This window comes from Ambystoma mexicanum, chromosome 3q (assembly GCF_040938575.1).
Source record: "Ambystoma mexicanum isolate Mex_15411 chromosome 3q, UKY_AmexF1_1, whole genome shotgun sequence".
NCBI lineage: Eukaryota > Metazoa > Chordata > Amphibia > Caudata > Ambystomatidae > Ambystoma > Ambystoma mexicanum.
The window spans coordinates 435,225,328-435,297,416 of record NC_090926.1 but is presented as its reverse complement, the minus strand read 5'-3'; positions in this window follow the sequence as shown (position 1 = coordinate 435,297,416).

Sequence of the window (72,089 nt, the reverse complement as noted above, 5' to 3'; positions counted from 1 at the left end):
GAGAGAAACCAGGTTTCACACTTCAAACCTATCGTAGAAAAGTAATCTTAGAAGCGTTGATAGACAGTGCAATTCTTCTCAAAAGAAAGTTATTTATTTTAGTGTTAAACAGAATAAAACCACTAACAAAACTAATAACTAAATTACAAAAAAGTCTTCTCAATAAACAAAATGTCAACAGAAATAACTTCTTAAATATCTGTGGAGGTGAATGGAGTCACACTACAAGCACAGAAACATACTTTAATCAAGAAGCGTACAAACAAAAGCAACCAAATACAATTGCCATACATAGCAGTGGTCGAGGTTATGAAAAAGTTAATAATACCATAATGGAACAAGAAGTACTCCTTTCAAAAATATGCCCTGAAAACGTAGATTTACCCCTCCATTCAACTGAATCAGAACATCTAGTGTACAAATGGCCATGCACGTCAATGTGTAACATTCCCAAAAAAATGTTCAAGTCTTTACGCCAATTCCGCAATCAATATGTGAAAAGCAAAGACAAAATCAAAATTAAACTACTGCAAAATATGGATGCTTGTCCAATATGCATGTACACAGGACTACAAGGACATTCATTGGCCTGCATTACAGGACCTACTTGCAAAGCAACCTTCCATGATATCAAAAGGATATCAACACATCATGCAAGTATACGAAATCTAGTTTATAAACTGTACTATGCTAAAAGTCCTGCTTTAGCACTAGTCAATTTAAATAACATTCTTCTACATGGTACAGCAAAAGACCTACTAAAAGAAATCGACTATATCCAGACAAAATATTTTGGAAGTGAAAACCACATACAAGATGAATTAGCTGTAAACCAACTTTGTAACAATTCTGCACACATACAAAAAAGAAATACTAAAATTTGAAAGTACTTCAGCTGAAGTACCAAACCACGTGTGTGTATGTTGCCGCAGAACTTTTTATAAAAGTAACACAAAAACTGTAGACCTATCATACAAAATAGAAGACAATGAAGAATCTAAATGGTTTGAATTAGCTCTCTACCTTATAGCAGAAAACAAATACGAAATAACTGACCCCATAATACTTTGCAGTTACTGCACTACAAAACTTGACAACAACCAAACTCCTTCACGTGCTATCACAAATAACTTGGAATTATATCCACTACCAAAACCCCTTCAACAACTTAATTTATATGAGAGCATCATAATTCAAACAGTGCAGCCATTTCAAGCAATAATACACCTTCAACCAAAAACTGCTAAATTACCTCCCTCTGAATTAGTGAAAGGTATTCGGGGAAAAGTAGTGTATTTACCATTAGATCTAAAAGAAAATGTGCACACTCTAGGAGTGCAACGTCCAATGCAACAAGATTTAATTATCTTGGTAAATAGAGTACCTACAAAAGACAAACACATTTGGCAACAACTGGTAAATTTACATAAAGTTAGAGAAGCCCTGCAATATCTTAAAGAGAATAATGAATATTACAAAGAAATTAATATTGAAGAAAACTTGAAAGATACAACTGAAATAATTCAAGAGACACAAGAAGCTGGTCAATTTGAGCTCCTAGATCCTGCTACCATATCAAACACTTTAGACCATTATACAATTCATCCGTTGCACTTTAATGACACCATAGAAGATACACTGGAAACGTACCAAATGCGTCAAACAAAAGGATCACCAATCAGCATATGGGAAAAAAGTATAGAAGCACGTGCTTTTCCTCTACTCTTTCCGACTGGCAAAGGAGGAAGATACGATGATAGACCTATTCAAATATCAGCATCAGAATATCGCTCATTACAAAGGTATTCTGAAGATCCCAGATTTCGGCGAAATGTGGAATACATATTCCACCTACTCTTTATAAAATACTAATACTAACATGCTATTTTCTTTTATCACAGAAATGAACAAGAAAAAAATGGACTCCCATTACTAAACCAAATATTAAGTATAGCATGATAAATACAACCATCGCAGCATATCACACCCATACTGGCTTATAACAATGTTCCTTATAAATTTGTTTTTGACCCAAAGTTATAAGCCACTATGAGTGTGATATGCTGCGGTGCTTGTGGCCAGAGCATAGACTCTTGGGTGCATGGCATATGAGTGTGATATGCTGCAGTGGTTGTGGCCAGGGCATAGAGTCTTGCGTGCATGGCCAAATGGCCATGCACCCGACATTCTATACCCTGGCCACAACCACCGCAGCATATCACACCCATAGATTCAAGCATTGCAACCATTTTAATGTCCGCGGACACAAGGAAGTTCCTAGAACACATTCAACTTGCCAGCGAACAATAGGGACAAAGTCCTCAGAACACCCCCATTTTCTTTATGTACGAACATTTCAGGACACCGCGAGTGTTCTTAGAACACTTTCAGCTTGACAATGAACAATACAAACAACGTCTTCAGGACCCCCCCCTGCGAACATTCCAGGACGCCACAAGTCTTCTTACAACACTTTCAACTTGACACCGAATCCATTCTGCTTATTTACGAACATTTCACAACAGCCATGTTGTCCGCAGACAAATCGAACACAACAAAAGCGTCTAGCACATAAAAAAAATACAACATTGCACCTATCTCATACTCCCCGACCCTCCCCAAACACTCTTACACACCAACACACTCCACTAAATACAATATTTAAACCAAGTTTCACCTCGCTGTCTCCGGTCGTCCGCGAATGCAAGATGTCGGGCACCACCAAAAATCTGACGCGCTCCACGCCCCACGCCGTCCAATCAGCGAACACGTCGTATGTCCGCGGACTTTGCGCAAGCTGCTCGGCCAATCAGGGCACTGTCCGCAGAGCGAACCGGGAAGTCCGTCCGCGAAGCGAACAGAGATATCACTAATTTTTTTGCCTTACATTTTGGTCATTTTCAAAAAAACTACTGGACGGATTTACACCAAATTTGCAAAAGCACGCTTTTGGGACCAAGCCCCCGCTCCTGCCACAATTTTGATGTAAATCCGTCCAGCGGTTTGGGCTGTAGGCGTGCGCAAAGTTTTTTCCCATTATGTCTATGGGAAAAAACAAAGGTTTTGCGACCCCCCCTATAACTTTGCCTCCCCTGGACCAAACCTCTCCAAATTTGCAAATAAATTCAGAGTGGGCCATATACTTTCTTCGCAAAGTTTGGTGAGGATTCATCCAGAGGGAGCGAAGTTATAAACCACCCAAAAAATGCTCTTCCTATGGAAACACCAACTTAACCATAACTACATGGACGCTACCGTTTATATATATATAATCTGCCCTAGCAGTTAAAGCTCCACTCACAAAGAACATAGGAATAGCCTCAGTAGTGCATAAGACACAGAATGGTTTCCCAAGTATCAATTGCCCCAAGAAAAATCAGGCACAGTGTGGGACTCAGCAGTGCAATCTCAGCTCACATATAACAGTTGCAGTATGGATTTGGTTGTTCCTGCTCCTTCCATGTAGAAAATGCAAAGTATGGGCATCAGCAGTGCAATTGCACCCCACTTCTACATTTGCAGTATGGGCCTTGACAGTGCCTGCTCCATTCACATGGTTTAGACGTAGCAGTGGCCTTTTCAGTTCATACTTCAATCACATAAAACAAATGTAATGCTGCAACCAGTGCATATGCAAACTCTGGTTTTCTTAACCCTTTAAGTGCCATGGCTTTTCCCCCAGTCACAAGGCCTTTTTTGATGATTTCGGTATGTCGCCATTCAATGCCTTGTAACTTTTATTTGTTACATTAGATATCTCGGCCAAATTTGACCCCTTTTCTTCCCACATATAGGCGGTCGTAACGCCACCCAGGAATCCCAGGTTGCTGTAGGAGGGTGAGAGAAAATAACCAAAAAAGGGGAAAATGTTTTTTTACAGAAAAATGCCAATGAAATGAAGTACCAAGAAGACTGTGTTTTTTTCCTTGTAAGAGCTAGGAACAAATGGTTTGCTGTGATGAATTCCCCAATTTCCTGACTTTCAAGAACAGGTTGCATGGAAACGAAAAAATCAATATTTTGATGTGGTTATCAACCGTTTTGTGAGAGGTAGGCGATTTTGGCCATTTTTGCTAATTGGACATGCGTGGACGGAAGGGAAGAAAAGGGTAGGAAAGCCGAAATGGAGGACAGAAAGGCATACATTTCTGAAAAGTAGACAAAATTCCAAGTTTAGGAAGGGGTGATTTGCGCAGGCCAGGAAACAACTAGGTAAGGGAAAATTCCATAGTTTGGTGAAAAAGTGGGAAAATTACAGAAAAAAAAGTATGTGGTGGACATGGTAGGCTTGGTACGGCAATGGCTACTATGAATTCTGAGAAAAACAATGCTCCGCTACATTCCCCTGCCTCTTGCAGTTAGGAAATCATACATCTTTGGTAGTGTTTCACAAAGCTAGCGATACCATAAGCCAAAAACAGAGCCATGGTACACAGGAATTGTATGCTTACGGCCTGAGCAGACATACTTAGCATGTGTATATCAGGAAAACCAATGGGGTGAGGAACGGCAAGCATACATTTTTTGAAAGAGCACAGGCAGACATTTTCAAGGGTGGGTGACTTGTGCAGGTTACAAAAGTGTATGGTGCTTAAAGCAGAGACTGAATTTAGGACACATTTGGGAAATGAAAGGGTTGTGTGACAAAGGGCACCAGCAAATGGGTCGAAACGTTATGAAAACCACGTGAACCCAACAAATGTCATACCTTCCCACGTTTACACAGGTGTCCCGACGAAAACATGGCTAACTCCAAGTCTTTTCCAACAGCTTAATTTCAGGATTTTTTCAGAAGCGTACACCACACAGATATGGGCCTAGGGTGTCCAAGCCACCAAGGAAAACATGAAATCCCATACATTTCTGAACAGAGGACACCTGTGGGAAACCGCAGAGGTCTGACTTGCACAAATCGCCCCAGGATTTATTTGCCAGAAACCCCTTGCAAAGTCCGAAATGTGACGAAAAAAACCCAGTTTCCACACATTTCACTCGGCTCACCCACCGAAACACACCACCAACAACACATGGCCTCCCTTCCCGCGTTCCTACAGGTGTCCCGGAAAAAACAATACCTCACATGTGCAGGTGCACCTACCTGGGCATGAAGTGGAAAGCCAAACTCTTTTCTGACAGCTGAATTTCAGGATTTTTCCAAAAGCGCACACCACAGAGATATGGGCCTAGGGTGTCCAAGCCACCAAGGAAAACAGGGAACCCGATGCATTTCCGAAAAGGGGACACCAGTGGGAATCTGCAGAGGTCTGACTTGCACAAATCGGCCCAGAATTTATAACCCAGAAACCCTGGCAAAGTCTGAAATGTGGCGAAAAAACGTCAATTTCCTCACATTTCACTCGGCTCACCCACCGTAACACGCCGCCAACAACACATGGCCTACCTTCCCATGTTCCCACAGGTGTCCCGACAAAAATGGTACCTCACATGTGCGGTTGCTCCCACCTGGGCGCCAAGGGGAAAGCCGAAAACGAGGCTAACCCCAAGTCTTTTCTGACAGCTGAGTTTCAGGATTTTTTCAGAAGCGCAAACCACAGAGATGTGGGCCTAGGGTGTCCAAGCCACCAAGGAAAACAGGGAACCCCATGCATTTCTGAAAAGAGGACACCCATCAGGGACGTCATTTCACCAAAATGCCAGGGGGGGCGGAAGTGACATCACATAGCATACTATCCAAGAAAAATATGGTTACGATATTACTATAATATGATGTACATTTCATACAAGAATGGATCGCCATATCTATCGTTAAGATCAGTGTGTATAGGCCCATATTACCAAATTACTGTGAATGCAAGCAGTCGTCCATGACCAAATGATAATGATGAATTATTTTATAGCACTCACGCTTAAGCGCTTTATATAAAAAAAAAACACCCAATATCACCCAACCTGTGTTGGTACTCATTTATCCACCTCAGAAGGCTGAAAGGCTGAGTTGAGGCATGTAAGAACAGACTTAATCAGTGACTCAACCCCTGAAGTGTGCCTGAAATAAACCTTTAATGAGTCTGGTAATTATTGTATAGAATTCCAGAAAGACACATTATTTGGTATTCCTATTCTTTCTTATATAGGGTCAGTACTGAAAGTGTTAGACTTGTGGCACTCCTGTTGCTATTTTTCTTATTTTTTTAAGGGGCCTGAACAACAAAGCCAGCCACTCCAGAAGCAAAGAGCCACATGGTGCTGCACAGCCCAGGATGTTGCATTACAAAAAATAAACATACTTTTTTTTGTTTTCTTTTTAGAGTTCGCAAGGGAGACCATAGAGGTCACAAGGGAGACCTCAGAGGTCGCAAATGCGACCTCTGGCGACCCCTAAAGGATGTCCGTGACACCCGTGGGAATCCGCAGAGGTCCAACTTGCGCAAATCGGCCTAGAATCTTTTTACATAGAAACTCTGGCAAAGTCCAAAATGTGGCGAAAAAAACCTAATTTGCGCACATTTAACTCGGCTCATCCACAGAACACGCCGCCAACAAAACATGGCCTACCTTCCCGCGTTCCCACACGTGTCCCGATGAAAAGGGTACCTCACATGATGGGTGCACCTACCTGGGCGCAAAGGGGAAAGCGCAAAGGGGAAAGCCTAAAACACGGCTAACCCCAAGTCTTTTAAAACAGCTGATTTCAGGATTTTTTCTGAAGCGCACACCACATGGAAAACAGGGAACTTCATGCATTTTGAAAAAGAGGACACAGGTGGGAATCCACAGAGGTCCGACTTGCACAAATTGGGCCAGAATTTATTACCCAGAAACTACTGCAAAGTCTGAATGTGGCGAAAAACCCCCCAATTTCTGCACATTTCACTCGGCTCACCCACCGAAACCCGCTGCCAACAACACATGGCCTACCTTCCCGCATTCCTACTGGTGTCCTGATGAAAACGGTACCTCACACGTGTGGGTGCACCTACCTGGGCGCCAAGGGGAAAGCCAAAAACACGGCTAACCCCAAGTCTTTTCCGACAGCTGAATATCAGGATTTTTTCAGAAGTGTACAACACACAGATATGGGTTTAGGGTGTCCAAGCCACCATGGAAAACAGGGAACCCCATGCATTTCCGAAAAGAGGACACCTGTGGGAATCTGCAGAGGTCAGAATTGCGCAAATGGGCCAAGAATGTATTACCCAGAAACCCTGGCAAAGTCTGAAATGTGGCGAAAAAAACCCAAATTCCGCACATTTTACTCGGCTCACCCACTAAAACCCACTAAAACACGCTGCCACCAAAACGCATGGCCTACCTCCCGCGTTCCCACAGGTTTTCCGATGCAAACGGTACCACACATGTGTGTGTGCACCTACCAGGTCACCAACTGGTAATACACGGCTAACCCCAAGTCGTTTCCGACAGCTGAATTTCAGGGTTTTTTCAGAAGCGCACACCATACATATATGGGCCTAGGGTGTCCAAGCCACCAAGGAAAACAGGGAACCCCATGCATTTCCGAAAAGAGGACAACCACTGGGAATCCGCAGAGGTCTGACTTGCGCAAATCGGCCCAGAATTTATTAACCAGAAAGGCCGAAATGTGGAAAAAAAAACAATTTCCCCACATTTCACTTGGCTCACCCACCAAAACACAACACCAACAACACATGGCCTACCGTCCCGCGTTCTCACAGGTGTTCCGATGAAAATTGTACCTCACATGTGTGGGTGCACCTACATGGGCGCCAAGGAAAAACCTGAAAACGTGGCTAAACCCAAGTCTTTTCGGACAGCAGAATTTGTGGAATTCTGCTGAAGCGCACGCCATACAGATATGGGCCTAGGGTGTCCAAAGCACAATGGAAAACTGGGAACACCATGCTTTTCTGAAAAGAGGACATCTGTGGGAATACACAGAGGTCTGACTAGTGAGATGCAGCCCAGATTTTATCACCAAGAACCACCAACAAAGTAAACATTGTGTTTTTTCTGCACCAAATATCACACTTTGTCGGGGATTGTTGGTAATAAAAACTCGGGGAAAATGTGCAAGGCAGACATCTGCAGATTCCCACGGGTGTCCTCTTTTCGCAAATGCATGGGGTTCCCCATTTTCCTTGGTGGCTTGGACAAAGTCGGCCCAAATCTGTGCGATGTGCGTATGCGAAGAAATCCGAAGTTATGCTGCGCCGAAAGACTTGGGGTTAGCCATGTTTTAGGCTTTCCCCTCTGGGCACAGGTAGGTTCACCCACACATGTGAGGTAGCGTTTTTGTTGGGACACCTGTGGGAATGCGGGACGATAGGCAATGTGTTGTTGGCGGCGTATTTCAGTGGGTGACCAGAGTGAAATTTGCGGATATTGTGTTTTTTCCCCCAAATTTGGACTTTGGCGAGGGTTCTGGGTAATACATTCTGGGCCGATTTGCCCAAGTCAGACCTCTGCGGATTCCCACGGGTGTCCTCTTTTTCAGAAATGCATGGGATTCCCAGTTTTCCTTGGTGGCTTGGAAACTCTAGGCCCATATCTGTATGGTGTGCGCTTCCGAAGAAATCCTGAAATTCAGCTGTCGGAAAAGACTTGGGGATAGCCGTGTTTTAGAATTTCCCCTTGGGGCCCGGGTAGATTAACCCACACATGTGAGGTACCGTTTTCATTGAGACATGTGTGGGGATGCAGGGAGGTAGGCCATGTGTTGTTAGCCACGTGTGTCGGTGGCCCTCCTCTGGCGCCAGGGTGTCTGGGGTGGACAGGATGTGAGGAAAGTGCCCGAAACTCACTGTTCTTAGTCTCCTAGGAGACCTGAATGCACTCTGGCGTGATTGGCCGGCTGGCTGTCCGGCAAGGACAGCCACCCTGCTGTGTGAGTGACAGCTAGGCTGGAATGAATGGGGGAAAACTCTTTAAAAGCAGGTCTCTGGGACTTGGAAAGCAGAGTCGACCACTGGAACGAAAGAACCGAAGAGGAGAGAAAGGAAGAGGACTGCTGCAACTCCTGGACGACCGGTGAAGCCCTGCTGCAGGTCCGAATTGCCTGAATCTCTGATGACAGAGAAGCCCTTCAAGGTTAACTTCTTCCCTTGAGTTTGGTGGGAACAACCAACTTGCAAGCCACCTGGACACTATCCTTTTCTGGTCGAATTTTCTTCAGAGTGCTGTTGAAACCCAGATAGACAGAGGGAAGGAAACCAGGGGATTTTAAGGCACTCACACCTTAATCCGACGTCTTGCTACAGCTGTTGGCCTCTTCCCTGGGCAGTGCAGGAACCTCCCAACATGCCCCTTCTTGTCCCCACGACTGAAGCACAGGAACAGCAAGATCTGCTCGAACTGCCAGGAACAACTTCCTCAGCTACAGCTTTCTTCATTGACAAGGTACTGTGCAAACACGGTCCGGAAATCTTTTCGGCCATCGAGAAAGTGCATGAAACTTTCATCAACTACGAAGGCTTGTCCTTCTCTAAACATTCGTCAAAATTTTCGCCTAGCCAAATCCTTTAAAAATCTGTGGCAAAGACTTAACAGTTATATACCAGAACTGTGCTATCCTATACAAAAGCCTCCGAACAATTGACTTTGGTCCAGGCCTATTGAGAAGAACTGCTGGTTGCATTTAACTGAAACCCTTTACCCTGCTTATGAATGTGTTTGGGCTGTCTATTCTTCTAACCTTGTCTATTCCCTCCTTTATTAAGTATCTGAAGTACCATTTTGCTCCTTCATTTTTTAGCTAAACTTGTTCAGTTACTTACCGGTTGGATTTTTGTGGTGTATTAGTGTGTGATATTAAGCTGATTGTGCTAGTGTAATGTTTTATAACTGACTGAGTAAATAAATGTATATTCTTTTACCAAGAAAACTTGAGTAAGTGTATGTTTGAATGACTGTATGTGTAGGTCCTTTTGTGTAACTTGTTCTACTGCTCACTTAAAACTCTTGGGATAAGTCTGGCTGGTCAGCCATGGCTACCACTTTACTGTGTAGTACAGGCTTGTACCAAAGGTGAAATGGTGCTTACACGTGTAATACTAATTGCCTGTAGTGTTCCCAAAGGGTACTTCCGCCTTCCCACAGGTGTCCCGATGAAAATTGTACCTCACATGTGTGGGTGCACCTACCTGGGCACCAAGGAAAAAGCTGAAAATGCGCCTAACCCCAAGTCTTTTCAGACAGCAGAATTTGTAGAATTCTACTGAAGTGCACGCCATACAGATATGGGCCTAGGGTTTCCAAAGCACCAAGGAAAACTGGGAACCCCATGCATTTCTGAAAAGAGGTCACCTCTGGGAATACACAGAGATCTGACTTGCGAGGAGCGGCCCAGAATTTATTATCCAGAACCCCCAACAAAGTCAACATTGTGTTTTTCCCCCAGCAAATATCAAACTTTGTCGGGGATTGTTGGTAATAAAAACTGGGGCAATTTCTGCAAGGCACATGTGCACAAATCCTGAAATTAGGCTGCGCCGAAAGACTTGGGGTTAGTCATGTTTTAGGCTTTCCCCTTTGCGGACAGGTAGGTTCACCCACAGATGTGAGGTACCGTTTTCGTCAGGACATCTATGGGAACGCGGGACGATAGGCCATGTGTTGTTGGCGGCGTATTTCAGTGGGTGAGCAGAGTGAAATGTGCGGAAATTGTATTTTCCCCCCAAATTTGGACTTTGCCGGGGGTTCTGGGTAATAAATTCTGGGCCGGTTTGCCCAAGTCAGAACTCTGCGGATTCCCACGGGTGTCCTCTTTTTCGGAAAGGCATGGAGTTCCCAGTTTTCCTTGGTGGCTTGGACACCCTAGGCCCATATCTGTATAGTGTGTGCTTCAGAAGAAATCCTGAAATTCAGCTGTCGGAAAAGATTTGGGGTTAGCCGTGTTTAAGGCTTTCCCCTTGGTGCCTGGGTAGATGAACCCACACATGTGAGGTACCGTTTGCATCAAGACACGTGTGGGGATGCGGGGAGGTAGGCCATGTGTTGTTTGCTTCGTGTTTCGGTGGGTGGCCAGAGCAAAATGTCTGAGATTTGTGTTTATTTTCAGCCAATTTCAGAGACATTTCCCTCTGTGAACTCCCCGAAACACATTGCCAACAACAGATGTCATACCTTCCCGTGTTTCCACAGGTGTCCCGATGAAAACAGTACCTCACATGCGTGGATGAACCTACCTTGTGCAACAGGAAAAGGCTAAACCACTGGTAACCGCAAGCCTTTCGGCACAGGACATTCTGTTCATGTGGGCAACCTACAGATTTGGGCCTAGGGTGCCGAAGCCAGCAAGGAAAACAGGGAACCCCATGCATTTCCCAAAAGAGGACACCCGTGGGAATCCACAGAGGTCTGCCTTGCGTGCATCGCACCAGTATGTATTACCCAAAATCTCTGTCAAATTCCAAACTTTGTTGAAAAAACACAATTTTCAGACATTTCACACTGCTCACCCACCGAAACACACCAGCAACACCACATGGCCTACCTTCCTACGTCCCCACAGGTGTTCCGATGAAAAAGCTACCTCACATGTGTGGGTGCACCTATCGGAGCGCAAAGGGCAAAGCCGAAAACATGGGTAACCTCAACTCTTTTCGCACGGCAGGATTGCAGGATTTTGCCTCATATGCACACCATACAGATTTGGGCCTAGGGTGTCCAAGCCACCAAGGAAAACTGGGAATCCCATGCATTCCTGAAAAGAGGACACCTGTGGAAATGCACAGAGGTCTGACTTGCGCAAAGCGGCCCAGAATTTATTACCCAGAAACCCCGGCAAATTCCGAAATGTGGCAAAAAAAACAATTTACGCACGTTTCACTCAGCTCACCCACCGAAACATGCAACTAACAACACATGGCCTACCTTCCCGCGTTCCCACAGGTGCCCCGATGGAAATGGTACCTTGCATGTGTGTGTGCACCTACCTGGGTGTCAAGGGGAAAGCCTAAAAGACGGCTAATCCCAAGTCTTTTCTAACAGCTGAATTTCAGGATTTTTTCTGAAGCGCACACCATATAGATATGGGCCTTGGGTGTCTAAGCCACCAAGAAAAACAGGGAACCCCATGCATTTCCAAAAAGCAGACACCCATGGGAATCCGCCGAGGTCTGACTTGCGCAAATCGGCACAGAATATATTACCCAGAAGCCCTGGCAAAGTCCAAAATGTGGCAAAAAAACCAATTTCTCCACATTTCACTTGGCTCACCCACCAAAACACCCCGGCAACAACACATGGTCTACCTTCCCGCATTCCCACAGGTGTCCCGATGAAAATTGTACCTCACATGTGTGGGTGCACCTATCTGGGCACCAAGGAAAAAGCTGAAAACGCTGCTAAACCCAAGTCTTTTCGGACAGCAGAATTTGTGGAATTCTGCTGAAGCGCACGCCATACAGATATGGGCCCAGGGTTTCCGAAGCACCAAGGTAAACTGGGAACCCCATGCATTTCTGAAAAGAGGACACCTGTGGGAATACACAGAGGTCTGATTCGCAAGAAGCGGCCCAGAATTTATTACCCAGAACCCCCAACAAAGTAAACATTGTGTTTTTTCCCCACCAAATATCACACTTTGTCATGGATTGTTGGTAAGAAAAACTGGGGGAATTTGTGCAAGGCAGACCTCTGCAGATTCCCACGGGTGTCCTCTTTTCGGAAATGTATGGGGTTCCCCGTTTTCCTTGGTGGCTTGGACACCCTAGGCCCAAAATCTGTAGGATGTGCGCATGCTCCGAAAAACTTGGGGTTAGCCATGTTTTAGGCTTCCCTTTGCGCCCAGGTAGGTTCACCGACACATGTGAGGTACCGTTTTCGTCGGGACACCAGTGGGAATGCGGAACGATAGGCCATGTGTTGTTGGCGGCGTATTTCAGTGGGTGAGTAGAGTGAAATGGGGGGGCACATAAGAGGGGGCTGTCATGCACTCCTCCCTGGGGTCAGGTGTCCCATCCTAGGAGCAGATATCTGCCCCCAGGGAGGGCTGCAAAGCATGGCCCCCACTCCATTTTGGGTGGGAGGGCAGAGGGCCACCACCCCTTCCCATTACAAAATTCCAAGGTGCATTGGGGTGCCCCACAGCCACCTCTAAAATGCTGTCTACCATTTTCACTTTTTTGCTTTGTTTACCCAACTCCCCTTGGGGCAGATGGGCACAATAGTGTGCCATTTTGCCCCCAGGGTGCCCTACACATACTGTCTTACCCATTGGGGGGCCTGTCTGACATTTTGTGGTGGTCCTCTCCCCCCTAACCCCAAATCGGTGGGGGTTGGCACCTCAGGCAGGCCTCCCTGGGCATCCTACGAATGGCTGCGTGAGGTACAACACCCTCCAATTGGGGGGAGAGGGCCACCAAAAAATGTGGGACAGGCCCCCCAGTGGGTGGGTCAGTACGGTTTGGGCACCCTGTGGGCAGATTGGCACACCAATGAGCCCATCAGCACCAAGCAAGTTTGATAAACAAATAAAAACATTAAAAATGGCAGGCTGCACTTTAGGGGTGGCTGAGGGGCACCCTAAACCTCCGGGGAATTTTCTAATGTGAAGGGGGGTGCACCTCTCCACTCCCCCCCCTAAATGGAGGGGCGGGGCATCTCATGTAGCCCTCCCTGGGGGCAGATAAAGGTTGGGTCTGTCATGCACTCCTCCCTGGGGTCCTGTGTCCCCATGGGCGTAGGACAATGGGGGTACAGGGGGGACAAATCCCCCCCACAATTTTAAGTGGGAGGGATGTAATGTCATTTATCCCCCCCAGAATATGTGTTTGGTGTGTGGTGCAGGGATCTGTTTTTGAAGTGGGGGGAGGGGCTGCTTACTAGGTAAACAGTACCTCACATGTGTGGGCGCACCTACCTGGGCGGAAAGGGAAAAGGCTAATCCACTGGTAACCTCAAACCTTTCGGCAGAGCAGATTTTGCTCATGTGGACAACATACAGATTTGGGCTTAGGGTGTCAAAGCCACCTAGGAAAACAGGGAACCCCATGCATTTCCAAAAAGAGGACACCTGTGGGAATCCACAGAGGTCTGACTTGCGCAAATCGCCCCAGAATGTATTACCCACAATCCCCGGCAAAGTCTGAAATTTGGTGAAAAATAACTATTTTCAGACATTTCCCTCTTGCACCCACCGAAACACGCAGCCAACACCACATGTCCTACCTTCCCACATTCCCACAGGTGTCCCAACGTAAACAGTACCTTACATGTGTGGGTGCACCTACCTGGGCGCAAAGGGGAAAGGCTAAACCACCAACCCCCAAAGGGTTTAGGTAGACAACCTACAGATTAGCGCCTAGGGTGTCGAAGGCACGAAGGAAAACAGGGTACCCCATGCATTTCCGAAAAGAAGACACCCGTGGGAATCCACAGAAGTCTGACTTGCGTGAATCGCCCCAGAATTTATAACCCACAATCCCAGACAAAGTGAAAATTGTGTTTTTTCCACCAAATGTCAGACTTTGTCAGGGATTGTGGGTCACAAATTATGGGGCGAATATGTAACACCTGTGTTCAGCACCTGGCTTAATCTTCCGGTGGGATAATAGGCAGAGTGAATGCATTCAGCTTCCGATGCAACACAGCATTTTCCAGGTCAATTGGTTCAGAAAAAGTGGTGGAAAACACTATTACTGTCGCTTTTTCTAATTGGCCAGATTTTTGTGCATTTTCTGGGTGGAATTCGGGAGCCGAGCGGACACACCAGGACCCCCTGTATTTCCCGCTCCACCAGACAAATGCGGCCTTAATGCCAGCGTGGATTCTCATGCTGGAAATAAAGAAAGGGATTCCTCTGGGATCTGCTTGGAAATGAAACCTGGTAAAAGTGGGTGGAGTCCAGAGGAAGCCATTGTCAATTCCGCCAGCAATTGCTAATTGCACAAGGTATTTACACTCTTCCAAAGTGAAAAAGCAATTTGATTTCATCTGCCTTTTATGCTAAAATCTTCCATTTTGTGGAGGAAAAGTAAAAACGTGCGCCAATGGAAGTGGTCGACTCCATGCAGTTTATTTTGCGCCTTGATGCTTGGGGGTTTTGTGTGATGCTAGACATGTAATAAATAAATAAATACATTTAACATGACCCAGATAAATGGCAATTCGTGATCAGAATGAGTGAGCATGGCATGTCCCTGGTAAGAGGGTGTCCTGTGCTTTTTGAGTGCGTTGGCAAATGCCCTTAATTGACATCTCGCGTTAAGCAGCGGCTTAAACCCATCAGTGTGGATTGCGCAATAATAAGTCGACAGGTATTTCAAATGGCCAATTTTGCTCTTTGGGTGACATTGTAAAAGTGGGAGAATGTTACCCAGCATGTGCCACTTTCTCTGCGGAGTGAATTGTGCCCACCCCAAGGAAGAAGTGTGAAAAACCCACAAGGGCACTGTGCCCTGCTCTTTCTGTGTGTGTCTTCCCCACAGGGTGACAGATGCCGACTCAGACATGGGAAAGTCTCAGGTGGCAAGCCTGTACCCTAGTTGATGTTGCAAAGGATTCCAGACTTCTGAGGCTGATAACATTAGTAGCATTGATTTACATGCCACCTGACAGGTTATGTGTGATAAGTTTGCAAAGCAGAGCTGTTAGTGGGCTAAAGCAGGAGGCAATGTCTACCATACCCTCAAAGGGTACGTACAACCAAAAGTAATAGGCCCCTACCCCCATCATGGCTGTAGGGGCCTGGCTCCAAACCAGGGCACGAATTCCCTCCAATCATCCATGTCCACGAGTAAGGTACCCCTCATGCTCCAGGAACCCTGTTGAGCAACCTCTGTGCTTTCCAGGTGATACTAAAGTTATTTAAAGCCAGAAGTCTACAAGGTAATCGCTTAATTGCAGCTGGAAATTAGATCCTGGCGTGATCAAAATGTCTTTAACAACTGTGACATCATCCCCTTCATTTATAAGCAATATGCGTTTCTTCATCCAATGAATTACTGTAATAAACAAATGCAAGAGTTGTGTCTCTTGTGTAGGCATTAGGAAGGCAGTTGCCAGCCTCTGGCATAATATGCCCATGTTCTTCCAATATTGGCTGGCTGTTGCCCTCTTATGGCCAGGTAGAACCATTGTGGCAGTGACTGGCAAATGCCTTTCCCCTGCAGACCGAAAATCGGAAATAAGAGGCAAATTCAAGACACAGAACAAATAGAAGTTAAGACAGACTGCAGCTGCATTTGCTTTGTTAGCGAGAATATGTTGAGTGTTCAAGCAAGGAGATATGTATTAAGCAAGCAGTGAGACAAGGGAGAGGCAAAGAAAGGCCAGAGGGGCTCTTTGAATAATGTAACAGGCAGAGGACCAATGCTCTGCTGTCCTAGTAACATATGAGAGAATCAAATAGATCAGGCTTTGTAGCAAATGTTAAACTAGAAAGGAGCAGAGTCCAGCTCTGCATTCAGAATAACAAAGGTAAAGAAAGGCTAGGCTCTGAAGCCAGCATGAGATGGAACAAGAGGGACCAGACTCATCGTGAGAGGCTGGCCCAGCCCTCCCCCAGGGTCCACAAACACCCCACCTACTAGGCATCCCCCGGTTCCGACACATCTGGCCGCGGACCTGGGGAGTGCTTATAAGGGGTTGGCTTGTGATCACTCATCCTCCTTGTTTGCTGTACCTCCCCCCCGGAGGACAGTCAAAGCAGCAACATCACACACCTGGTCCCTCTACTCTCATAACAGGGCTTACTCAGAGGTACAAACAATATTTCCTCCTTCTTTGAAACACCCATCCTTCCATTCCAAGACACACACACACATCTCCTTGCCCCACACAAAAAAAGTAGCAACTTGCAGTTGGAAGAAAAGGCTGCAACTCCTTTATTTGTCAGGAGTCCACTTACAGGTGATCTGCCTCTTAACGAGCTGGCGTCCTAGCTGTGGCCCACTGGAAGTAATTTTTATTTCCTCTCTGTTACCATGAGCTCTTAGTCAGATGAAAAATCCAGAATTGCAACATACAAAGACATGTTCTTTGCTGCTGAATCCTTTAATTTTCTTCGGTTTTCTTTTCTTCTTTTCTCTTGTTTTATACTGTGATATTTGTCATTTAATACGTACTGCTATATTAATTCTAATTTTGTGAAAAGTTGAGTTCTTTGACTAAAACACAATAAATAAATAAATAAAGCAAAGTCCCCAAAATATCCCCTGTCCCCCCCAGATTTTATGTGTCTCCTGCGCCCCTGTGTGTCCCTTCCTAGGAGCCCCAGTGGGTGGGACAGTAAGGTTTGGGCACTGTTAGGAAGATTTCTCACACAAGTGCTTAATTCCCTCCACCTTAGAGCCCTCTAGCTCTTTTGCTATATTTTGGTGCTTTGAACTTTTCATTTTCAATGAGTTTTACTTTTGTGTTCTTTGGTTGTGGAGTTTTAAAACAACTACACTGGCATCATCTTTTTCTTTGTGTCACACAGCACCTCCAGTGCAGTGGCACAGGGGTGTCTTCCAGACTCCCCAAGGTTTAAATATCTTCTCTGGGACTGACTACCGTCTCAAAGAGTATATGAAGTTAAATTGGCTTTACTAGTCTTTTTAAATTTACTGACCAAGCACACACTATCTTCCTTATATGGTGCTGGAGGAGTGGCTTAGGTTCCCCAGAGTCAAAACACTCATGTAACAGTAAAATGTTACCCTTTCCTACTTTAAATGGCTGGTAGCAGTGGTTTAGATCAACTACCGTGATTTTTCCTGACCGCTAACAACGGTAGGTAAAAATCGGGTCAGCCATGTTTTTCAATATGGCGCTCAAGACCTATCTGTAAAAACAGACTCTGGTCATCTTTTTTCGCCATTTCTTTTAGGAAAGGTACTTCTTGTGTCTGTCTATGCGCGCTAAACCATGTTTGGTCCCTTCGTTCATTGGCCTTTCGCAGGATTCATTGGTGAAGCCCTCCTCTGGCGCCAGGGTTTCTGGGGTGGACAGGATGTGAGGGAGGAGCCCGAAACTCCCTGTGCTTAGTCTCCTCTGAGACCTGAATGCACTTTGGCGTGATTGGCCAACTGGCTGTCCGGCAAGGACAGCCAAGCTACTGTGTGAGTGACAGCCAGGCTCGAATGAATGGGGGAAAACTGTTTAAAAACAGGTCTCTGAGACTTGGAAAGCAGGGTCGACCACCGGAACGAAAGAACCGAAGAGGAGAGAAAGGAAGAGGACTGCTGCAACTCTTGGATGACCGGTGAAGCCTTGCTGCAGGTATGCATTGCCTGAAGCTTCGATGACGGAGAAGCCCTTCAAGGTTAACTTCTTCTCTTGAGTTTGGTGGGAACAACCACATCGCAAGCCACCTGGACACCGTCCCCATCTGGTTGAATTTTCATCAGAGTGCTGTTGAAAACTGGATAGACAGAGGGAAGGAAACCAGCTTGTGGACTTTAAGGCACTCACACCTTAAACCGATGTCTTGCTACATCTTTTGGCCTCTTCCCTGGGCAGTACAGGAACCTTACGACGTCCTGCTTCTTGTCCCCACGACTGAAGCTCAGGAACAGCGAGATCGGCTCAAACTGCCAGGAACAACTGCCTCAGCTACAGCTTTCTTCATTGACAAGGTACTGTGCAAACGCAGTCCGGAAATCTTTTCGGCCATTGAGAAAGTGCGTGGAACTTTCCTCAACTACGAAGGCTTGTCCTTTTCTTAACATTCATCAAACTTTTCGCTTAGCCAAATCCTTTAAAAATCGGTGGCAAAGACTTAACAGTTATATACCAGAACTGTGCTATCCTATACAAAATCCTCTGAACCATTGACTTTGACCCAGCCCTATTGAGAATAATTGCTGGTTGCATTTAACTGAAGCCCTTTGCCCTGTCTATGAATGTATTTGGGCTGTCTATTATTCTAACCTTGTCTATTCCCTCCTTCATTAAGTATCTGAAGTACCATTTTGCTCCTACTTCATTTTTGAGCTAAACTTTTTCAGTTACTTACCAGTTGGATTTTTGTGGTGTATTAGTGTGTGATATTGAGCTGATTATGCTAGTGTAATGTTTTATAACTGACTGAGTAAATAAATGTGTATTCTTTTACCAAGAAACCTTGAGTAAGTGTATATTTGAAGGACTGTATTTGTTGGTCCTTTGTGTAACTTGTTCTACTGCTCACTTAAAACACTTGGGATATGTCTGGCTGCTCAGCCATCAGTACCACTTTACTGTGTAGTACAGGCTTGTACCAAAGGTGAGATTGTGCTTACACTTGTAATACTAATTGCCTGTAGTGTTCCCAAAGGGTACTGTAGGTGATTCTGCCTAACACTGGTGTCAACAGTGAGGATAAAGTAAACTTGTTACAGTTGGAGTGCAACTTTTACTTTTGTTCAAATAATCCTCCCAAGGCAAAGCAACACTAGTAAAGCAATTGCTTTATCATGACTGATATGGAAAGCTACAGACAGGAGACACTAGTGACTTTAACTGTTGATCAATTGAGAGATATGTGTAAAGTTAGGAATCTCACTGTCAAAGGCAAAAGGGTTGAATTGATAGAAAAGTTGTTAGAATACCAAAGTCTGAGGAGTGGGTCGAATCCCCCACACCTACAGAAAATGTGGAAAATGTTCATGAGGATGATAATGTTTTCTGAGAGTAACTCAAATGTTATGGATGAGATAGATGAGAAAGACAAGTCTTCAAATGTAGGCCCTCTTTTTTACCTCTACCTGCTCATAGGCTTCAACCTCTGACCTCAGGGACCCCACCAGGTCCAACCTTAAGTCCTGAATGTGTCTCTTTAGAAGGAACGAACCTTGAGTTATAGTTTAAAATAATCCATGCTCAAACTGAATGCAAACATCAAGAACTTAAACTCAGAGAGATGGAATTGAAACATGCACTATAGATGAAAAAGTTGTCTGTTGAAACTGGTTCTCTCCCAGAGTCTTCTAGGCCTTCCAGTACTAAGAGGCCTCGCATGCCCAAAGTTTGATATTTTGAATTGGTTGGCTGCTTTTGAATATAACCATGGGATTCAAGACATTACAGGGAATCAGTTGGTTCCTTGGCTTTTTTTTAGGCTTCCCCCTGTTGCAACTGATGTGGTAATGGAGTTGGGGGATATAGACAGAAAGGAGTATGAAACTGTGAAACTAGCTTGGATAGCTAGATTTGGGAAGACCCCTTCTCAGTATGTTAAGAGGTTTAGAACCCTCAAACAGCATGATGGTACACTCTGGGCAACTTGGGTGACTAACTTAGATGGTTGGGTTTAGGGTTACAGTGTGAACACGTATGAAAGTATGATCATTATTTTTATGTTGGAATCTATTTATGATGTCTGCTCTCCTGAGCTGAGACAGCACTTGGCTGACTCTAAAGAAATTGTATCCAAAGAAGTTAGCAAGGGCTGCTGACTTGTGGGTTGCCAACAGGGCTACTCACAAGGATTCTGGGGCAACTCAGAAGAAATATGAGAGGATGCAGCACAAGAAAGATACCAAAGAGAATTCAAATACCTCCAATCCAAAAGAGGGCCACAAACATAACATGGGTAAGCCCCAGGGAAAACCGAATCAGGCTAGTGTACCTTCTGGGGACAAACCAGAAGGGGGTCAGAACAAACACCCATTCATGAAAACATTTGGTAAATGTTATGCTTGTGGGTCAACTGACCATGTGAAAGGGGATCCCAGCAGAAGTAAGAGTAAACCTTCAGGGGTCCACACTGTCTCCTTACCCTTCTCCCCAGTGGATGAAGTACCAATGGCAAGTGGAAACTTTCACTTACTGGCTGGGGAACCCATGAAAGTCTCAGCCAATGTTTCTTTAGTGTCCCTGGGTCTGTGGGAACAACATAATTTAGAGTGTATAACTCTATCCCAGTTAATAAGAAAGACTATTACAAAGACAGTGTGCTTGTCAATGTTTAGTAGACCCTGCCATTCAAGACACTGGGGCCAGCATAACTGTAGTTGATGAATCAATTTTGAAGGTTGAGGATGTTGCTAAGGCACCCAAAATCTTAACCAAGCCTGTCCAAATGCTTCCACAGTTACCAGCTCTCAACCAGTGTAATGATATGACTGTCAAAATACCTGTAAGTGTGCAGAGTGAAGTACCTGAGAGAGTCCTGTTGGGGAATGACTAAAACACTCTTGCAGTTGTATCGAGCACCCCATGGCCTCCCAGCAAAAGGAAACAGGAGCAGACTAGGAAGGCCAGAGAGAGTACCTTACGGGGCTCTCCAGAGGAGATTATAGAGGATACTATAACTCCCAGTCCACAGGACTTACTGACTGCAATTTCTAGGAAGGAGTAAAAGGGGCAACCTAAAACCTCCAGGAAGAAACCAGCCAGCACTCCTGGGCTACCAACAAGGACATCCCCGAGAGAACTGTCCAAGATCACAACTGTGATCCCTCCACCAGCTGAGGCTGAGTGTGTGGAACAACCTTGTGTGGTTGAGACCGCTACTGAGGAATCAGAGCTGGAAGAGGACCTTGCTCCTGTTGGCGATCTGGATCCTGCAGACCATCCTGAGCTGCAGTCCTTACTGGCAGAAGATGGACCCTCTAGGGCAGAATTCAGCAGAGGTCAAAGAGAGTGTCCTACTCTTGAAGGTCTTCGCCAACAGGCAGCTTCCGAGCTGGATGGGCAAGAGCCAGGGAAGCATACATTATACTGGGAAGATGGCCTCTTCTACAGTGAACCGACTGAGTCTATCCCAGGGGACTACAGAAGACTTGTAGTGCCTCTTGAAAGCAGACTCCAGTTCCTACAGTTAGCCATGAGATACCTTTGGCTGGTCACTTAAGTTTTAAGAAGACCAAGGAAAGGTTCTCTTTATATTTCTACTAGCCTAAGTTGGGGTCTGATGTAGATACATTCTGTAGGAGCTGTCACACTTGCCAAACCTCTGGCAAAAGTGGAGCCAAAAATGTGGCACCCTTGGTGCCTCTCCGAGTGGTGGGAGTTCCTTTCGAGAGGGTAGAAATCGACATTGTTGGTCCCTTAGACCCTCCCACGTCTTCAGGAAGCAGGTTTATCCTGGTTGTGGTAGACCATGCTACTAGGTATCCTGGAGCCATACCTATGAGGACTGTTACATCTCAGGCTGTTGCTAAGGCCCTACTTGTTATTTTTTACCAGGGTAGGTTTTCCTAAGGAAGTTATCTCTGACAGGGGATCCAATTTTATGTCCCACTACATGCAGGCCATGTGGAAAAACTGTGGAGTAACTTACAAGTTCTCAATTGCATTTCATCCTCAGACAAATGGATTGGTAGAGAGGTTTAACCATACAATGAAGAGCATGATAGGTGCTTTAGAGGAACCCCTTAGAAGAAAGTGGGACCTTCTACTGCCATGCCTTCTAATTGTATATAGAGAAGTCCCTCGGGAGGGAGTTTGATTTAGTCCCATTGAACTTCTTCATGGCCATCCAGTTAGAAGCCCTTTGGCACTAATTGAGGAGGGGTTGGAGAGTGCTCCTTCCCCCAAGTCTGTGAGAGTCACTGACTATGTGATTGGTCTCCAGAGGAAAATGTCACACATGATGGCAGAAGCATCAGATAACGTGAAAGCAGGTCAGGCTCTGGTGAAGCATTGTCACGACCAGAAGGCCAACATGGTTGAGTTTACTCAAAACCAGCTAGTTCTAGTTATGATACCTACAAGGCAGAGGGCCTTACAGGACAAGTGGATAAGGCCCTTCAAGGTTGTGGGTAAGCTTGGAGAGGTCAACTATCTGGTGGATTTAGGCAATCCTAAGGAGGCTCCCAGAGTCTTTCACACCAACTGTTTGAAGGCGTATGTCTCAAGACCAGAAGTGGGAGCTTTGCCCAAGAGAGGCAGGAGAGAGAACCTCTATCTGACCTACTCAGAGGACGGCCTCTAGATGAGAAAATAGTAGGAGTTAATCTCTCTTCTAACTTGACACCTGAACAACAGGAGCAGTGAAAGCTTCTGTTAAATCAGTTTGCCTCCCTGTTATCACTATCATTAGGCTTGACCCCTTGGGGCCAGCATGATATTCAAACTGCTGACTGTTTACCTGTCAATAACAGAGGTTACAGGATGTCAAATCATGTAAGATCCCACATAAAGGAGGAGGTCAACAAGATGCTTGATCTCGGGGTAATAGGGCCCTCTACCAGTCCATGGTCTAGTCCAGCTGTTCTAGTACCAAATGCATGATCCAAGAGTTGAGCTTCTGTGTGAACTATAGAGCTCTTAATGCAGTCACCAAGACTGATGCTCACCCTTTACCAAGAACAGATGAACTGGTGGACAAACTTGATTCAGACAAGTACATCAGTACATTTGATCTAACTTCAGGCTATAGGCAAAAAGCACTGACAGACCATGCCAAGGAGAAAACTGTATTCTCAACCCTAGCAGGCCTCTTCCAGTTTTAGGTAATGCCTTTTGGATTAAAGAACGCACCTGCTACATTCCAAAGGATGGTTAATCAGGTTCTGAATGTAATGGAGGACTTCTGGATGGCATACTTGGATGACATTGCAGTGTTGAGCCCTACTTGGAAAGGACATGTTGACCACTTAGGATATGTTATGCAGGGTCTTGAGCAGGCCCATCTGACCATAAAGGCTAGTAAATGTCAAAATGGTGAGAGTAAAGTGGTCTACCTTGGATCTGAGGTAGGAGGAGGTGAAATCAGCCCACTGCCTAGCAAAGTACCAGCTGTACAAAACTGGGCCACCCTTACTACTCAAACCCTAGTGAGAGCCTTCCTAGGCCTCACTGGTTACTATAGGAACTTCATAGAGAACTATGGGACCATAGCTTCTCCCTTAAATGTGGTCTCCTCTCCCAAATTCCCTAAAAAGGTGAGGTGGAATGAGGAGTGCACTCAAGCATTTGAAAGCCTAAAGAAAGCCCTTTGTCAAGCTCAAGTCCTAAGAGCTCCTGACTATAACCAAACCTTCATTGTGCAGACAGATGCTTCAAATACAGGCATAGGTGCAGTCCTTTGTCAACTGGATGAGAAAAGTAGGGAGCACACCATTTGCTTCATCAGCAGGAAGCTGAAGGAACCAGAAACAAGGTGGGAAAGCATTGAACGTGAATGCTTTGCTATTGTGTGGTCATTGAAGACGTTTAGAACATACTTGCATGGATCTACTTTTGTGATTCAAACTGACCACCAACCCTTAAGATGGGTGATGCAAATGAAAGGGGAAAACCCATAATTACTGGGATGGTCAATCAGCCTGCAAGGGTTTGATTTTACCATTGAACACAGGTCAGGGTGTCGCCGCCAAAATGCTAATGGTCTCTCCAGGATGTTTGACCGACTGGATTAAGGAGATTCATCCAGGAGTGGATTAAATCCTCCCGCCCCTTAGTCTGGGGGGATGAATGTTACAGAGAATTCTCCAAATGTGCTAATTTCCCTTACCTTTTGAGACCCCCAGAAACTTTGCTGGATTTCTAGGATGGCATTTTGTACTTGGGAAGAGTGTGAGCCTTTTTTTCCCACTCTTCCATGTATTTTGTGTGTGTTTTACTTTTGTGTTCTTTGGTTATGGAGTTTTAAAACAACTCCAAGGCAACATCCTTTTCAGTGTGTCACACAACACCTACAGTGCAGTGGCACAAGGGTGTCATTCAGACTCCCCAACGTTTAAATACCTTCTCTGGGACAGACTGCTGTCTCCCAGAGCATGTAAAGTTAAATTGACTTTACTAGTCTCTTTAAATGTACTGACCCAGCACACACTAGCTTCCTATAGAGTGCTGGAGGGGTTGCCTAGCTTCTCCTGAGTCAAAACACTCATGTAACAGTAAAATGTTACCCTTTCCTACTTTAAATGGATGGTGGTAGTGGTTTAGATCAACTGCTGTGATGTTTCCCGACCGCTAACAACGGTAGCTAAAAATCAAGGTTAGCCAAGTTTTTCAACATGGAGCCCAAGACCTATCTGTAAAAACAGACTCTAGTCATCTTTTTTCGCCATTTCTTTTAGGAAAGGTCCTTCTTGTGTTTGTCTCTGCGCGCCAAACCAGGTTCAATCCTTTTGTTCAGTGGCCTTTGGTGGGCTTCAGTGTAGAAGCCTTTCACTGGTGCCAGTGTGTCTAGGGTGGACAGGATGTGAGGAAAGTGCCCGAAACTCACTGTGCTTAGTTTCCTTGGAGACTTGAATGCACTCTGGCGTGATTGGCCAGCTGGCTGTCCAGCAAAGACAGACACCCTGCTCTGTGAGTGACAGCCAGGCTGGAATGAATGGGGGAAAACTGTTTAAAAGCAGGTCTCTATGACTTGGAAAGCAGAGTCGACCACTGGAACAAAAGAACCGAAGAGAAGCGGAAGGAAGAATGCTGCTGCAACTCCTGGATGACCAGTGAAGCCCTGCTGCATGTCCGAATTGCCTGAAACTCAGACGACAGAGAAGCCCTTCAAGGTTAACTTCTTCCCTAAAGTTTGGTGGGAACTACCAACTCGCAAGCCACCTGGACAACGTCCTTTTCTGGTCCAATTTTCTTCAGAGTGTTGTTGAAAACCAGATAGCCACAGAGAAGGAAACCAGGTGGACTTTAAGGAACTCACACCTTAAACTGACATCTTGCTACAGCTGTTGGCCTCTTCCCTGGGCAGTGCAGGTCCCTCCCGGTGTCCTCCTTCTTATCCCCACGACTGAAGACCAGGAACAGCGAGATCTGCTCGCAATGCCAGGAACAACTGCCTCAGCTACAGCTTTCTTCATTGACAAGGTACTGTGCAAACACGGTCCGGAAATCTTTTCGGCCATCGAGAAAGTGCATGAAACTTTCCTCAACTACGAAGGCTTGTCCTTCCCTAAACATTCGTCAAACTTTTCACCCAGTCAAATCCTTTAAAAATCTGTGGCAAAGGGCCTCATTACAATAGTGGCGGAATGGGTTAACGGGTGCTGCAAAAGGATGCGGACCAGTTAACACCATTACGCCACATTACGAGGTCCCCTCACGGGACCCGCTCTGCATGTCTGGTTTTACCAGACGTGCAGAGCCGTTCCCGCGAGAGGAAGAGGGAGCTAACAATGGGCCGGTCGTAATCGGCCCTTTGTTAGCACCCTGCCCCATTCCCATTTCAGCCCTATGGGGGCGGAAATGGAAATGGGGAAGGTCCAGGCCCGTGTTCCTGGAGGGAGGAATTACCTGGCCCTCCGAACTCAGAATGGCCTGGTAATTCCCCATTCTGGGAACCCGGACCTGATATTGGCGATAGCCATGCCGCCAATAGCGGCATGGCTACCGCCAAAATTGTAATGAGGCCCAAATAATTAACCATTATCTACCAGAACTGTGCTATCCTACACAAAAGACTCTGAACCATTGACTTTGGCCCAGGCCTATTGAGAAGAATTGCTGGTTTTATTTAACTGAAACCCTTTGCCCTGCCTATGAATGTATTCGGGCTGTCAATTCTTCTAACCTTGTCTTTCCCCTCCTTTATTAAGTATCTGCAGTGCCATTTGCTCCTTCTTAATGCTTGAGCTAAACTTGTTCAGTTACTTACCAGTTGGATTTTTGTGATGTATTAGTGTGTGATATTGAGCTTCTTGTGCTAGTGTAATGTTTTATAACTGACTAGATAAATAAATCTATATTCTTTTACCAAGAAACCTTGAGTAATAGTTTACTTGAATCACTGTATTGGTTGGTCCTTTGTGTAACTTGTTCTACTGCTCACTTAAACTCTTGAGATAAGTCTGGCTCCTCAGCCATCACTACCACTTTACTGCATAGTACAGGCTTGTACCAAAGGTGAAATTGTGCTTACACTTGTAGTCCTAATTGCCTGTAGTGTTCCCAAAGTGTATTGCAGGTGATTCTGCCTAATACTGAGGGACACCCTAAACCGCCGAGGTATTTTTAAATGTAAAGGGGGGTGCACCTCTCCATCCCCACCCCAAATGGAGGGGCAAGCTATCTCATGTTGTGATCCTGGGGGGGCAGATAAGGGGTGGGCCTGTCATGCTCTCATCCCTGGGGTAATGTGTCCCTTCCTAGGAGCAGATATCTGACATTTTGGGTGGCTCTCTTACCCCCCCCCCCACCCATTTGGGGAGAGGGCCATCACAAAATGTCAGAAGATATCTTCGTCAGGACGGTGCACTCACTTGGGAATAGTTGCCACTTTGTATTTGATATGTGCAGTTTGTGAGGCAATAATAAAACCAACAATAAATACTTAAAGGCTGAAGCCAATCATCACACCTAGAACACATACACAAAAACAAAGCAAAACAAAACAGACAACAACAAGTTAAAAGGGAGAACTGTAAGCGATTTCACTGGGAACTTCTGTCATTATCCTAATTTGGAAGAACCTTGAAACATACAGTGGGAGAAATGATAATTACCATTATCTCAACCAAAACGGCTGATCCCTGTGTCTTGTGGATTAGTCCAGGAATATATCTAGGCCATGCTGAAAACAGATCACAATAAATAAAATGTGAAAGCAAGGGCAAGAACATTTAATAGGACAGCAATATCCCTAATTTTACATTTGTGAAGTGAGAGAAAAGGAGCCAGTCCCCGGAGTTGAAGTAAAATAATAATGGTAAAAAAGGGAGTACATGCCCCCAAAGGCTGGTAGCTAATGAATTATCGATCTTGCTAGGTAGATGAACATATTATAAAATAAGTGCCAACTAGCGAGGACTGAAATCATACACAGAAGCATAAGGTCAACAAACTACCTGTGAAATGACAGACACAGTTCAGTCAAGATTAAGAGTCAAAGCTCAAAATGCCATAGCCCAAGGTCACCATAGATGATACGTAATGGTGACCCGGACTCAAGAATGGAAAAAAGGGGAGCTGCACTACCTGAGTGACCTACATAGGTCTACTGAAGACAGATGACCATTCATCCTGAGCATTCAAGCCCACTGTATGGCTTTGGGTGTTATAAATCCGCCAGTGTTCTCGTTGGAAAGTCTGCTGGCAGAAGAATACGAATCAGGACCTCGCACAAGTTCTAAAGCTCACCACCGAAGATCATCACAACTATGGGTGTATTCTATAAAGTGGGAGACGTGAGGAGAAGTGTGATTACGAGTCCTAATCCTGGACTTGTGTTCGGTGAACCTAAGTTTCACATGTCTAGATGTCGTACCTATGTTAGTCATTTTACATGGACAGGTCACAGCATATATCACATTCTTCGAGTTGCATGTGGTATGATCCCTGAGGTTCCAGGGCTTGTTGTTAATAATGACAGTGCTAGTAGCTGTCGTGGACCCACATTGACAACAGTAGCCACATGGAAAGTGGCCACAAATCTTTATTCATCTCCCACGTTTTGGTGATGGTTTTTGGTCCTTTTTTAACTTGGGACCTGTCTGCTTGGGATAACCAGTTCTTAAGGTTCTTGCCCTTTTTAAATGCATAGATAGGAAAATCCAGATCCAAATTGTTCCGTTGTAATAAATACTAATGTTTGCTAATGGCTTTCTTGATGGCCAAATGGTAAGTACTATAAGTCATGGCGCAGACCATGCGTGGCTTATACAGACTCTCACAGACATTTTTGGACAATAAGACCTCTCGATGTTGGTAACGTGCCCTCTTACGGGACTGTCTCAATACATGGTGGTGATCGCCTCTGTGGGATAATCTACTCTCTATAATATCTGGCTGTGCCAAGAAGCCTTTTTTATCTGTGCAATTTCGTCTGGCCCTTACAAATTGGCCATAAGGGATACTAACCCTTAAGGATTGGGGATGGAAACTTTCAAAATGAAGAATAGTATTTCTGTCAGTCGTTTTACGATACAGGTCTACAACAATTGCACCATCCTTAACCTTCAAAAGAAGATCCAAAAAAGGTATAGATGTGTTATCTGCGGACATATAATTTAAGGTGTTGATCCATGTGAGGAAATGTTCATGGTCACCCTTAGTTTTTTCCCAGATAATGATGATATCATCTATATATCTTCTGTAAAAAATAATAGATTGAAGGAAAGGATTAGATTCATCAAAGATGGAAACTTTCTCAAATGCCCACATGAATAGAGTGGCATAACCAGGGGCAAATGAGGTGCCCATTGCGGTTCCCTTGATTTGTAAAAAGAAATATTCTTTGAACCGAAAATAATTTTTAGTCAAAATGGGGATTGCTTCTCAAGTCCAAAAATAATTGAATAATGGGCAAAGATTCTGACTGTGGAATGTTAGAATATAGAGGGGCTGATTCACGGAATAAATGTGCACAGCAAATCGTGGCGCAAGCGTGAAAAAGCAAGCACACGCGCACGCGTGTGATTCATGGAAGGCCCTGCACGTGTTTTCCCTGGGATGTGTGCCAAATCCACGCGTGGCGTACATGGGCACACATGTCATTGCAACATCCAGAATGCTGTGCCATGCGCGACGCATACAGCCAAAGCGCACAAAGTCAGCGTACACACCAAAAAGGGGGTGGAACATGGGGCGGAACACGCGGAATGGGGAACAACGCTTGAAAAAGAAGGCGTAACTGGGGATTTACTGCATGGAAATACAAGGAACGCCCACACGCACGCGAACTACACGTATTCATGGAATCGAATAGGGGAAACCCCCACACGGCCAAAGACAAGCACAGGCCTAAACACGTCCACCACACGAAGGCAGGCGGTAGCGTCCCTGCACATTACAGTGCGAGCAAAACACAAACACGTATATACAGCTACGATGAATGTCCCATTCTGTGGGCCCCTAGGAGAAATAACATGTCACGCAATGCTCAGGCATCCCAAAAAAGCAAAAATAAAAAAGATACGCGACCCCTGTAGCCCACGTGCGTGTAAAAAAAAACATGCAGTACGTACGCTGTGGCAGCCAAGAATACAAAAAATGCATACGTGATCAACACGCAGGCTAGTATGCCTGAAAAATAGGGGTACGCGACTAACAGGGACACCCGCATAGGAAAATAGCATGTGCGACTCACCGTCTGCCTTGCGGGTAGAAGAAGAATGCGTAGCCAACATCCACACCAAAAGAAGAAGTACACACTGTAGCCGCTGTGAAGTAATTGCGTGTGAACCCCAACGTCTGGAAAATACATGCACCGCTTTCCACGAAAAGCACATAGAGAGGAATGGAAACCCACGTGGGACCTTCAACCCGTGCCAGGGAAACGCCTGCGCGCACGTTATGTCACAGATGCGCTTATGCGCTAAGGGCCTTTCCTAGAATTACACGCTGATTTGCTGTTTTTTCACGTGCCAAATCACTCCGTATCAAGCTGGCCACGCGACAACACACGGAAGACCACGCTCCTGCCGAGAAGGCCATTTTTCTGCCCTCCAGGTCCCCGAGCAGACTCCCACCTGCCATCTGCTGCTGCCTGCCTGCCTGCTGGCCACGTGCCCTGCGATTTGGTGCCTGCACGTCAGCCATCTGCAGGGGTCCAGTTGCTGTGACCACCCCTGCTGGAACAGAAAACTCCCGACTGAAGTTCCATTGCTCCACAGCCCAGCCCCAGGACCCAGTTGCCCACCCACACCTGCCTCGGGGTCGCCATGTCAGGGGAAACACCATCAGACACCACTGGTAACCCCCTAGCCAGAGAGGCAGAGAGCTACCAGCTTCAGTGCCACAGAAGTTGGTATCCTGGTGGAGCAAGTCCTGGGGCATTATGATGCCCTCTACGGAAGAAGACGCACCAACAAGGATGGAAGTGAGGGGATCTGGAAGGACATTGTGGCTGCCATCAACATGGAGGGGGTGGCAGTTTGTGACATACAACACGTCCGGAAGAGCTGGGAGGACTTCAGGTCCAGGACCCTGAGGAAGGCCCGGCGCCTCTTGGCAGCAGCGGGTGCAGTGAGGCGCCAGGTCCACCTTACCACTGACAACATGAGGGTCCTGGAACGCATTAACCCAGCGCTTCACCGCCAGATCCTCGAGAGGCAGAGCAGTCTGGAGTCGAGCAGTAAGTGTCCATGCGTACTTATTGGACGCAGTGCATGTTGAGGTGTGCCAGGAGTGTGCAGCTTGAACATATGTCTATAAAGGCCCATGTATGGATATGTATGTGCAGGGACATGACTGTGCTACATGTGAGTCCTGTCATGTGTGATGCACATCAATGGTGTATGTGTTTGAAAGCATGATGCACAACTGCATGTGGAGATGCACACATGTTTGCATTTCTGTGTTTGTACTATGGCATGGTTGGGGTGTGACACATGGATGCTGGTTCCACCTTCATGTACGTGCACGGCATACATGTGTGTGTGTGTTTGACATGTGTGTGACTGTGAAACACCATGGATGCATGTGACACAGACATGTAGGAACACAATTGGCAGATGTGATATTTTTGCTGATGATTGCATTGTGACAGGTGGTGGATATGTATAGATGCATGTCTGTCTGTTGGCGCGTGTGCATGTCTTCGGCACTCCCCATGTTGCTTGTGATTTCATGCCAACCTTCGGATGTTCATGCTGTTGTGTGCGTATGGATGCTGCTTCCTGCTGCACGATTCCTGTCCAATTCTGCATGTGTGTGGGTTCAAATGATATGAGTGTTGGGGAGTGTGATGGCATCTGTGAAGTTTGACACTGCCACTCATGTGCAATTTTGACATGTGTATCTGACCATTGTACAGTGCCCTGATGCCTGTGTTCTGTCTCTCCCTGTCTGCAGCATCGACTGATGAAGAGGGCGGAGACGGTGCTGTGGAGCACAGAGGCAGGGATCCCACCGCCAGCCAGAGACGCAAGGCCCAGCTCTCCTCCCACATTGTCATCTCTTCCGGGAGTGAGGAGTCTGGTGTCGCGTCCCTGGCCGCAGCTGCCAAGGGAAGGTCCAAGAGGCAGAGGTTGGAGGTGTTCTCCTCAGCAGCAGTAGGGGCAGCTGAGTCCCCACAGCAGCTGGTGGAGGAAGATGGCACAGAGTCAATCAGGTTGGTGGGGAGTTTGGTTGAGGAAGAGGCCGTGGAAGGCCCACGCATGGGGCCTGGAGGGGGGCATTCCACTGGTGCTAGTGGTGCAGTCCAGGGTATGGCACAGGAGGCAGCACAGGCTGCCACGGAGGTGCCTGTGTGTAATCATGTCCCCGATCCTGTGACTACATAATCCTGCACCAGCAGGCATGCCTTCCTCCTGACCCGTCTTCAGGAAGGGGATGCGCGAACAACCACTGCCCTTCCTCTCCCTGCAGACATGGCAATCAGGACCGGGTTGAGCCTGTCCTAGCTGGGGTGGGGTTGTGTCAACGTGGTATTCGGGATGACATGCAGGGTTCTCGTGAGGACAATGCACGTCATTTTGAATACCTAATTGACCGCATCAGCCTACTAGGACGGGTCACCGAGGCTGGGTTCCTCGGTGTGCTGGATCTTCTAGCGACCCCCTCCTCGACTGATCCCCCTATGCACCAGTCGTCCTCCGTGTCATCTTCCTGCCCAAGTATCAGCTGGGCACCCAGTGGAGCTGCCCCTGAGCCAGTGGCCAGGCTGGTGGAGGACACATCACTGCCACAGTTGGGAGTCGGAGGTCCAGTAGGGTTGGCCACCACAACAACTGGACCCCAGCAAGAGGAGGATGTGCAGGCATCGACCAACATGGCCCATGCACGGCAGCAGCAGGCTCAGGGTGGGAGCCATGATGGCTCAGGGCCTTCAACATCACAGGGGCAGGCATTGGCTGGAGGGCAGGAGGACCCTGGATTGGGAGTGTCTTCTGTGTGGCAGCAGTTGGGCAAGCAGATAGATGCAGAGCGTCAGCGGGCAGAAGAGGCACGGCTCACTATGGTCAGGGCGGATAACTACATGCGCAGGCCATTGAGGCAACTGAGTGCCTCAAAGCAACGCGCAGGAAGTTGGAACAGGCCATGACTGCATCCCTGCGAGACCTCAAGGCCAGGGAAGAGGCCCGCCTCCGGGACCTGGACATGGAGTTTGAAGATGCCCTGGCCTGGAACATCACAAGTGAGCCGTTGGACTTGCACGCCACCATTGTACATAGTTCATTAGTGTTAGGTTTCCTTTTTTTTTAATTTTATTTTGGAGTTCATGGACATTGCTCCACTTCGTGTATATAGTTTTTTATTCATAGGACTTTTTTGTAGGTTTCCTTTTGTTTGTGGATCATGGACTATTTGGACTTCCATTGTATATAGTTGCAGACTTGTACATACTTTCTTTTTCAATTTTCCCATGGGTCAATGGTTTTCTTTTATTTGGATTATTTTTTTCTTAGTGACATTGGCGATGGACCACTTTTTTGTTCAACATGACGTTTATTATTGTTTCATTGGATTACCTTTTTTTGGGTTGAATCTGTCATTGTACATTGATTTTCAGGTTTGAATTCCTCTATGTTACTTCATTATGTTTTTAATAAATTTTTTCTAACTTCATGATTGGTGTTGTGTTCTATCATTGGTTTTGTGCATGTTGCAAGAACATTGCCTCAGTCATGTGTTGCCACTGTGTGGCTCTGTTGTGCATTTATGCATGGGCATGGTGGCACTTTTAAGACTGTCATGGAATGGGTCATTTGGGAGTGGGTACTGTGGATGGTTGCATGCTTGTACTGGGGGGCAAGGGGCATTTGGTTTGGCATTAGGGCAAAGTGTCTGTTTTGTTAGGACATGTTGTTAGGTGGGCCATGTGTCGGGGCCTGCTGGCAGGTGCACGTCACTGCTGGGTGGGTGGGTGGGGGACATGAGTCGGGGCCTGCTGGCAGGTGCCCGTCACTGCTGGTTGAGTGGGTGGGGGACATGAGTCTGGGCCTGCTGGCAGGTGCCCGTCACTGCTATGGCATGTGTCAGTGCTCCCGAGTGCATGGTGCCATGTGGGCTGCCCATGGGACATGCCCAGGGGTGTAGGCTAGGCCCCTGTGGTGTGGGCTTCCTGCAGGGCATGCCCAGGGGTGTAGACTAGTCACCTGTGGTGTGGGCTGCCTGCGGGGCATGCCCAGGGGTGTAGGCTAGTCCCCTGTGGTGTGGGCTGTCTGCAGGGCATGGGGAGGGGGGAAAGGACACACCCGGGAGGGCCCACACTGCCAAATTGCATGTAAAAGTCCACGCACACCCCTCGGAATATGCTACCCTGCTTGCACTAGCGAAAACACGTATAAAAGTCCAGGCGCACTCCTCGGAATACGTGTACCCCGCTCGCGCTAGTGAAAACGCATGTAAAAGTCCCCACGCACCCCCGGAATACACGTACCCTGCTCGCATTAGTTAAAATGCATGGAGAAAGCCCCCCCTTTGGTGTGGGCTGCCAGTGGGGCATGGGGAGGGTGGATGGGCTGCCTGTGGGGTATGGAGAGGGTGGATGGGCTGCCTGCATGTATTCCGGGGGTGCACATGGACTTTTACACGCGTTTTCACTAGCGCAGGTGGGGTACGTGTATTCCGGGGGTGCGTGTGGACTTTTACACGCGTTTTTGCCTCATGAGCGGGGTACATGTATTCCGAGGGGTGCGCATGGACTTTTACACACGTTTTCGATAGCGCGAGCAGGGTACGCGTATTCTGAGGGGTGCGTGGGGAGTTTTCCACGCATTTTCGTGGTTGGGGGGCTGTATGCTGGTCCACTGGCCTTTGCACCATGTAGGGGATTTGTGCAATGTTTTTGGTCTATGGGGCGGGGTTGGGGCCGTTACTGGCACTGCTGCAGGGTCGTTGCACCTCTCTGCGCCGTGGCTGGTTATTGATGTTGAAATCCATGAATACGCTGTGCGCTGAAATAGGTTTTGGCGCACGTGGCTGGCACAGGCTGCCGCACGCACACTCTGTACACCAGCCACATGCGCCAATTGTGCGCAGAATTCTATGAATTACTTCCAAAGATTCCACATCTAGAGTGATGAATGGTTTGATAACAGGGTCAAAGGGTAGACCTTCCAGGTGCACAATTGCATCTGTAGTATCCGCCAGGTAGGTGGGAGTATCGGCAGCAAGAGGTTTAAGAAAAAAAATCAAGATACTTACCCAGTGGCTGCAAAATAGAGCCACATAATGTCACTATGTGCAAAAGTTCCTGCCCCCTGAGACTCCTCACCTGGTTCTTCAACAGGGTTTGAAGACTTCGGTCTCCTTCTTCTCTCCGTTTGTAGACTTTCTCTTTCTTCACTTGACTGAATAGTCCTTCTTCCCTTCCTTCGTTCGAAGAGATAGGGGCGGTCTCCCCCCGAGGCCACCTTGCCCGCCTATAGATCTGGCAGTCAGGTGGACCCAGGGGAGTCCGCTCCTCAAACAGGGAAAAAGCCTGATAAGGCAGAAAAAACCCTGTGTTTCAATTGGGGCTCTTGATATGTCCGATGTGAAGATTGGAGAGGCTGGCGTAGTCCGGTATCCGTTGTAAATGCAAGCTCAAGGTTTGATCCTTATAGATGAGGGTTTGGCCACTCTCGGGAAGCGAAGAGAAAATCCAACCGGAGGCTAAGGAGTAGTTAGACGCAAAAGAATCCTGGACCAAGGTAAGAGAGGAAATAGAACGAGAGGCTACGAGCGTGAGAGAGTGAGAGTGTGTGAGCGCGAAAGAGAAAGAGAGGATGCGAGTGCGAGAGAGAAAGGGGAAGTGAGCGTGAGAGCGAAAGAGAGCAGTAGTGAAAGAGTAGGAGTGAAGGAGAGTGGAAAAGAGAGAGAGAGCGATAGCGAAAGAGAACGGAAGAGCGAGAGAAAGAAAAAATGAAAGAGGGATAGACAGAGAGGGAAAGCGAGCGTCAGAGAGAGAAAGAGTAATCGGCGCGGGAGTAGCACGGGTCAGCTGACACCGAACACACCGCGAAAGAAAGATAGAAAATCCAAGCAGGTACAACAGGGAGGAACGAGAGAAGAGGAATCAAGCGAGGACTGACAGAAGTAGAGAAAAATCGGTCAAGACGCTAAGGATAGCGAAATAACAGATGAAGCAAAAGTAATAAGATTCGCTTGACGGGGCACTGCAAGCAGACGAAAGTCAGGAGACTAACAAAGCGAGTTGCAACGCAAGTTGCAGGGGGGCGTGGTCTCCTATTATACCTGCCGGTCCTAGACGACTAGACCGTCAGGCGGACCGCTGTAGAGACTCAACACCGCCTCCATCTTGCCCAGAGTTTCCACGGCCGCGGTGTGACAGTATGCCCTCTCTTCATCGACTCTCCCCCAGGTTTTCCCGGATGTAGGCGATGGAACTGTCTTAAAAGTTGTGGGGCGTGAATATGCCTTCTGGGCTCCCAAGACCGTTCTGCGATCGAATACCCCTTCCACTGCACCAGGTATTGTAGAGATCCATGTCGGTAACGTGAATCCACCAGCCTCTCCACTTCATATTCTTCCGGTTCTGGGTCTTGGAGTTTAGAAGAGGGTATATGACGGTTCATGGGATCAGGATGATAAGCCTTCAGAAGGGAAGTATGAAAAACGGGGTGAATCCTTTTCAGCCTGGATGGAAGACGTAATCGAAAAGCCACAGGGTTTACTTGAGACAAAATGGGAAAAGGGCCTATAAAGCGGGCTGAGAATTTCCCTGGATGAACCCAACGTGGGAGATATTTGGTTGACAACCAGACCTTGGTTCCCACTTCCCATTCGGGGTTTTGAGATCTCTTTTTATCCGCATATTTCTTGTATCGAGCTCTACTTGCCTCCAACTGCTGAGTAGCATCCTTCTGGATGGATCGGAGCTCAAACAGGCGTTGATCTACCGAAGGGACTGAAGTTGGAGGTATTCCAAAGAGAGGTATATGTCTCGGATGATATCCGTAGGTAAAGTAGAAAGGGCTGCAACCAGTTGCCGAATGTACAGTGTTGTTGTAGGTGAATTCTGCTAGAGTTAGAAAGGATTTCCACCTATCTTGTTCCTGATGGCAAAAACAACGGAGATATTGTTCAAGGGTGGAATTTAGGCGTTCTGTCTGTCCGTTGCTTTGGGGATGATAACCAGAGGATAAAGCTCTCTTTATTCCTAGAGTACTACATAAAGCCGACCAGAATCGGGATGTGAATTGGGAGCCCCTGTCGGACACTATGGTCCGAGGTAGACCATGCAGTCTTACTATTTCTTTGAGGAAAACTTCAGCCGTTTCGGATGCAGATGGCAGGCCAGGCAAGGGAGAAAAATGAGCCATCTTGCTCAAAGTATCCACCGTAACCATGATAGCCGTTGATCCCATTGAAAGAGGGAGATCCACGATGAAATCAGTGGAAATGTGTTCCCAGGGTTGTGATGGTAGAGGTTCTTGTTGGAGTAACCCCATGGGCCGATGAGTAATGGGTTTATTGGCCGCACAAACCGGACAAGCCTTCACGTATGTTCTGACGTCCTGGTCCATAGTCGGCCACCAGAAATATCTGGATATCAGATGGAGGGTTGCTTCTTGGCCCTTATGTCCTGCCGAAGGGAGATCATGGCACCAGAATAAGGCTTGTGTCTGAAGTTTCTCAGACGGTAAATACAGTGATCCTTGATGAAAGAATAGTTTCCCTCTCCTTTCCATACTGGTCCTATGGTCAGAAGAGACACCAGAGAAATTAGTCGAACGCTCAACTTCTTGTATGAAGGAATTGATAATTCCTAAGATTATCTTACCAGGAAGTATCTCACCCAGGCTCTGTTCTTCCTTGGGCTCCAGACTGCGGGACAGAGCGTCAGCTAAGGTATTCTCCTTTCCTGGAAGGTAGGTTATTTCAAAGTCGAACTGGGAGAAAAAATACGCCCAGCGGGCGTGACGAGAATTACGGCATTCCATCTGTTGCAAAACCTTGAGATTCCGGTGGTCCGTGCGAACCAGAAAGGGATGGGCCGCCCCCTGCAGTAAATGTCTCCACTCTATACATGCCTGACGAATAGCCAGTAATTCTCGTTCCAGAACAGAGTAGTTCCTCTCACTCGGTGTAAGAGTTCTGGAATAGTAGGCCACCGGATGTTCTGCTCCATCCTTGCTTGCTTGTAGGAGAACAGCTCCTATGGCACCTCCGGAAGCATCCGTCTCCACCACAAAAGGAAGAGACTGATTTGGTTGCACTAGGATGGGAGCGGTGGTGAAAGTCTTCTTAAGTAAGAGAAAGGCTTGATCCGCCTCCTTATCCCAATCGAACTTCTGACCCTTCTTAAGCAAACGGGTTATTGGTAGTACAATATCCGAGAAGTTGGGAATAAACCTTCTGTAAAAGTTAGATAGTCCCAGAAATCTCTGAATATCCTTGGGATTCCTGGGAGTAGGCCATAGGAGAACTGCCTTAACCTTCTCCGAATCCATCTGTACTCCTTCCTTAGAAAGGATGAATCCTAAATAGGATACTGAAGAGGTTTCGAAAACACATTTCTCAGGTTTGACCAGTAGTTGATGTTCTCTCAGCCTTTGAAGGACCTGCGTGACGTGTCTTCGATGTTCAGAGAGGGAGGAAGAGAAAATCAAAATATCGTCTAAATAGACAACCACAGAGATGTATAACATGTCTGAGAAGATCTTGTCAACAAACCTTTGGAACACGGCAGGAGCATTCACTAGTCCGAAGGGCATTACCCGATACTCAAAGTGTCCCATGGGAGTCCTAAATGCCGTCTTCCATTCATCTCCTGCCCTTATTCTCAACAAATGATAGGCTCCTCGAAGGTCTAACTTTGTAAAGATAGAGGCTCCTTCCACAGCTTCAAGTACCTCCTTGATGAGAGGCATGGGGTACCTATCCCTGATGGTCATGCTATTCAGCCCACGGTAGTCTATACACGGCCTTAATTCAGTGGTTCCCTTCTTGGGAATGAAGAACATTGAGGCTCCTGCTGGGGAACGGGATTCTTGTATTAAACCGTTTTGCAGATTGGCATCCAAGTACTCCTTCAAGGCTCTTCTTTCCGGAAGGGACATAGGATACATACGACCAAAAGGAACAGATGACTCGGGCTTTAGGTCGATACCGCAGTCCTCTGCTCGATGTGGGGGTAAAGAACGAGGTAGCCTGTCTTCAAAGATTTCAGCATACTCCTGATAATGCGGTGGAATCGTTTGGACCACTGTAGTGCATGTCGATTGTGCTTTCCCCTTCTTCATCAAAGGAGAGGGTTGTGGTAGACATTCCTTTGAACAATACTGTGACAAAAAACAGACGGTATTTGCGGACCAATCAATCCTGGGATTATGTTTCCGTAGCCAGGGTATGCCTAGGATGATTGGGAAATGGGCTGCTCTTATAACATCAAAGACAATCCGTTCTTGGTGTTGAGACAAAGACATGTTAGCCGGAACTGTCTCCTTAATGATGGGACCGGATGAAAGGGGTACACCATCGACTCCTTCTACAGGCAAAGGGCAGGCCTTCTGACGTAGGGGTATGCCTTGTTCTTGAGCCCACTGGATGTCAACAAAGTTACCGGCCGCACCACAATCCAACATAGCTAGTACTTCAACAGATAGGGAGGATTCAAATGTTAGGCGCACAGAAAACACCATAAGGCTGTTGTTATCCGCAGAGGGATCCTGGTGAGTAGAATTGCAGGGATTCCTTGATCCTGCCCGGTTCCTTTCCCTGCTCAAGACCGGGGAGGCGCGTTTCCCGGACGTCTCGGGGGCACATCTGGACAGGTTCGGAGCAAATGTTTCGAAGATCCGCAGTACATGCAGAGACCCAGGTCTCTGCGTCTCTTGCGTTCCTCGGGGTTCAAAGGACCTCGGGTTGTTCCTATTTGCATAGGCTCTTCCTGTTGTGGTCTGCTAGGAGAACCTATCGAGGGATTCCCTCCTATGGGATGGAGTCTGAATCTCCTTCTTTCCAACCTTCGTTCATGCAATCTGTACTCCAGTTGCAGGGATAAAGTCACCAACTCTTGGAAGGAGGTAGGACGCGCCATTCTGGCCAGCTCATCCTTGAGTTCATCCTGTAAACCTCGGCGAAAAAGGGTCTGTTGAGCCGAATCTGGCCATCCGGAGTCTGTGGCCAGTTTGGTAAAGGTAGAGGCATAAGTCTGTACATCTTGATTGCCTTGACGGAGATCTAGGAGGGTTTCATAAGAAGAATATTGGACTTCTGGTCTCTCAAACCTGGCACACAACAGTTGAGTGAACTGAGCGTAATCCGCTAGCGCAGGGTCTGCGAGTGTTATCAGTGGGGTTGCCCAAGCCAGAGCGTTACCCGTAAGGTTGGAAACAAGAAACCCTACCTTAGTTCTATCCAGTTCATATGCCCTGGGCCGAAAAGTGAAGTAAACCATACAGGCATTCAGGAATTCCTTTAGGTGTTTCGGATTACCATCGTACTTCCCAAAAGAAAAGGTCAGAGGAGGTAGATCGCCTCGGGATTCTTCTCGTGTCGCAACCTGTTGGCGTAAGTTAGTGTTCTCGGTCCGGAGATTCTGTACCTCGGCCTGAAGGCCCTGAATAGCTGTAACCATCTCCTGGAATTGTTCTAAGGAGGCCATGCCGGTAGTTGGGCGTTGCAATCTGTCACTATGTGCAAAAGTTCCTGCCCCCTGAGACTCCTCACCTGGTTCTTCAGCAGGGTTTGAAGACTTCGGTCTCCTTCTTCTCTCCGTTTGTAGACTTTCTCTTTCTTCACTTGACTGAATAGTCCTTCTTCCCTTCCTTCGTTCGAAGAGATAGGGGCGGTCTCCCCCCGAGGCCACCTTGCCCGCCTATAGATCTGGCAGTCAGGTGGACCCAGGGGAGTCCGCTCCTCAAACAGGGAAAAAGCCTGATAAGGCAGAAAAAACCCTGTGTTTCAATTGGGGCTCTTGATATGTCCGATGTGAAGATTGGAGAGGCTGGCGTAGTCCGGTATCCGTTGTAAATGCAAGCTCAAGGTTTGATCCTTATAGATGAGGGTTTGGCCACTCTCGGGAAGCGAAGAGAAAATCCAACCGGAGGCTAAGGAGTAGTTAGACGCAAAAGAATCCTGGACCAAGGTAAGAGAGGAAATAGAACGAGAGGCTACGAGCGTGAGAGAGTGAGAGTGTGTGAGCGCGAAAGAGAAAGAGAGGATGCGAGTGCGAGAGAGAAAGGGGAAGTGAGCGTGAGAGCGAAAGAGAGCAGTAGTGAAAGAGTAGGAGTGAAGGAGAGTGGAAAAGAGAGAGAGAGCGATAGCGAAAGAGAACGGAAGAGCGAGAGAAAGAAAGAATGAAAGAGGGATAGACAGAGAGGGAAAGCGAGCGTCAGAGAGAGAAAGAGTAATCGGCGCGGGAGTAGCACGGGTCAGCTGACACCGAACACACCGCGAAAGAAAGATAGAAAATCCAAGCAGGTACAACAGGGAGGAACGAGAGAAGAGGAATCAAGCGAGGACTGACAGAAGTAGAGAAAAATCGGTCAAGACGCTAAGGATAGCGAAATAACAGATGAAGCAAAAGTAATAAGATTCGCTTGACGGGGCACTGCAAGCAGACGAAAGTCAGGAGACTAACAAAGCGAGTTGCAACGCAAGTTGCAGGGGGGCGTGGTCTCCTATTATACCTGCCGGTCCTAGACGACTAGACCGTCAGGCGGACCGCTGTAGAGACTCAACACCGCCTCCATCTTGCCCAGAGTTTCCACGGCCGCGGTGTGACACATAAAGACACAATAGGTCTTCCAGGAGGGTTAAGAATGTTGTTGTGAACTATAGGGAGAATGTAAAATAATGTGATCCTAGTCCCTTTGGTGGTGAGACACTGAAATTCTTTGAGACTCCAGATGTCAGTGTCCTGAGCCTGTGGGCAAGGACTAAAATCTTGTTTCGTATACTGTCTGTGGGGTCCCCTGTAAGCTTGAGGTAGAAAGAGATGTTGTCCAACTGTCTCAACACCTTGGTGTCGTAGTAGGTGGAGTCACAGGCAACCACACCCCCACCTTTGTCGGCTTGCTTGATGATAATAGATGGGTCTCCCTTGAGATTTTGTAGACATTCCCATTCCCTCCTGGAAAAATTGTAGGATCTATTTTGTTTAGCATCGACTGGAGCAGAAAAAATTGAATGGAAATCACCTAGGACAGCCCGTTCAAATATAATGGTTTCATCTGAGACCATTTGGAAAGTCGGTGTACATGCTGACTTCAATTTAAATGGTGTATTGCTATCTTTTTCAGAGTCAATGCTACAAGTTCCAGAATAGTCTCCTAAATGGACCTGGTGAAAAAAATCCTGAAGTTCCATTTCCATATCCATTTTACTGGGGTTTCTCATGGGAATAAAGGAGAAGCCTTTCTTCAGGATTGCAATCTCTTTTGGGTAAGTATTCTTTTGGAGATGTTGTATAGTGCTGAAGGAGCAGTTATCACCGGTACTCTCTCCTCCTGGTCTGAAATACATTTTCTATTGGAGGTGGCCCTAGATCGGTTGGAGAAAAAGGGAAATTGGGCAGTGGAAAAGCCGGATAGGGGGCCTGGAGTACGTACATTGGCATCGTCGGATATTGTTGATAATGCCAATTTTGATGTCCTCTTCTCTCCCTGTACTGGACTCTGTTCCATTGTCGGCCTTTTTGGCCATGTGAATTCTGGTTGGGGAGAAATCCACTCCCATCAGAGGAACTATCTGAGAAGGTGTTTTCATATAGTTCAATTGGCCAGTGTTAGAATAAGACGGGTCATGCCTATGACCAGGGCCAGCATAATCAGGGCTTAAGTAAGGATAGGCAATTTCCTTAGAGAAAGTAGAGAAGTCTTTTTTAAGTTTTTCCATCTTTTTGGTAGTTGTTAACTTAATGAACTCTTTGGTATGTTTATCTATGAGGTCCAACTTGGAAAGGGAAGAATCTCACTTTTCCAAAAACAACTGCCTCAATGTCCGGCTTGAAATACAGCTGGAGATTGAGGCAGAGCAAGGTGGAGACTCACCTTGTGTTTTCACAGCGGCAGCCGAGAATCACGCCGACGTGAAATTTAAGGTAATCCAGCCCCCAGACAGTGAGGGGGGACCTCCCCCTCACATAACCCTGGGGGGTGGATTACAGTTTTGTGTGATCCCTGCTTTGCAAAACAAAACAACGTGCCTAAAAGGACGAGCTATCTCGTCCTTGGCAACCTGAATGTAATGTCAAGGACGAGGCACTTAAGTGGTTAATTAATTCAGAACAACCATTATTAAGCCAGGGCAAATTTATTTCTGTTAACATTTCAATGTACAGCGCTGTGTAAAAAACTAAAGTTACTCATGACATGTATTCATAAATATAACTATGGCACAACCTTGTGAAATTGTGCATGGGTGTGACAGCTGATATCATTAGACATACATTGATTTTGCTCTAGAACGGCAACATTTAAGTAACATTTTCCTACATGGAAGAGCCAAAGAACTCCTTCAAGAAATAGAGCACGTCTTAAGTAAATAATTTGGAACTGAAGATGACTTATAAGCTTCAGTAACTTCAGAAAACCTTACCAAAAACCTCACAAACACCAACCTCTTAAAAACACATACAAAAAATAAATAGCTAAGTTTCAAAACACTGCTGCTGAAATACCAGACCAAGTATCTGTCTGTTGTCATAGAAATTTTTATAAAAGGAGCATATAAATAGTAGATATGGCCTACAAAATAGAGGACAATGAGGAACTATTGCACATACTGAAACACAAAGCTTGACAATACCTAAATGCCATCAAATGGTATCACTAATAATTTAGACATATTCCCAATTCCAAAGGTTCTGCAACAACTGAGCTTGTATGAGAGCATTATAATCCAAAAGTACTATAAAACGCCTTCAACTGAAAACAGCCAATTTGCCTCTATCTGAGTTACTAAGGGCATCTGTGGCAAAGTAGTATATTTGCCACTAGCTCTTAAAGAAAATGTAGAAGCTCTGGGAATAGATCAATATTTGTTTGTACTAGTTAATGGTGTATCAACAAAAGACAAATACATTTGGCGACAACTAGTCAACTTAAACAAAGTTAGAAAATCCATACAATATCTGAATGAAAACAATGAATACTACAAAGATATAAACATAGAGGAAAACCTAAAAGAAACCACTCAAATAATTCAAGATTCACCAGCCACTGGCCAATTTGAACGTGTAGATCTTGTTACTGCAGCCAACATTTTAGACCAGCATACAATTCACTCACTACACTCCTAAAACACCATTGAAGATGTATTAGAAACATATCACATGCGTGAAGCCAAATGATCTCCAATGAGCATATGGTAAAACTGTTTGGAAGCAAATTCTTTTCCTCTACTCTTTCCTACAGGAAAGGGAGGCAGGCATGATGAAAGGTCCACACAAATTAGTACATCAGAATATCGCTCTTTACAAATGTATTCTTTAGACCCCAGATTCAGACAAAATGTAGAATACATTTTCGACCTCCTGTTCAAAAATGAACTAACGACTCTATGTTATGGAGTTGCACACACATTAAAAACAGGCTCTCATTTTATAAACATATCCCCTACCTAACTGCTTCAACAAAAAAAAGACAACAATAAAGTTTTGCAGTCAAGTATCACAAATCTCTTGGCAAACATGCTTGGTACAAAAGAATACTGGTTCCGACGTTATGCTTATGTACGTTGTATGCTAAGGAACCTATGCCCACCCACATGGTTTGTTACTTTAAGCTGTGGAGAGTAAACACAGGATGACTTGCACGACCTCCTACACACTGAAAACCAAAATAATGATGGCATAGATATAAAAACACCAGGAGAACTCTGTTCTCTTGACCCTGCCAATGTGTCACAGTACTTTCACTATAGCCTCATTGCCATGCTGCACTTCATCTGCAATAAAACTACCCCTCTGCTCAGAAAAGTGCAACACTTCTTTTAGAGAAAAGAATATCAATCCAGAGAAGCACCGCACATCCACATGCTTTTATGGATAACAGATTCACCCAAATGTGGCCATGACAGTGATGCCACTGTCTTACAATTTATTGAAAAATACATTACCCACAACATCCCTTTAGAAACGACATATAGTTACCTACTTACACAAATCTTACACTAACAAAAACATAAGTGTGATAGATACTGCCATCGTAGATATAAAAACAAAGGTACATACTCTGCCAAATGTCGCTTTGGCTTGCCTAGCCAGTTTGCAAAAAAAGACAAGTACATGTCTTGATGTCTTATGGTAGACACAGTGTAAATGGCAAAATCATCTAAAAACACATACAACATTAAAAAGGATGAAGCATCCAAGTACATTAATGATTATAATGCATTGTGGAATGCAAACATAGACATACGACCTCATTACGACCCAGGCGGTAAGTTACCGCCTGGGTCGTACCCTTACCACCATGGTGTAAACTACGTTTACACCATGGTGGATGGCGGATTTACCGCCCCATTCCAAGGTGAGTGGGACGGTAAATCCCCATTTCCCATTTTACCCTTCCCCATTCCCATTTTTGCCCCATAGGGCATAATGGGAGTGGGGAAGGCGCTAATTACGCCACCGTAAATTACGGTGGCGTAATTAGCACCATGGTCCCTTAGCGCCATGGATTTTAACGCCTGCAAAAAGCAGGCGTTAATATCACCATGGCACTAACGGACCTTGTAATCAGGCGTTAAGGGTCGGCGCCGTTTACGGCGCCGTTAACCCTTTAACGCCTGATTTGTAATGAGGCCCATTGCAGGCAATTCCACTGCAGTTGCAAGGTATGTCACATCCTATCGCACCAAAGCTGAGAAAACAGAGCTGAACGACCTCTGGGATGACATATCATCTGACAATAAAACACTGTCACAAAAATTGTACATAGCCCAAAACTACTCATACAAAATCAATGTCACACCAGATAACACAACTGGCAAATATTCAGTCTCAACTTGTGAAGGAAGCCTAGAAAAACTTACCAAACCTAGCCTAATTAATCACATAAAGTTATCATTTAAATTTCTGCAACATAGAGTACTGTATTATATGACCCTACTGCAACTTTTTAAACCTTGGAGAAAAGAAGAAGAATTAGTAAGTGACTATGACTCATTTGAAGCTGAATTCAAAGAAAATTAAAGCAGTCTAACAAATGCCAATTTCAAACAATAAAAAGGGATTCTGGACCATAAACACCAACAAGAGCAAGGAATTGAAGAACACATAGATAAAGGCACTCCTGAGGACAGCCAACCTTCCCTCACGGGAAGTCAAAAACAAATTGGAGAACCACTAATTCTGAATGAAGCATGGCCGAGATAGAAAATATGATGTATTAATATAAACAATCTGAAGACAAATTGTCAGTGCTCAAATCACAGCTAAATGATGAATAACTCACCATTCATCTAGAAGTCACTCCAGAAATTGAACATGGTTTTAAACAAGAAACTCAAATGTATACCTGCAAAAATTATAAACCTCAGCTCCTGTATGTAAGTGGTGAAGCTGATTCTGGTTAAAATGTTCTTCATTCAAATAATCATCACATTTCTACACAACTTTACAAACAGCAACCTTTCGGCTTTTGTAAAAGACCCCACAGGTTTAACTTCTTGCAACATAGGAGGTGTAACTTTACACCAACTACTGCTCCTTCCAGTAGAACTACAAAAAAATGAGAATACTACAAATTATCATCAGAAGCTGCTACTGAAGTATGCAGAATTTTGAAACAAATGAAAGTGCTCCTAATAGATGAAGTAAGCATGGTGTCCTACCTCATATGGGCTTTAATTCCCCTCAGAATGCAAGAAGTCCTAAAAACCGACTACAAATAACTGTTTGGAGGAAAACACGTTATTGTTTTCGGAGACCTTCTACAGTTAACACCTGCAAAAGGTCAATCTATTTTCTAAACATTAGGACACAAATAATGCTGCATCACACTCGGCAGCATTGGAAATGTAAATCACTGGCAACATTTTCAGTACCATGAACTTACTCAAAACATGCGTCAGTCTGCAGAGGTCACCTATGCTAACATTTTAAAAAGCATTAGAAGTTCTCTGCTTACTAAAGATGCAAAAAACCATCTTAAATAGTAGACTAATCCATCAGCTATATGGGTAAAACACATCTGCTCCTGATGTCATGGAACAATTAACTGAACACAATATAAAATGCATGTCCCTAATGCCAACCCTAACAGGCTGCAGTCATTTCAATGAGACAATGTTAAAAAAAGAAATGCAACCCATACTAGATATCAGCTCCACAGAAAATCTATAAGTGCACGGCATGCCAGTCCCTATGTGTCAACAAGCGACAGCACGACAAAATAGCTTAGACAAATGTATATCCAACACAGCAGGATTGGAGAAAATATTAACTCTGTGTCTAAACTGCCGAGTAATTCTATAATGTAACCTTGACATAGAAAATGGTTTAGTGAATAGAGCAATTGGTACAGTTGTTGGCTTCCAAACATATCCACAGTACAACAACATTCAGCTTGTCAACGTCCACTTTGACATACATGCAAAAGTTAAAAGAATTGGCCACACAATATCACGTTTCCTTTTTTCAAAGACTTGTACATAGGCCAAAATCAATTATCTCTATGTCTTGTATATGCTGTCACCACTATTCACAAATCACAAGGGGCCTCATTACGACCCTGGCGGAAATCGTGGCGCAATATGCACCATGGAGCACGGCGGAAAGCTGCCGATAGCGCCATGGGGGTTGGCGGATTTACCGCCCCATTCCGACCTTGGCGGGGCGGTAAATCCCCATACCCCATTTTACCCTTCCCCATTCCCATTTTTGCCCCATAGGGTATAATGGGAGTGGGGAAGGCGTTAATTGCGCCACCGTAAAATACGGTGGCGTAATTAACAACAAGGTCCCGTAGCGCCATGGATTTCTCCGCCCGGAAAAACCAGGCGGAAAACGCTCCACGGCGCTACGGGAACTCGTAGTAGGGCGGACGGGTCCGCCGCGAATAACGCTGGCGTAAACCCACTCCGCCAGGGTCGTAATGAGGCCCAAGGTCTATCCCTAGATCATGCACTGATTGGCATTAGCATCTATTCCAAATTACCTTTGATGCAAACAAAGTCAACACTGACATTCCATACATCCTAGACTACAACAGGCTATGTGCACTGTACACCCCATAGAGACATGTATCCTGTATCTCAACAAATAAAAGATTTAAAAGAAAAGCAAATACATGCAGAACCTATAACATATTTCCGAACAATAATGCTAAAGAAAGAACAAATAACTAGTTCTCCATCCAATAATATAACCAAAAAACGTTCTTGTACAAACTAAACTGCATGTCCATCAAAAGACAAAAACACAAATATCTCTTCGCAAAAAATATCTGCAGGTTCATCAAACGATGCCGAGACACAACTCTCAGTCCATATGAATTCAGTAACACAACTGAAGTAATTTGCTATGCAAATCTAATAATCAATCTTTTCTTCCAATTGCCACCAACTGCTCAGAACATTGTCTTCAACGTTTCAGACCAGTTGTGTTTGCAAATGTTCATCCTTCATAGAAATGCCACAAATAATCCTGACAGCATGTACAATGTCTCAGGTATAAGGCAAGAATTGGACTACTGTGCAGGAATGGTAACATTTACCATAAACACACAGGAAGATCCACAAGAATTCCTAATGTACTTACTACAAGTACAGGAACCACCAACATCCCTATGAATACAATATACCAGATTGTATACATGTGGAAACATACATGCACTCTTTGCAACCATGTTTCACAAGAGCACATCCCTAATGAGCATTTTAATACGTATCCATACCAAATTGTGAATCCATTTCATTTCACCAGCTTCAGCAGAATGCAGATCATGGCATATTATGCCTTTTTTGCAATTCAGGCAATCTTTTCAGTCGTCAAATAAACTCACATAGCCAATATGTCATACTAATGCTTCTAAAGTACAATGCAGATGGTCTGATGCTGGAAACGCATTGGATGAACAGGGCCTCCATGTGCTTATCCTGTACTCCCTAATCATGTGTGTGCTATGTTATATTTTGCACAGGAGTCCAGTTGGGACACCTGGCAGTGCAGCACTTCCTTTTTTTGGTCATGGTGAACAGAGATCCTTGGGATACCCTTATGGCACATATGGGTAGGGGGCACAATCCTGTACCACAAGTGCATGTTTTGGGGAATCTGTGTGTTGCCCACAGAGCAGGGTATGGTCTGGTGGCAGCTCCATGCTTAATGTGACAGGGGTTCTGAGTATCCTCCATTTTGGGATACACAGGCCCTGCCATAGGAATCAGTGGATTCCTGAAAGAAGGCTAGATGGCTCCTAGGGCCTTTTGGTTTCTATTGCTTGTTACCTTGTTTTTCCAAAGTCCTGGAAGCCCTGACTCTGTCCCTTCCTCTGACTGGCTGTTGGGTGGAAGAAGCATGTATGGTATTGTGGGGAAGTGCAGGCCAGATTGACTGGAGCCTTCCCAGTGACTGTATGTTGTGGGTACACCCTTGGGGTGGGACCTGTGTGAATAGAGTGTTGGCCAATAAGCATTCTATGTTATGGGTGTCTGGTTTCTGTGTGTGTGACACAATGAATGAGACAGCCCTGCCTGAAACTGACATGAATGCAGTGTGGCATGCTGAAAGGCTGGGTGCTTGCCACAATCCACATTTCTTGTTATGGGTGCCTGGGTGGAAGTGAACAGCCTGAATGCCTGTGACCCTGATGTGCTGCTTGCCTGCATAAATGCCCTTCTGTGTGATTAGTTGACTGAGCCTGACTCAGGCAGAGTGAATGAGGGACAGATGTGTGTAGCTGGGAACCTCTCACTTACCAATTTGTCCAGAAGCTGAAGTTGAAACGTGAAGCTCATCCTTGAAGCCCAGTTGGAAGAACAAGATTACTGCTGCTTTCCTTCGATGAAATTTAAAAGCTGTCAAGTCTGTCAAGGACTGATCCCAGAGAGGACCTGACAAGAAGACCTCTTCCCGAGCTACGAGGGACCATAATGCAGAAGCTGCTATCCATCGAGGCACCCTGGAAGCCAGTCCTGAAAGGCTATGGACCGGAGAAAGAGTCCACCGAGAATCCTGAACACAAGCACCGGGACATCAAGGCCATCAAAGTCCATAACCATCGACCAGGGTTCGGAATATGTCCATGACTGTTGGAAGCCAATCAAAGTGTGTTGCCCAGAAGTGGGGACAACTTGATGCTGTGCTGCACGACGACTGGAGCCGCAAATCACTACTTTTGCCTAAGAGCATTAAACAAGCACTCCCTTGCCATCTCCATCCACCACTTTGTCCTGCCGGAGAAAGTCGAGGTTGCTGGCTACAGAGGAAAGTCCGACGATGGGTTTCCCACCACACGAAGATTACAAAGACGTTCCGAGGACACTGACAGAGTGAAAATCTGAGGTCCAGCCTGTGGTCGAGTTCCGATCGCCGGAGCTATCCCGAGGTATATGCTGGGCTGCAGCACAGACAGGCCAGAGGACTGCCAAAGCAACTCCTAACACTCAACGCCTACTGCTGTGCCCCACCCATCCCTAAGTCTTCTTTATGGCACCAAGCACCAGGAAGCAAGACTTATTTAACATTAACAGACTGGGCTTGTTAATACCTTTGAGTACAGAATGCCCAGGTAGGGGGATCCTCACTCAAGAATTGTGTCTTAGTAGCAAAAGAAGCATTCTGCCACTGTTCAAACTAGTCTGCATTCCTTCCTATCATCTACACTGTTACACCTTGCTGCATGATTTGTATGCCATTATAACTGCCAGCAGTTGATGCATTTGAAAGGAATCTAAAGCTAAATGTGGTACCAGATAGACGTTGTATATATTTGCCTTATTAGAATTACCAGAGTACAAAGTGTGTTATTAATTGTGTATATCTCTCTGAACCTTATTTTTATACAAAGAACTGTGTTAGCAGATAACATAGTGTGTGGACATTCCTTTATGGGTGGGCTTGGGGACTCACTGTACTTAAGAACCAGCATGCATCACATTCTGAGAGTTTAAACCTTGGTTGCTCATCCATAGCTACCATATAGAGAACCTTGGCTGGGGTGCTCTGTGCCTCTGTTCTGCCATATAGACGGCAGAAGTACAGATAACCCCCTCCTGTCTTTACAGATGGTACCAAAAATAGCTGTAAACTCACTACCTTTGCACATGACCAAGTGTTCCTTGGCAGAAAAACCTTCACAACAGTAGGCATGATATACCACACTGGTGCTACAACCACCTTAGGTCACTATACTGCATATGTCAAAAAAAGAAGTGGTTGGTTCGACTGTAACTCCAAAACAAATGCATAATTAATGTTCCTTCAACCCACATTTACTCACTAAACTGTTGCACAATAAACAGCATACTCCAACAGGTATCTAACTACATACATAATGCTGCAATAGTACATTTAAAAGTCAAGATTGTTAGAATACGCCAACAGGTAATTTAATACTTCAAAAATGCCCTTCATTGTAATGCACTTCAAATACACATCACAGTTCTTGTTACTACAAAGCCTCTTGCAAAGCCGACTATACTTAGGATACGCCAACAGGTATCAAACTACTTTAAACATTCCCTTAATTACAACACACTTCAAACAAACATACTATCCCACTTAAACTCACATAATTATAATATATATATTTTTTAATCCTCTATGGATTCATTTTCCCAATGACCGAACAGTTATTTCACGTCAGTACAACAACAGTGTAGCACACACAAATGTTGTACCAAACATAGTACATATAATGTACTGTTCATGAGGGTCAAAACAACTAAATGTATATGTAAAATTGTATGCAATTAAAGCTTTCAAACTATCCGTCTTAACAAATTATACTGTTTTTCTTCAAAGCAAAAGAACTAGAGATTCCAGCGTTATTACTGTATACAAATAAGTAATAATACCAAATATAAACAAATACATATTCCATAAGAACTATCCTCGATTGTACTACAATCTTAAATACCATATACACTTCAAATATATCATTCAAGTATATTACAAATACTCTATACTCCCCCTACAGTATCTATAATTACTGTACACATAAATGGTCTAGGTGGCCAGTGAGCACCTCTTTCGACCACCTAATAACCCCAAATGTGTTTTCCAGACGTTTTCCCGAATGCGCTATCCGTGGACAACTGCGGCCGTCCGCAGATCCAACATGGTGACTGTGCATTGTGGTGCAAATATCCCAGAAAACATGAATTCTAGGGGTGAGGCCCGATCCTTCTATGACCACATTGATGTTTCGCCAATTTCAGGCAACCGTCTCATGTGTGAAGGTGCTGAAATCTGGAGAAAAGGTTGGAGTGTCCAAATGTTATGTAGCCAGTAATGTCTGGCAGGTGTGGAATTTTATAAGGAACAACGCTTTGCCAAGTCACAAACCCTCAAACAAATGTATACAATTTCCTGAAATCAATGAAACGGGGTGGGGTGTCCAAATGTCAAGTAGCCAATATTGTCCAGGGGGTCCTAACAGGTAACTATGCAATATTTGGTGCAGATTGGTGAAATGGTGTGGATTTGTATAAGGAACATAGCTTTGACATGCCACAAACAAACCCACAAATGTTAAGTTTTAAAAATATATACACATTTATTCAGTGTAAACACTTTGTTAAAGGGACGTTATGGTTACAAGTAAAACTGAAAAACCCCAAAAATTTGACAGTTATGGTAAGCTAAGCAACCATAACTGACACAACCACTGTTTACTGGTATGACTAACACCCAAGACATCAATAATGACATCACAAATGAAATTGATGACATAACTGATGACATCACATATCTGGGCCCCTTGTTTTTGTTGACTGGCAATCTAAGCTGGGCAGTTTTGTTTAATGAAAGTCAGAATATAAAAATTGAAAAGGTTCTATTTATGTAGACGTTAACCTTCTTGTATGTTCATAAAGTATTTCCCTTAGGGTTTGCTCTCAGCTCATGGTGCACATAAATGGAGCAATACGCAGGCCCTAAACACATAATTAATTTGTATGCATGATGATGAACTGTAATGTTATTGACATTTTCTGGTGATATTGTTTCTTTTTTCCTCAGAATTCAATTGATATGTGATGCCATCAGCAATGTCAACAATGACATTTGTGATGTCATCTTTGATGTCCTCTGTGTTAGTCTTAGCAGTGTGCGGTGGTGGCACAAGTTATGGTTGCTTTGCTTACCATAACTGGTGAATTTCTGGGGTTTTTCAGTTTTACTTGTAACCATAATGGCCCTTTAACAAAGTTTGTTTCACTGAATTACATAGGTTTTTACCAGTGCACTCTAGTTTGCTACAACTTCCGAATGTCATACTTACCCCAATATATCAGAATTTTCAGCGATTCTAGGAAGTTTTAAGTGAAAAATGTGCCATTCCCCACCTTCTGGAAACATTCTTAACACTTCTATTAACATTCAACAGCTTTTTACTCTGTTTTTTATTTGCGGACATTCGCAACATATGACGTCATTGCGGACTTCCCGGACCGTGTCACATACCGTGCGCGTGCAATATGATGACGTGTCCACGAACGCGTCTGTGCTTCAAGGACATTTCAGAACAGCATTTTCAGCCAATCTAGTTTTCCGGCTGAAAGTGTACCCTCCCATAGCTCCTAGAGTCAAACTTACTAATTTCCCATCTGAAATCCAGGAGAGAGCACCTGCTTGGAAGATTATTGGCACACCTGATATTTAACTTAAAAATGGCATCAGCCATGCCTCCCTCCCAGGGGCCTCCACCACCAACACCACCACCAGCTGGAAGGCAAGGACAGGGGAAAATGCACACTGATCAGAGGAGGATCAAGAGGACCAGGAAGATGAGATAGAGGAAATGCCAACTTCCAGCACCCACAGATAATCATGGGTGTGGTGGTTTTTTAAGACGGTACAAGGGGTACCGAAGGCTGGGGCTACCCATGTTGAATGCATTCAGTGTGGAATCATACTAAGGTGTGAACAACACATGCAGTACTCTTTCGGTACCACTTCATGTGCCGCCACACCCACTCAAACCACCCATATATGTAGCAGCAGCGTGGCTGGTTTCATCCCTGGGTAGTGCAGTAACTCGAACCTTCCTCCACGACGAGAGCCTCTCTTCCTCTACTGGATCCCCCGAACTGCAGGAACTTCCAGCAACCGCCACCGCAGGAGCCACTTCTTCATTTATAAGGTACATTGTTCCACCAGGCTTAGAGGGATGGATTAAGGGTTACAGAGTTAACACTTATGAAGGAATGAGAAATCTTGTAATGTTGGAGTCTATCTATGATGCCTGCTCTCCTGAGCTCAGACAGCACTTGGCTGATTCAAAAGAATTAGATTCTAAGAAACTGGCTAAGGCTGCTGACTTGTGGGTTGCCAACAGGGCTACTCACAAGGATTCAGGGGTCACTCAGAAAAAGGATGAGGGAAAGCAGCCTAAGAAAGACAACAAAGAGAATTCCAATAATTTTAATTCCAAAGAGGGCCCCAAACAAAATTCTAAGGGTAAGCCACAAGGGAAACCTAATCAGGCTAGAACACCTTCTGGTCCCAGACCAGAAGGAGGTCAGAACAAGCCACAATTCATAAAGACATTTGGGAAATTTTATGTTTGTGGCTCTACTGATCATGTGAAAGGAGATCCCAGATGTAAGGGTAAACCTTCAGGGGTCCACACTGTCTCCTTAGCCTTCGCTCCAGAGGAGGAAGTACAGATGGCCAGTGGAAACTTTCAACTACTAGCTGAAGACCCCATCAGAGTCTTAGCCAGTGTATCTTTAGTCTCTCTAGGGTTGTGGGAACAACAGCATTTAGAGGTGTATAATTCTATCCCTCCTAATACTTTAGAGTATTATAAAGACAGTGTCCTAGTCAATGGTCTGGAGACTCCTGCCATTAGAGACACTGGGGCCAGCATAACTGTGGTGGACAAATCTTTTTTTCAAGGTGGAGGATGTTGCTAAGGCACCCAAACGCCTCACCAAGTTAGCTGGAGGGCCTGTGCAGATGCTTCCCCAATTACGAGCTCTCATCCAGCGCAATGTCAGGATACCTGTGAGTGTACAATCTGAAGTACCAGGAAGGGTGCTGTTGGGCAATGATCTGAAAGAACTGGGGGTAGTGTTAAGTACTCCCAGACCTCCTAGTAAGAGATTACAGGAGCTTACCAGACCTGCAAGGGAGAGGACCTTGAGGGGCTCTCCCGAGGAGATGATAGAAAAAGAAATCACTCCTTTTTTTTTATTTAATGAATTTAGTTGAATTTAATCAACTTTTTTCAATTTAAAACAGGAATTTATCAAAAAGGTTTACATTTAATACACGGTGAATTACAAAGCATACAATCATAAAACCCCACAAATCATCCCAAATGTCACACCATCACTTCCAAGGCTAATAATTACATTTGGGTTTGGGTTTGGCATTCTTAAACGATTGATACGCAATGAACAGGTATGACAATCATTGTTCCATATAGCAGCTATTGTTAAAAAACGGGCTATTTTAGTAGTTTTAAGGCTCGCAGAAAGTGAATTGTAGCCAGACTTATGCTCATGCAGGTGGTAGTGGAGATAGCAAGCCATCTATGCTCATGTCTCATCTGTCTAAAATAAGGCAAATGCTTACTAAAGTGACTTTGTCTTAAGTTCATAAGTTCGGGGCAGTCCACAATAACATGCTCCAAAGTTTCAATAGTTGTTGCGTTGTTGCAAAAACGACATCCTGATGATTCCCGCGGGATTTCTTTTCTACGGGCTTGAATTTCACGGGTAGGACATAAATTAAAACGCATGCGTAACAAAGCATTCCTAACAGCAGGAGAAGGAGATTTGCATAAATAGAAGGCCATGTCTCTATGACACTTTGCTGAGAAAACAGCTGGATCAAAGTCTTTATACTTCAAACACAGATCTCTAGTGTCAATCCAATCCATCATGTAGAGTTTTTTCTTAGCTCTATCAGGATCGGTGACAAGAGTTTCAATAGAGATATCTGCATTTAATAGTATGGTAAGAATGTTTTTAGACCATGTTTTCGGAAACAGATGAGGGGAAGACATCAAATAGCTGGCAACTGTGGCTAAAGTTGATTTATCAAGAGCAGATAATAGACATGTTCTAAACAAACTGCATAAGCGCCAGTTATACATTGCCAAAAGTGAGGTCAAACCTACTTCATATCGAATGATCGGGCCTGGAATGCATTGTGGCAGATTTAGAATAGCACGCCAATATTTTGCTTCCAAAGCATGTAGGAATGCTGGATCACTTGTACTATATGTCTCTAGACCATATAAGTCTAGAGACATGAAATCACTCCTACTCCACTGGAGTTACTAACTGCTATTTCAAAGCAACCAGAAGCAAAGGGGAAACCCAAGCCTTCAAAGAAGATACCAGGAGAGGGCACTCCAGTGTTGCCAACCATGAAATCTCCTAGGTTGTCAAAAATCACACCTGTGATTCCTCCTCCAGCTGAGGCTCAGAGTGAGGTACCACCCTGTGTGGTTGTACTAGAGCCTGAGGACTCAGATCTAGTCGAAGGCTAGGAACTCATTGGAGATCTTGACCCTGTGAACCATCCTGAGCTGCAGTCGTTACTGGCAGAAGGAGGCCCCAACAGGGCAGACTTCAGTAGGGAAAAAAGAGAATGTCCAACTCTGGAAGGTCTTCACCACCAGGCAGCTTCTCAGCTGGAAGGGCAAGAGCCTGGGAAGTAGAGGTTGCACTGGGAAGATAACCTTTTCTATAGTGAACCAACATAGTTAATCTCTGGGGACTACAAAAGGCTTGTAGTGCCTCAAGCAAGCAGACTCCAATTCTTGCAACTAGCCCATGAGATACCTTTGGCTGGTCACTTGAGTTTCAAGAAGACCAAGGAAAGGCTCTCTCTCTACTTTTATTGGCCTAAAATGGGGGCTGAGGTAGATAAGTATTGCAAGAGTTGCCACACTTGCCAAACTTCTGGTAAAAGTGGCTCCAAGAATGTAGCACCTTTCGTGCCTCTCCCTGTGTTGGGAGTACCATTTGAGAGGGTAGGAATCGACATTGTTGGTCCCCTTGACCCTCCAATCTCTTCAGGCAACAGGTTTATCCTTGTGGTAGTAGACCATGGTACTAGGTACCCTGAAGCAATTCCTATGAGGACTGTTACAGCTCAGGCTGTGGTTAAGGCCCTCCTTAGTATTTTTGCCAGGGTTGGGTTTCCTAAGGAGGTAATATCAGACAGGGGGTAACATTTTATGTCCCACTACATGAAGGCCATGTGGAAAAACTGTGCAGTTACCTACAAGTTCTCGACCACATACCACCCTCAGACAAATGGATTGGTAGAAAGGTTTAACAGAACCATGAAAAGCATGATAGGAGCTTTAGAGGATCCCCTTGAGAAAAAGTGGGCTCTCCTACTGCCATGCCTTCTCTTTGCATATTGAGATGTCCCTCAGGAGGGAGTGGGTTACAGTCCCTTTGAACTTCTCTATGACCATCCAGTCAGAGGTCCATTGGCCCTGATCAAGGAGGGGTTGGAGAGTGCTCCTCCCCCACACCAGTCAGAGTCACTAACTATGTGATAGGACTCCGGAGGAGAATGTCACACATGATGGCTGAGGCAAGTGATAACTTGAAAGCAGGTCAGGCTCTGGTTAAGCACTGGCATGACAAGAAGGCCAACATGGTTGAGATCGCTCAAGACCAGCTAGTTCTTGTTATGGTACCAACAAGGCAGAGGGCCCTGCAGGACAAATTGATGGGACCCTTCAAGATTGTGGGAAACCTTGGAGAGCTGAACTATCTGGTGGATTTAGGCAATCCTAAGGAGGCTCCAAGAGTCTTTCACACCAGTTTATGTCTCGAGATCAGAACTGGGAGCTTTGCTTCTAGCTTCAGCTCAAGAGGAGGAGGAGAGTAAACCTCTACCTGACCTCCTCAGAGGCAAACCTTTAGATGAGAAAGTAGAAGGAGTTAATCTCTCTTCTAATCTGACACCTGAGCAACAGGAGGAGTGCAAATGTTTGTTAAATCAATTTGCCCCTCTGTTTTCCCTAGCACCAGGCTTGACCCCTTGGGGCCAGCATGATATCAATACTGGTGACTGTTTACCTGTCAAAAGCAGAGGCTACAGGATGTCAGAAATTGTCAGAACCCACATCAAAGAAGAGGTCAACAAGATGCTTGATCTCGGGGTAATAGAACCCTCTACTAGTCCATGGTCTATCCCAGTTGTGTTAGTACCAAAGGCAGGATCGAAGGAGTTGAGATTCTGTGTGGACTATAGAGCTCTAAATGCAGTCACTTAGACTGATGCCCATCCTTTGCCAAGGACAGATGAGCTGGTAGATAGACTTGGTTCATCCAAGTTCTTCAGCACATTTGATCTCACATCAGGCTATTGGCAAATAGCCCTGACTGACCATGCCAAGGAGAAAACTGCATTCTCCACCCCAGTGGGCTTATACCAGTTGCAGGTTATGCCTTTTGGATTAAAAAATGCACCTGCTACATTCCAAAGGATGGTTAATCAGGTTCTTAATGGGATGGAGGACTTCTGCATGGCATACTTGGATGACATTGCAGTGTTCAGCCCTACTTGGAAAGAACATGTTGACCACCTAGGATATGTTTTGCAGGCTCTGGAACAGGCCCATCTGACCATAAAGGCAAGCAAATGTCAAATTGGTCAAAGTAAAGTGGTCTACCTTGGGCATGAGGTTAGGGGTGGTGTGGTGAAATAAGGCCTTTGCTCAGCAAGATTGAAGCTGTGCAAAATTGGACAACCCCTTATACTCAAACCCAGGTGAGAGCCTTCCTAGGCCTCACTGGGTATTACAGGAATTTCATTGAGAACTATGGATCCATAGCTTCTGTACTGAATGTAATCTACTCTCCTAAGTTCCCAAAAAAGATCAAATGGAATGAGCAGTGCAATTAGGCCTTTGAAAGCCTGAAGAAAGCCCTTTGTCAAGCTCCAGTTCTCAGAGCTCCTGACTACCACCAACCATTCATTGTACAAACAGATGCTTCCAATATAGGTATAGGTGCAGTATTCAGTCAACTGGATGGGAAGGGTAGGGAGCACCCCATTTGCTTCATCAGTAGGAAACTGAAGGAACCTGGAAAAAAGGTGGGCAACTATTGAGAGAGAATGTTTTGCCATTGTGTGGTCTTTGAAGAAGTTTAGACCATACTTGTATGGATCTACTTTCGTCATTCAAACAGACCACCAACCCTTCAGATGGTTAATGCAAATCAAAGGGGAAAACCCAAAACTGCTAAGATGGTCAATCTGCCTCCAAGGGTTTGATTTTACTATTGAGCACAGGTCAGGATGTCACCACCAAAATGCTGATGGTCTCTCTAGGATGTTTTTAACCGACTAGAGGTAAGAGACTCATCCAGGAGTGGATTAGATCCTCCTGTCCCTTAGTCTGGGGGGCGAGTGTTAGGGAGGATTCTCATTTTATGACTAATTTCCCTTACCTATAGAGTCCCCAAGCAGCTTTGCTGGATTTGAAGGGTTTGTTTTTTTTCTCCTACTAAGAGTGAGACTCTTTTTCCCACTCTTAGGCATTTTTGCTATGTGTGTTCTAGGCTATTTTTGTGTTTAATGTCTATGGGGTTTCTCCTACCTCCATAGGAACCATCTTTACTCATATGTGTTACACAGCACCCTCTGTGCAGTGACACAGGGGTGTCATAGCGACCTCCAAACATAGACTCCATACCCTGGGACTGATTACTGTCTCCCAGGGCATGTACAGTCCCCATTGACTTTACTAGTCAATTTTTGTGAACTAAACCAGTACAACTCCTCTTACTATGAGGTACTGGGAAGGGTTAATAGTTTTTCTCTTATGTTCATTTTCGAGAGGGTACCGTACAGTCCCTCTTTCAAAGTTTTCTGGCTGGTGGCAGTGGTTACTACCGTAAATATTAGAGAGCAAATATTTTCCTATGGGATTTTCCCATTGTTCGAGGCTACCACATTTTCTGACAGCCGTTAACATACCGCCGGTGTATTTTAATATTAACTTTACTCCGGTAGGTTTTATTTGCCAGAACTTTAATATAACTTCTTTCTCGAGTCTTTCTTTAAACTCCTAACCCAGGTCGGGGATCCTTTTTCGTCCTTTTGGCGGGCTTCTGCCGAGAAGCCTTCCTTTCGGCGCCACTGAGTCTGGGTGGGTCCATTGTGTGGGAGGGGGAGTAGGACCCCTGGACAGGGTTGCCTCAGCAACCCATGTCGCACTCTATCCTGATAGGCTGGAGGGTCTCCCGCCAAGATGACCACTCCACTGTGTGAGTGACAGCTAGGCTGTATGAATGGGGATTTTTTTGTATAAAAGCAGAGTCCTGAGGACTGGAAGAGCAAGACGTCGCCACTGGAACTAAGAAGCCGAAGAGGACAGAAGCCAAAGACATCTGCAACGACTGAACCCCCACTGAAGCCCTGCTGCAGCACTTTTCTCCACATGACAAGAGAAGATCTTCATCTGCAAGAGCCTTCTTCCCTTGAGCTGGTGGGGCCAACCAGTTTGCCAATCTCCTTCCCGGACCTGCCTTGGTCGAATCGCCAGTACCCTGTACTTGGAGACCGGATAGCCAGGCACCAGTCCACCCTGACCACGATTTAAAGGAGCGTACCTTTTATTCGTCGGGCAGCACTGCGGCTGGTTTCATCCCTGGGTAGTGCAGTAGCTCGCACCTTCCTCCACAACGAGAGTCTCTCTTCCTCTGCTGGATCCCCCGAACTGCAGAAACTACCAGGAACAACCGCCACAGCAGGATCCACTTCTTCATTTATAAGGTACATTGTTCCGCCAGGCCGCCCTTTCTGCGTGGGAGTGCTAAAGGTGTTTTAAATCCTTTACCTACCTGTTGGGTTGGCCGCCCCTCTCTCTTAACATTGTCTTTCAACTTTTGCATCCACCTTTTCAAAATCGTTAACCAAAGACTTCACTGCAGCTACAAGAACATTTTGCTCCTGGGCCCTTGCCCTGTACCACTGACTCTGGCACAGACCTACTGACTCTGGCTAAATTTGTTAGAACTGCATTCTCTAGATTGCTTCTTAACCAGAAATGTGTTGGTGCACCTACTTCTTATAACCACCATTTCCTTCACACTTTTAAACCTTGTGAAATGCCATTTTGCTCAGTTTTCATTTAAGTATTTTTCTATATTGATGCACTGCCTTGCTTAATCTGGTCCACAAACTTATGGAAAGTGTTGCTAGGGTGTGTAAGAAGATATTTCTGTATAACTTGTGCTGCCCCTCCCTTGTGAGAAATTGCTAGAGTGTCATTTGTGTTTGGTTTACACTGTGCCGTTTTGCTCAGTTTTCACTCTTGCTCAAAATTGTCTACAATTTAACTAGGGAGTTGTGTATACTTTCTTTGACCAAATTTCACTTGCTTTAAGAACTGTGATAGATGTGTTTAACTAGAAGTGTATAAAATATATAGCTATATATATTCTTTTACTACAAAGCTTTGTTCAGTGTTTCCTTGTTCCATAGTACTGAAGGCCTATTGTGTAAACCCTGAATACTGCTCATCTCCCTCTTGAGATAAGTCTAACTGCTCAGCCACAGCTACCAACTAAATCTTTGTGGTACAGACTGATACCAAAGGGGATTTATTTCTCTCACCTGTAGTCCTAATCTTCTGTAGGTCAGGGTAAGGGAACTGCACAGGATTCTGCCTCACAATCCCTTATAATGCCACCATTCTCCACCTGCTGACACATATGTGTATACTGACAAAGTATCTATATGCAACACTTCTCCTCAAATATAAAGTACTGTTCTTTTCCAATCACTACTATTTATCAATGTATTTATTAAGGAGCATTTGTTAGGTGCCTATACAACAGAAGTGGGTTTCGAGGTACCACAAGGCTAAGTAAGGAGGGAACAGGGGAGTAAATAACAGTAGTAAAAACAGTAAAAATTCAATTGTGGTCCTACTAGGCCTTCTGGCATTCAGTTATGCAAGTTCAGTGAAGATAAGTATGGTAGATAGGGAGGAAAGGAGGGTGTTTAGGGGGACATAGAAGGTAAGGGCAAGTGCTGGTGGGAGCCCTGGAAGGCGAGTGCCAAGGAGAGCAGAGGAAACTCAGACGCCAGGCATGGTGCCCGTAGGGGCAGTTCTGGGGGGTGCTGGTGTTGACTGGGTTGAGGGACTGCACAGAGGGACTGGTAACTTCTGAGATTACTGCAGTAAGAATGATACTTGGCTTCAAGCCCAGGGACCGCATCTCTCCTGCCCTTAAATATCTCCACTGGCTCCCATTTGCTGCAAGGATCAAGTTCAAATACCTCTGCGTCATCTACAAGGCTGTCTGAGGCTAGGGACCACATTATTTGCACCTTGCTCTTACTAATTATTCTCCCTCTAGACCTCTACATGTGAAAACAGAGAAATTGATATGAGGCCGGGAAGCCCAAAGGAAACACACCAACACAGGTTACAAAGAACATACAAAGTGCTTTATTCAAAAGCTACAACAGTTGCCAAAAAGTCAATTGACAAACGGATAGCTATTCGGCTCTCAGAGTAAAAGAACAAACTTCAACGAGAGTTCACTGCGTTAGTGAGAGAGACCGTACATTGGGATACTCGTGTTTTTATACTCTTTATCCTGCTCTGGCCAACCCCCTCGCGGGTTAACCATTCTTAGGACCAGGCCTAGAGTTCCTTGCCAGGTCAATCCCATAATGTATGCATTTTGATCAGTTCCACTGATACAGTTGTTCATTTACACATAGGTCAGGGATAGGACAAGGTCTCAGTTCGCGACCCCAACAAGTGGCCTGCAGGCATATTACTTATTCATGTGTGCGGAGGTCACAACGGCCAGAATCTCACTCGAAATATCATTCGGCCTCCATTTTGGTGTTCAGGGTGACTTCCACATTTACAAGAGAACCTAAAATGGCGGCTAAATCCAAGATGGCGATTTACACAGTTTTCGTTAAGGTCAAGACCTTGCTGCGGAATCTATTTACACGATCTTTTAGACAACTTGGCGTAGGCCAACACACATTCAAACAATGCAATAGGAGGTACAATATTATTTCGATTCCAACAGATCCTCCTTTTGGCCTATGCCAAGTGCTAACATCATTCCTAATACTTTTGAAAATAACTCCATTTGTTATCATTCATAGATTCCGAATCATGGTCTGTAATGTCTATAGCCATTAGGTCGTTCATCAAAACCTCTTGTAACATGAACTCTTTAGATGCTGTATCCGGGGCCTATATTTTATGTCCTATTGCGCTCACTGCTTGGGCACAACATCCCCCTAGCATTCCACATATACTCGGGAGGCATTGGAAACAGCAACAAAGGAATAGCAGAATCCCTAAAATAACTAGAATAACGGAAAGCACCTTCCAACCCCAAGATCGTAGAGAATCCCAGAACCAAGTGCTAAGATTCCAGTCTCCTACAGGGATATGTACTTCAGAACTGAGAGTATGCAAGTTCTGTATCGCTTTAAAAATTGTTGGCGAGGAGTCTGGTGCGAAAACACAACAAGCGGACCCCACTAATTTGCATACTCCACTTCGTTCTGCCAAAATGACATCTAATGCCATCTGATTTTGAAGTGCTACCAATCTTATTGCTTTTTGCTCTAAGGTCATATTGTAGAGTATGTCCGTGGTCCGGTTGATCGTTCTCTCCAGTACCCTTGCTAATCCCTTAATGTTCTCTGAGTTTGTTATTTGTCCCCAAAAGGGCACAACTGATTTCGCTATGTCTCCCAATACCTGCCCAGGGGTATCTCCGTTCTCGTCTCGCCGCGGGCGAGCCTTAGAAACCTCTAATGTACTTGCTACAAATACCCTGGGTAACAATATTCCTAAATAACAGTTTCCCTGCCAATCCTTGGGCAACCAGGGAAATGCTAAACTACCACAAACAAAATAAACAGGCCCCCCTACATACAGAGGCCTGTTTTCCCCAGTCAAATTTACAATGTTTTTACAACCTTTAAAATCTCCCATTGGCCTAGTGCCATTTCTCTGTACACAGAAGGGAACCGAGTCAGGACTATGATTTATAGAATAAGAAGGAGGTACAGCATCCTTATTGCCTATCGGAGCCATTTTAAAGGAAATCAGAGTTTGAAAAGGAAGAGATAGTTTATCAGACGGCCTAATAGAAGCGACGTTAGGTTTACTTCTATTTGCGAAAAGCGAGCATCCCAGGGGAGTCAATTCACGTTTCTCGAAATCATTCAGATTAGCTCCATCAAAGTTCCCTGAGATGCTATCATTCCAACGGCCAAAGAAAAGTGCTCTAAGAGAGGCATAGCAAGCAGTCGTTAAAGGTAGAGGATGTATATACCATCCCAGTCCCTTGTTCCCATGTTGCGGTAAATGGGTACAAATCCAACAATTACTCTTATTAAAAATGGCATGAGTAGCATTCATTACTATCATCAGAGTGTTATTATGATACTTTTGTCTATGTTGGGAGTCTCTAGGGGACAGAGTGTGAAGGTGTACAGAGGGAGTCAAAACAGTTGGTACAATCTCGGTCGGTAGTAAAGGTTTCAGAGGATAGATTTCTTCAAAATACCAAAGTCCTACAGCAGCATTTGCAAAAATAACAATTATCATTATCAACACACAGCAGTACGTTTTCGGGGCCCAGGCACATTGTTCATTGTCCAATTTGGTCACCCCCTTATTCACAAGTCCAATGCGGGGGGCAGCAGCGGAGGTGGCAGGCATCGTAGTTCCTCAATCGACGACCCCAATGTTCGTTGCTGGTGATGCTACGGTCGCGCCATTTCTTAGTCCTTCCCAACCCTAGCCAGCAGAATCCCTTTTGTTCAACAGAACTTTCTCATAAAAAGAGAATTTCCAATCACTTCCTTTTTCCAGATGCACGAAATACCTGTGCCGTAGTTCTATTTCCTTCGTCGAAGGTTGTACCTGGTGGTACCCAAAATTGTCTGGTCCGGAAGTAAAGTGTCGTCACTTCCTGAGGGAAGCGACGTGTCGGAGGCGACGGAAGTCGCAGAGCTTGAAACAGTGTTTTCCGGAAGTGATTTCTCAAAAGAGTGCAGAGACGAAATGGACTGCTCCCCAAGCTCCTCAGGCTCAGAGAAATTCTCCGACGCACTCACAGCGCTGTTTGCTACTCCAGGATCAGAGACTGTAGCGTCAGCGAGGGGTTCTGCTTCTTCTGTAACGTGTGGCGTCGGGTGAGGAAGTTTCTTGACATGCGTCGCGTGAATCCAGTTCTTCTTTCCAGCCACCCGCACTGCTGTCCTGGTGACCAATAACACCTGGTGGGGTCCCCGCCAGCGAGGCGCGAGACAGGAAGACCTCTCGTAGGCCTTCACTAGGACCCAACTTACAGGCTGTATATCGTGTCCTGGGCCCGTGAACCGTACAGGTAAAGCCGAGTGTACCTGGTGATAAATAAAATACAATAGTCTACAAGCAATACATTTTCCACCTCTCTCAGGGCTTTAGGTTTTGGGAGACCCCAATGTTAGCAGGTCTCCCCATCACTACCTCAAATGGAGAAAGCCCAGTCTTAGTCTGAGGTGTGGTACGCATAGCTAATAACACGATAAGTAAGGCATCTGGCCATTTTAGTTTGGTATCAGCACATGTTTTTGCAAGCTTATTCTTTAAAATACCATTGTGTCTTTCCACCAACCCAGCGCTTTGAGGATGTCTAGCTGAGTGAAATCGTTTCTCAATACATAGGGCTGTGCATATCTGCAAAATTACTGCTGCAATAAAGTGGGGACCATTATCCGACCAAATTATCCTCGGGAGCCCAAATCGAGGAAAGAATTATTTTACCATAATCTTTGCAGTGGTCATGGCGGTAGCATCTTTAACGGGGAAAGCCTCGACCCATTTACTGAAGGCACAAATAATTACAAGAACATATTTTAGATTATTACATCATTCCATCTCAATAAAATCAAAGTGAATGACCTCGAAGGGAACAGAAGGGGGCCCAAAGCTTCCCCTTGCAGTCACTGTCCCCTTACCCACATTGTGCTATAAGCAGATCATACAGTTCTGGACGTGCCTCTTCGCAGTCTCCAGAATCTTGTCATTTACGCAAACTTGTTCTAGCATTTTCGTGATCTGCTGGGAACACACATGCGTAGGACTGTGTGCCATCGTAACCATTGCCAATACATATGAATCAGGGAGCAACCATTTCTCTTTGGATGTATCCACCCAACATCCTTCATCATCCAGTTTCCCCATTCCTTCAGCCCACCTTTTAGATTCTTCTATTGTGGCATCAGTTTGAATATCTCGCACAGACCCAATACCTTCATCCATTATGTAAGCATCTCTCATTTCCCTCGAGGCATACATGCCCGTGCTAAGGTCTGTGGCCGTTTGTCTGGCTATCAAGTCCGCAAAAGCGTTCCCTTTGCCCACATCATCTATGACCTTACGATGTGCTGCACATTTCATGATCGCTAACTGTTTAGGGAGTGTGAGTGCCGAGAGTAATTGCACTATCAAGAGGCCATGCTGGATCTTGGCCCCATGTGAGGTCAGGAACCCTCTTTCCGACCATAGCCTTCCAAAGTTGTGAGCCACCCCAAATGCGTACTGACTATCAGTATATATATTTACTCTACGCCCTTGGGAAAGTTCACAAGCTCGGGTCAACGCTATAATCTCTGCAGCCTGCGCGGAGTTATGCGAAATTCTCTTAGTCTCGACAACCTTGCTCAATGTAGTAACTGCATAAGCAGCTGTAGATGTACCATTCGAAAGTTTGAAGCAGGAGCCATCGCAAAACAGCTCCCCTTCTGCATTATCCAAAGGAGTATCTATGAGATCTATCCTGCCCTTCGTTTCTTGTTCAGTGGTATACAGGCAGTCATGTAATTCTTCGTCACCGCAAACAGTGTTTTGCGGGAAAGGTAAGAGTTCAGCCGGATTAAGAACACAACACCTCTTAATTTGGATGTGAGGGGCAAACAGGATTAGTTCATACCTTGTTAACCGTGCAGAAGTGAGGTGTTGCGTTTGGGTTTTGTTCAATAGCATATCAACAGAGTGAGGTACCATCAAAATCAATTCATGGCCTAGGACCATCCCCTCACTCTGTTTTACAGACGCGGCAGCAGCAGCGACAGCGCACAAACATCTTGGCAAAGCGCATGCGACAGGATCAAGGGCGGAGGAGTAGTAGCCGCACGGCCTATTCTTCCCTCCGTGTTCCTGTGTTAACACAGCCAAAGCACATCCATCACATTCACGCACAAACAACACAAAGGCCTTGTCATAATTTGGAGTACCCAGAACCGGTGCCGAACATAGCGCAGTTTTGAGAAGCTCAAATGATCGTTGATGTTCCGATTCCCATGGCAGTGGCAGAGAAATGCCCTTCTTCGTCAAAGCCAACATCGGTTTTATCACTAGTGAAAAGTTCGGGATCCACAACCTACAGTAAGAAGCCATACCTATTAAGGCTCTGACTTCCTTCTGTGTATTTGGAACAGACATGCCAGAAATGTGTTTTATTCTTTCAGGTGTCAATCTTCTCCCCTCCTTTGACAGGAGGTAGCCTAAATAGGAGACCTCCTGACAACAATATTGAAATTTTTTAAGCAAAACTTTGTGACCATTTGTAGCCAGATGAACAAGCAACAGTACAGTGCCTTCTTTACAAGCACTCTCAGAATCTGCAGCCAAGAGCAAATCATCAACATATTGAAGCAGCGTACAAGTAGGTGGCAATTCAAGGGTGTCGAGCTGCACTTTCAAAGCTCTACTATAAATGCTGGGACTTTCAGTATACCCTCAAATGATCGTTGATGTTCCGATTCCCATGGCAGTGGCAGAGAAATGCCCTTCTTCGTCAAAGCCAACATCGGTTTTATCACTAGTGAAAAGTTCGGGATCCACAACCTACAGTAAGAAGCCATACCTATTAAGGCTCTGACTTCCTTCTGTGTATTTGGAACAGACATGCCAGAAATGTGTTTTATTCTTTCAGGTGTCAATCTTCTCCCCTCCTTTGACAGGAGGTAGCCTAAATAGGAGACCTCCTGACAACAATATTGAAATTTTTTAAGCAAAACTTTGTGACCATTTGTAGCCAGATGAACAAGCAACAGTACAGTGCCTTCTTTACAAGCACTCTCAGAATCTGCAGCCAAGAGCAAATCATCAACATATTGAAGCAGCGTACAAGTAGGTGGCAATTCAAGGGTGTCGAGCTGCACTTTCAAAGCTCTACTATAAATGCTGGGACTTTCAGTATACCCTCAAATGATCGTTGATGTTCCGATTCCCATGGCAGTGGCAGAGAAATGCCCTTCTTCGTCAAAGCCAACATCGGTTTTATCACTAGTGAAAAGTTCGGGATCCACAACCTACAGTAAGAAGCCATACCTATTAAGGCTCTGACTTCCTTCTGTGTATTTGGAACAGACATGCCAGAAATGTGTTTTATTCTTTCAGGTGTCAATCTTCTCCCCTCCTTTGACAGGAGGTAGCCTAAATAGGAGACCTCCTGACAACAATATTGAATTTTTTTAAGCAAAACTTTGTGACCATTTGTAGCCAGATGAACAAGCAACAGTACAGTGCCTTCTTTACAAGCACTCTCAGAATCTGCAGCCAAGAGCAAATCATCAACATATTGAAGCAGCGTACAAGTAGGTGGCAATTCAAGGGTGTCGAGCTGCACTTTCAAAGCTCTACTATAAATGCTGGGACTTTCAGTATACCCTTGAGGTGCCCTTGTAAAGGTAAATGAGCGTCCCCCCAAGGTGAACGCAAACAGATATCTACTTTCTTTATGTATAGGAATGCTAAAGAAAGCGTTTTTTAAATCCACAACGCTAAAGTGCGTAGCCGTAGCAGGGATCATTGTTAATATCGTCGTGACATCGGGCACAATTGGAAATTGTGGGGCGACCACTCTGTTAATAGCACGAAGATCAATTATGAACCGGTATGGAATTGCATTGTCACCTTTCTTATATACAGGCAAGATCGGACTGTTACACAAACTACCTGTAATCTCCTCGATCACCCCACGATGCACAAAATAAATCGGAGACAATGCATTTCAAAGCACGTTCGCCCTCAGCTGATATTTTATACTGCGGAATGCGTGGCAGTTTCACTCCATGTTTCAGGACTATTTTAACGGGCTCAATCTGTAACACCCCGACATCATTGTCGTCCACCGCCCACAAACATTCCGGGACAATGCTAAACTCAGGAGGTAAAGGTCGAATCAAAAACTGAGAATTAGGAAGTTGCTGTGGTGAAACCGTCAGCCGTACTCCATCAGAAGAACAATGAATTACTGCATTCAATTTCTTTAACATATTCAACCCCAGCAAATTCTCTCCACAGTTTGAAGTAAGAAGAAAAGGGCAATGGTCCGTAAAGGGACCCAAAGAAACAGATACCGGTGCAGAAACTGGACAGGCGGTTGGTATACCAGAAAACCCTAGGGAAACATTTGTTTGCCCTGACAGTGGGATGTTTGGAACCCGAGAATGATCAATGGAGCACTTTTGCGCTCCAGTGTCAATGAAAAACTGGTGTTTCCTATTCCCTACTAATAGTTCAACGTAGGGGCCTTTCTGATTAACGGGAATAGGTGAAGGTTCCAAACCCTGCTTCGGGCAATCCTAATGAAATAGAGTATTGTCGAAAGGAAGCTCTTCAGAAAGGTAGGCAGCAGAAGGGTGATCAAATATGTTCCTCGAGTCCACACTCGAGGTCTGATTTTCCCATGAAAAAGGTTGCTGAGGATCTTGTAAAAGCTGACCTCTATCAGGGCCCCCTGCTCCAGGGCGGCCCCTAGGTCATCTACCCATAACCCCAAACGCACTGTTTGACCTCTGGCGAAGGACAGGGCACTGTGCTCACCAATGACCTTCCTGGCGGCAATAAGCACATTGATTAATATTCACAGGACCCAAAGGAGCATTTCCTTTTGGGACATACTGACCTCTAGTTGTGTCGTGCCTCCTCTGGGGTTTCTAACAATTTGCTGTAATAATACTTTGGTTTTCAAATCTCTTTTCCTCTTTTCAATTTTTTCCTTCTCATTATTAACACGGTTCTCATCATACTGAGCCATGTGCAAAAGCTCAGATTGATATTTTGCCTGCCAAGCGCTCTCAGAGGACATAATCTGTGACTGGATGTCAGGTAACAATCCACGTACAAATTTGTCCACGAACAACCTTTTCCCCGACTCTGTACCTAAATCCTGTCCACTGAAGTCAGAAAATACATGCTCGAATCTATTAAAAAATTTGGTGGCGCCTTCAGTTTTTCCTTGGACACAGGCCGTAAGCTTGTCCCAAATAATTCTTTTCTCTGGAATTGTAATTTTCAGTTTTGCGACAATTCTGTCAGGCAAAGTAAGTATTACCTGTGGTGGTTTCTCACCAGCTGGTCTTTCCCCATCAATCCTAATCATATTAGCCCACGTATCTCCCAACCCCGGCACATCGTCTATTGTCCGAACCTGTTTCCACACATCTACGGGTAGGAGTACAGGGAATAACAAATCAATATCACTCAAGGTGAACACAGAGGACTGCAAGACGGACTCTATTTCTTTGTAAAACCCCATCAGGTTTTTCCTGATATCGGGAACTGATTGTCTAATTGTGTTCACTTCCTGTCGTGAAAACGGGACGTGAACAAATTGCGATACATAATGTGCAGGGATGTCCACAGCGGGGGCACCAGTCCCAGCGTTGGCGGGGATCTCAACTTTTGGGACAAAGGTCGGAGGAACCTCTCTCATAGGCAACTGAGATATAGGTACCTCCGGCCGCTTACTAAGCAACAGGGCCAGGTCGAGCGCTAAGGCAGCTGTAGAAGTATCGGGCGAAAAAGCCCTTTTACAAATCCCCAATATTTCTATGGGGCAACTAACCCTCTTTCTTACACATTCTTCTTGCAGGTGCTGTACCATCACCTGAATTACCTGTCTTTGCATTTCTACTGTATACTGACTATACGTGTCATATACTTCATCTGGCGGAATCGATGAATCCGAGATCCATCGAACCGCATCTTTAGTACAAATTCGTACTTCCTCAGGTGCCGATCTATGGCACGGAAGGAACCGTTTCTGTACATATATTCTATCGTCTTCGTCGTCCTCATATCGTGACTTTTCAAAGTCTTTCCTAAACTCGAACAATTTTTCAACATGCCCATATACTTTCTGCTCTGTATCCCTCAAAAGTGCCAAAGCATTTAGATCTCTCACTCCTTGTGGAAGATCTGAATTTTGTAATCTACCCCACATCACACACAAATGAGTCCCCAAACCTTCAATAAAAACATTTTTCTCGGGAAAACTATTCAAATTAGATAATGTGGAAAAAACATTAACTTGATCACCTTTCTCCATGCAATGCTTAGCCCATGCAAACAATTCCTGTTTCTTACCTGCAGAAACAGTACTACGAGTGACAATCTTTGATCCTGCACCTGGATCGACTTTAGTCAATACGGGGCCACTCGGGAGCGGAGGTGTAGGTAAATTTAATAAAGGTGCAACTATCGGTGTAGAAGGAAGGGGCGGTGCGATACGTGGAGGAACAACAACCAGAGGACTAGGAACAATAGGTTGTACAGGGGGAACAGGAATAACAGCAGGAACAACAGCAGGAATGGGCAGAGCACCCAAAATGGGAGCATACGGAGGTGGCGCTGAGGCATCAGGCCTGCGTTCGTTTAATAACTTCTCGATAAATTCCTCAGAAACATAGAAATCTTTAGAGGGGTACATTTTCTGGATCCCGAGTGAAAAAGCTCTATCCATATTTTTAACTGATTCTGAACGCTTTTCTTTATCATATAATAATGCTTTTTCGGCGTTTGTTTTATGACAACGTGCATGTTTATCCCTACTTTTAAGCTGTTGTAATGCTTCTTTTTTCCAATTCTGTAAAACATCAAAGGCTGCTGGTCTAGCCTTCTTCTTTAACAAGTATTCAATATGGGGGATCTCAAAACTACCGTTGATTGGCCACTGAAATTCGGAGGCATGTCTGGTCTGTCTGTGCCAAATATCATTAAATACTATACTTCCAATGCCATACTTACAGTACATAGTACATGCCGTCGACCCCTCCTGTGGTGCCGGGCGGCTAAATTCCAAGGATTGTCGATCGCTGCGGAACATAGCCCTAAAGCAGCTAGACAATTTCCCAGGCATTTCACAAAAATTTGGTGTTACCTGGTCAATAATTGTGTCTGCAGATACAATACGCCAAATTCAAATTGTCAGGGTTAAATTAAGAGCCGGGTAATGACTGCAACTGACCAAACCTAAGGAGGACCGTACGGTTTATCAAAGAACTTACCTAACGAATTTTA